The sequence below is a fragment of the Camellia sinensis genome, chromosome 1, assembly GCF_055761805.1.
Source record: "Camellia sinensis isolate YWXY chromosome 1, ASM5576180v1, whole genome shotgun sequence".
Classification (NCBI taxonomy): Eukaryota; Viridiplantae; Streptophyta; class Magnoliopsida; order Ericales; family Theaceae; genus Camellia; species Camellia sinensis.
Genome location: NC_138961.1, coordinates 182,796,265 through 182,868,353, shown reverse-complemented (window position 1 = coordinate 182,868,353; position 72,089 = coordinate 182,796,265). Strand labels below are relative to the sequence as shown.

The 72,089-nt window shown below is 36.8% G+C and overlaps 1 protein-coding gene and 1 pseudogene across 6 annotated transcripts; one reads left to right on the top strand and one right to left on the bottom strand.

Annotated features, from left to right (window-relative positions):
- Nucleotides 1-31,239: 31,239 nt before the first annotated feature.
- NDC1 (NAD(P)H dehydrogenase C1) lies at nucleotides 31,240-56,945 on the bottom strand. 5 transcript variants are annotated; one of them, XR_014341457.1, is made up of 12 exons: nucleotides 56,735-56,920; nucleotides 56,402-56,595; nucleotides 51,014-51,109; nucleotides 50,425-50,491; nucleotides 50,167-50,350; nucleotides 49,809-49,902; nucleotides 49,310-49,522; nucleotides 34,588-34,974; nucleotides 34,360-34,436; nucleotides 32,110-32,224; nucleotides 31,830-31,933; nucleotides 31,240-31,734 (listed from the first exon to the last, which is right to left on the bottom strand). XR_014341457.1 is itself a non-coding variant. In XM_028252909.2 (11 exons), the coding sequence occupies exons 1-11, from the start codon at nucleotides 56,781-56,783 to the stop codon at nucleotides 31,595-31,597; spliced, it is 1,605 nt and encodes a 534-aa protein (XP_028108710.2). In that variant the 5' UTR covers nucleotides 56,784-56,945; the 3' UTR covers nucleotides 31,240-31,594. The 5 variants fall into 5 exon arrangements, 4 of the variants coding, with proteins under 4 accessions (XP_028108710.2, XP_028108711.2, XP_082746176.1 ...); XM_028252909.2 differs by lacking the exon at nucleotides 32,110-32,224 and having other exon boundaries at nucleotides 56,735-56,945; XM_028252910.2 differs by lacking the exon at nucleotides 32,110-32,224 and having other exon boundaries at nucleotides 49,310-49,519.
- Nucleotides 40,672-42,451, top strand: LOC114261649 (ATP-citrate synthase beta chain protein 2 pseudogene; annotated as a pseudogene). Its single transcript, XR_014341455.1, has one exon. The product of XR_014341455.1 is annotated as an ATP-citrate synthase beta chain protein 2 pseudogene (transcript).
- Nucleotides 56,946-72,089: the final 15,144 nt, after the last annotated feature.

Sequence of the window (72,089 nt, the reverse complement as noted above, 5' to 3'; positions counted from 1 at the left end):
GAAAAGTTACTCATTTTGTGTAAGAATTTTTGGCATAAGATTTATACCTTTTGCTTAGAACTTACACCTTTTGTGAAAGTCCAACTTAAAGCTTTTTCGGAAGTCACTTATACATTTTGTGAAAAAATAAATTCATCAAATTTATACCTTTTGCTTAAGCTTATACTTTTTCGTGGAAGTGCTTATATTTTTTTTGAAAAGTTACTCCTTCTGTGTAAGAATTTTTGGCATAAGATTTATACATTTTCTTCGAACTTACACCTTTTGTGAAAGCCCAACTTAAAGGTTTTTCGGAAGTCACTTATACCTTTTGTGAAAAAATAAATTCATCAAATTTACACCTTTTGCTTAAGCTTATACCTTTTCGTGGAACTGCTTATATTTTTTTTGAAAAGTTACTCCTTTTGTGTAAGAATTTCTAGCATAAGATTTATACCTTTTGCTTAGAACTTACACCTTTTGTGGAAGCCCAACTTAAAGCTTTTTCGGAAGTGCTTATATTTTTTTTGAAAAGTTACTCCTTTTGTGTAAGAATTTTTGGCATAAGATTTATACTTTTTCTTCGAACTTACACCTTTTGTGGAAGCCCAACTTAAAGTTTTTTCGGAAGTCACTTATACCTTTTGTGAAAAAATAAATTCATCAAATTTACACCTTTTGCTTAAGCTTATACCTTTTCATAGAAGTGCTTATATTTTTTTTGAAAAGTTACTCCTTTTGTGTAAGAATTTTTGGCATAAGATTTATACATTTTCTTCGAACTTACACCTTTTGTGGAAGCCCAACTTAAAGCTTTTTCGGAAGTCACTTATACCTTTTGTGAAAAAATAAATTCATCAAATTTACACCTTTTGCTTCAGCTTATACCTTTTCGTGGAAGTGCTTATATTTTTTTTGAAAAATTACTCCTTTTGTGAAATAATTTTTGTCATAAGATTTATACTTTTTCTTCAAACTTACACCTTTTGTGAAAGAGTATATAAGCACAAAAGTATAAATGTTATGCCAGAAATTCTTACACAAAAGGAGTAACTTTTCAAAAATGGTGTAAGTATTTTCAGGAAAAGGTGTAAGTTTAAACAAAAGGTGAAAAATTCATGAATTTTTTTTTCCACAAAAGGTATAAGTGACTTCCGAAATAGCTTTAAGTTGGGCTTTCACAAAAGGTGTAAGTTCGAAGAAAAAGTATAAATCTTATGTCAACAATTCTTACACAAAAGGAGTAACTTTTCAAAAATGGTGTAAATATTTTCCCGAAAAGTATGAAGGAGTAACATTTCAAAGTGTTGATAACCAGAAAAGGAGTGACAAAGGGTTCATTTCAAAATGTTCGTAAACACAGAAGGAGTAACATATGTTCATCTCAAAGTAGTAAACACAAAAGGAGTAACATTTCGAAGTGTTCATAAACCAATTGAGACAACCACTGAACAAATCAAAGGGTTCGTGACCCTCGCTGGCCACCCAAGCGTCGGTGGGCTCCGGTGCTCACAGCCTTCTGAGATCGGCACCTCCACTGGCACCGCCGCCGCAAATCAAAGGTTTTTTGAAAGATTGGCTATCGATCTTGGTCTCTCTGTGTCGATGTCGGTCTCTCTCTGTCGATCCCTGTTTATCTCGGTCTGTCTCCAGCGATCTTGGTCTGTCTGTGTCCATGTGGGTCTCTTCTCTGTCGATTTCTGTCCCTCTGTCGATCAGTGTCCATCTAGGTCTTTATGTCTGTTGATCTTAGTCTATCTCTCTCTCTCTCTCTCTCTCCGTTGCTCTATATTAAAAACGGTTCTCTTTTATATTGACATACTGGTTGGATTTGGACTCGGAGTCGTTATTCGAAGCCCTCCCAGACTCGTCTTCTCTGAAACGGAGTTCTACTGGGAGAAAGGCCAAGCCCTCTAAAACGCCCTTCTCTCTCACATTGCCATTATCTGAACAAGACAAATATAGTGTGATTGGATTTTAGGAACTTACAGGTTTTTGGGGGAAAAACGGAACTTAGACGTTTTGCGAAGTTACTTACATCTCTTTGTGGCATAAGATTTATACTTTTTCTTCGAACTTACACCGTTTGTGAAAGCCCAACTTAAACCTTTTGTGTAAGAATTTTTGTCATAAGATTTATACTTTTTCTCCGAACTTACATCTTTTGTGGAAAAAAAAATTAATGAAATTTACACATTTTCCTTAAGCTTACACCTTTTCGTGGAAGTGCTTACACCATTTATGAAAAGTTACTCCTTTGGTGTAAGAACTTTTGGCATAACATTTATACTTTGTCTTCGAACTTACACCTTTTGTGAAAGCCCAACTTAAAGCTTCGTCGGAAGTCACTTATACCATTTGTGAAAAAAAAAATTCATAAAATTTACACATTTTGCTTAAGCTTACACCTTTTCGTGGAAGTGCTTACACCATTTTTGAAAAGGTATTCCTTTTGTGTAAGAATTTTTGGCATAACATTTAAACTTTTTCTTCCAATTTACACCTTTTGTGAAAGCCCAACTTAAAGCATTTTCGGAAGTCACTTATACCTTTTGTGAAAAAAAAAATTAATGAAATTTACACCTTTTGTGGCCCATCATTGCATGATCCCACACGTCTACACCATAACTGCCACTGTAACTGCCCCCTGACTTCGAATCTTCAAGTCCCCTGAAAACCAATATTGACTCTTCCCCGTCGACCTTCCTTTTCACCATTGTGGGGCATGTCCCTCTTCATTATGAGTTAGTGGGCATACTTTCAGGAGGAAGCATGAGACAAAGCAGGAGCCTTGCTCTGTCGACAGAAGTTTCAAACAGTTGGTGGCCATGAAATAAACACAAGAAAAGGGAGATCGACAGATAGAAGTGGAGGTTTAGTATACTTGGAATGCCTAGAACGGAGATCGTTGGTTTTGATATCCGTATACTGTTTTTGTGGCCCATCATTGCATGATCCCACACGTCTACACCATAACTGCGACTGTAACTGCCCCCTGACTTCGAATCTTCAAGTCTACTCTGCCAAATATTGACTCTTCCCTGTCGACCTTCCTTTTCACCATTGTGGGGCATGTCCCTCATCATTATGAGACAAAAATCGACAGAATATTGTCCACTAAACACAACCACAATCCTTGCAAACTGGGCCACTGAACCGCAACACTTGGCCACTCACTGTTACTGCCCCTGACTATGAATCATCAAACTTTGCCAAATATTGAATTTTCCCTGTAATTTAATCAAAATATATTCAATGTCGGTAAACTTGAAAATATGTTTGAAATAACCTTTTTCTGTATTGTAATGACTTAAACACAATTGTTGTCCTACATTTTACGTAACGAAAATACACAACTTATTTATATCAAAAACAAAATATACATCTCGGGTTTATAATCAAAAAAATGGGAACTACTTTTTTTTAAAAAAAAGTTCACTCATATTTTCAGCTACATTCTGATTGGATATTAGATTAAAAATTCCTCTTTGCACCTATTTTTCCCACATCCTCCCAACAGCTGCTCCATTCAACTAACATTGAATCTTGCATGCCACCTGACTTACACGCTGGAGCAGTTACTGGCAGTGCTCATGGATTTAGTGGCCACCCTACAAGAGGAAACATGAACGAATTAGGAGTCTGTATCTATCGAGGAAAGGCTAAAAGGACCTGGGCACAAGTGGCAACTTCAATTATATGCACTTCGACAGGTACAAGTGAAGCTTTTATGTGGTTTCAATACACGGAAATGACCGTGCAGTTACAGAAGTTGCACAGAAGCAGTTGCAGAATTGGCAGATCATGGGGTCGTGGGAATTTTATAGCTTGAAAGGGCAGAATGTTTGCAGAGAGAGAGGACATGAACAACAACACAACTTACTTTCTACATTGTAACTTCTGTGTAGTTTTTTCCCTTCTACTTTGTTACAAACAACACAACAACATAACAACTTACTTTCTACTTTCTACTTTCTACTTTGTTACTTTCTACTTTGTTACCATCAGTTCATCGAAATAAGTCTTCATCCATTTCAGGCATTTGAACCAATACCACAATTGTTTGATTTTCTTCTTGAACTTGTCAACTTTAAATTACTGCTTCGTTGCTGTCGATATAGGCCCACCATAATTTTACTAACAATAAACCCATACTTCCATAGTAAACATTAAATAATTTCACAACTCCTGTTCGTAACTCGTAATTCATATACCAATCGGCATGGAGATAAAGTAACGAGTTCGTTGGGTTACTTTCTCCAAGTAACACCCAAAATTAACTGCCACTTGGATTATATACAAAATGCATGTGCTAGTATGTAATTTTGCAAACCCACTTGGACAAAATTCGTATTTTACTCGAAATATAATATTAATTTACCGACACAAGTCATAACAAATCAATACGAAGCGAAACACATCGTTAGTTGATAAACCACACCGCAAAAAACCCTTCAGTTAGATCTAACCAAATATGGAATAGAAACAAACAACCCGCAATAGGAAGCTTGGAATACAGACATAAGCCAATTTCCCACCCAAAACAATACACAGACAACCCATATATATCTCACCTCACCTTCAATTAGTTTTCAAAATGACAAGTCACTGCAAACACAAATGACAACATCACTCTAAACAATATGGGAAATTTACAACTCGTGGCCTTGTACATAAGTAACGTTGTGCCATTTCCTGGCATTGTACATAACCAATTATTTACACGTTACGTACAGTAATCCGTGCAAAATGAAAACTACATACATTATTTTCATGTATTTTCAATAGCTAGTACTGTCTACCTAATAAATTAAGGGAATAAGTAAATCATACAAATTATACAATTACCTGATTCACCTCATCAATTTTGTTCGAATCATTTTTCTACACTGCTGCTTCAACACTACCGTATTGGCCCACAGGCTGCTTGGAATCAGGAGAAACATCGAAAAATAGTCGTCGTTGCTTAATGTGCTGTGTACTTGGATCCACCAACCCAGTTTTGCAGCGAACGGGCAATGACTCCGCATTGTACTCACGGTCAGTTATGTGGAGTGTATCTGCATCTGAGTTAGTACCCACTGTTCGGCTAAACCGAACCTTAGGACACGTTTGCTTTGTGTGCCCAATGCATTTGCAATTCCCACATTTTCTTGGTCTTCGACAGTTGGACGAGGCCCGTCCTGGGTTCCCTTTTGTCTTCACAACATCCGGATCTTCTACTCCAAATTGTCGACGGAATGAATGTTTCCCTTTGTCTCCATTCCCACCATTCAAATTCCTCTCATATAACTCCTTCATCCGGCTCATCATCGGAAGACATGCATCCCTAGCCTCTTTGAAACCTTCCGTTGATTGCGAGGCATAGAAACACATTTCGTTGTAAGAAGAACTCAATATCCCATACCGGACCGTCTGTGTTGTAGTGCTATCAATTGAGGGTTGAGGTCATTGCTGGCCATCCTTGCTTGCAGCCCTTGTCCATCTATGCAGCACACTAGTTGGGGGAATTTGCGTTAAATTTGCAGCTTTCATAACACATATCATGTGGCAGCAAGGCTTCATGCAAGAACATCTCATTGCAGCATCCACTGGACTGTGTGTTACTATCCATGATCTGTCATTCACTTTGCACTTATGAATATAGTAGCATTTCTGACCATTCGGCAAAGGGAACACGTCCTTGACATTCAACTTCCCCTCTTTTAAGATTTCATCACGGAACATTCTAAATATATTTCGGGTGAATAGCTCAGCTCCATGTCTCTCTATATCTCGCAATGGAGTAATCAATACCGGAAAAGTGTTATTTGTTTCAGCATTATCTCCAGCCTCATTATACCTTATCCTTGCAAGAGCCCGATCATAGTGCCTAACAAATTCATATAGCTTCAATTTGTGTTGGAGGAAGGGATTGAAATAAGCATTCATACACTCCGAGCGCTGAGTGCTCTTCATCCCAGCAAAGAAATGTCCACGCATATATGCCTCAGCCCACATATGACGCTTCTCATATGTCTCAAACACCCAACTGTTGGTTTGAAGTCCAAATTTTTCGACCATTGTCGTCCAGCCATGCTCAAACTTTGTCTCATCCATTTCCATGTCCATGCACTGCTTGAAAGCATGTGCAAAGCCACTTATGCGAACATTTGAAACAGCATTTTTCCCAAGATGTCAATTACATAATCGATGTCTTGCGTCTGGAAATACTCTTCTGATTGCCTCTCGTATCGCCTTATCCCCATCTGTCAGTACGGACACAGGTGCTTTATTGCCCATCGCCTCCATAAATGTTTCCAAAACCCATGTGTATGTCTCAATTGTCTCATTAGCTAGCAAAACACATGCAAATATCGTGGTCCTAAAGTGGCTAGTCACACCAGCCAACATGACAAACGGTTTCTTGTATGCATTGGTTCTGTAAGTTGAGTCAAATATCAACACATCACCAAACTTTGCGTAGTCGGCCCGCGATTTCGAATCTGCCCAGAACAGATTTTGTAACTTGTTATCGTTACACACATCATACTTGTAAAAAAAACGTGCATCAACATCAAGTTTTGCACATAGGTAAACCAACGCACCCTGCGCATCACCATCCTCAACTTCTGCTCTACGTTCAGCTTGAATATGGTTGTGCAGATCCGTACAGATGAAACCAACATTTCTCATAAGACCCGGACTGATTTACCATATAGTCCATGATTTGGCTAGTCTTCACACCGACATTGCGCATAGCCATTGCTTGAGCTTTGTCAGCGCTGTTTAAACTGCGATGTAACCTCAGATACATCACACAGTGTTGTTCCGCCAATTCATGGTTGTGGTCTGTGATGAAGTGAGTCACAACATACTTTCCCCCTTCACCAGCATCCGCATCGTACCGTATGCGAAATTGGGCTTTGCAACCTACTCTTGTTAGTGCCTTGGGAGCTCTACTCTTCTCAGCAACACGGTCCAAGTATTTTGGTAATCTCTGACCTTCCCTTGAACATAACCACAGCCTACTAACGACCTTCCCTCTTTATTTGTGTTAAATCTGGATTTTCGTATACTAAATCCCTTGGCTTTAGCATACGCATTGTAGAAATCTTCTTTATCTTCGACCGAATCAAATTTCTGTTCCAGAATAGCACGTTCAACATCACCAACCATGTCATTGCGATGAGCATAGTCAACCATTTCTTTTTTCACATCGGCTCCGCCATCTTCAACGTTCATGTTGGTTGCTTCTTCATTGCTCAGACCAGCTTCGCAACCATGATCAGGTTCTGCCCGATTTTCATTCATCAAACGAATGTCATCTGCTTCATTTGGAATGTCATAATCATCACCTTCCCTTTTAACTTCTGCTGGGGCCATACTGCACATGACATTACTACAAACAATTACTTGATGACCGAAAATTGTTAACACAAACACAAACATGACATTTTCACACGGTTTACCTGTTTGTGCAAACACAAACACTCGTTTGAGAAAGAGAAAGAGAAAGGTTAGCTGCCAATGGAGGGGTTTCTGTTAGAACGAAGCGTAGAGCGGTTAAAGTTAGGATGTGGGTTTAGTTGAGGGAAAATAGCTGAAGTGAACGGACCAGAGAGATAGAGAGGGAGACAGAGAGAGGGAGACAACTCCATACCTCATATCTAGTTCGAGAGAAGGGCTTCACTTCAGCAATAGAACCAACACAGCCTTGTAGTTACGTTGTTGTTGGAAATCGCCCGTTATACTGTTCCCTACAGAGCTTCGTCAATGGAACGAACCCAACAGGGGCTTCTCACTGTTAATGGAAATCAACAGTTACACTGACTCAACCTTACACAGAGAGGAGAACAGAGAGAGATAGAGACGAAATACAGAGAGTGAGTGGAATGCAATCATGCAAATACAAGCATTAACCGGTTGCCCCGGTTTCAACTTTTTCACGATTAAACAATTCAATGGTCTTGATCAATTATTGTAATCTAATGGCTAACAATTGGGTTACATATGGTGTGCAACCTTAAGGGGGTTGCACACTTAAAGCAGGAACAGATTATTTTAGTAACTTTTTAACTTTTTACAAAAAGATGTACAGAAAAGTAAAGAGAGTGATGTGACAACTTATAATGACTTTTTAAGTTTTTAGCTAAAATGGTTACTTCCCAAATGAAGCCTTAGAATAGTTGCAATTTTCCAATAAGCTTCCTTGCCTTTCTTCTGGAGCATTGTCACCATGACTTGGCAATCTGTTTGTACTGTGATGCTTGTCATTCTTTGCTTCACCGCCCATCTTACTGTTTCCAAGCATGTATTCGCTTCAACCACTAATAGATCTTGTAAGGATGTCTTCACCATAACTTGCTGTTTGATCTGGTGCATGTTGTGGTCCAGAAAAATCCATGCTATTCCTGCATTTCCTGTAGTAGATTTCCATGATCCATCAATAATGAATGTCCATGCCTTTGTGTTATTGCTATAGCCCCATACATTCTGCAATATGCATACATTAGAAGTGTTATTCGATATATGACATACATGGTCAGAACATGTGGCAGATTCACTTGTGGAGTTACTTGAAACCATATTAGATAACTTTCTTGCTTCCCCTATTATGTTTTCAATGGTTGAAGAGCTTTGATTGAAAACTAGCTTGTTCCTGTGCAGCCATAGGGTCCATAAAATTGCTACTGATTGAACTATAATTTGTTTATCCTTTACTTGCACTATCCATCCTGTGAACCATTGAACAAAGGACTGTGGCTCTCCTATACTAAAATTCAAACCCAATGTTAGCCCTCTCCTCACCCTTTGCGCCCAAAGAACACATGTTCTAAGGTTTCATCACTATGTTTACAACGAGTACAACAAGCGCTAACCGACACACCACGTTTTTTCAACTCCCATTGGATTGGAAGAATTCTATGAAGACATTTCCAAATGAACATGGCCCATTTAGGAGGTAAGCCTAAAGTCCATAACTTTTTCCATACCCCTTGTGCAGAGGCATTTATGTGAAACAACGAAAAAGTTCGAATCAAGGCTTGTTTATAACCAGATTTAACTGAGTATACTCAATTTTTAACAGGGCTCCAAACAAGTTTATCGTTACAATCATAATTTGGGATGTGAACCCCTATAATAGCTCTTATGCATTTTGCCGGGAAAAACAATCTAATCAGATCCTCTTGCCAGCAACCTTGCTCCCTATCAATGAAATGTTCAACCCGCATACCTGGAAGAAGGCGACTAATCTCCCAGCCTTGTAATGGGTTAGGCATGGACGGTATCCATTGATCCTCAAAAGGCATGATTTGTTTACCATTCCCCACAACCCAATGAAGACCTGATTTTAGTAGTTCCCTACCCTATAAAATACTTTGCCAACCCCAAGAAGCATTAGTAACCTTTTGAACACTGAGGAATAGTTTCTTATGACAATATTTATTCGTCAAAACCCTAAACAACAAACTATTGGGATTATTGACCATCTGCCATGCTTGTTTTGCTAACAAAGCTTGATTAAAACATTTCAAATCCCTAAAACCCAGTCCCCCCCATTCTTTTGGGAAGCATAAATGAATCCACTTTTTTCCAATAAATTCCTCTATTTCCTTACGAGTTCCAAAGAAAATTTCTAATTAGGGTTGTAATTTTTTTCAAAAACGAGTTTGGAATTTGGAAAACTGACATTAAATAAACCGATATCAAATGGATCACATGTCTAACCAAAACGTCCCTTCCAGCAAAATTCAACATCTTACATTTCCAACCCTGTAACTTATTCTGAATTTTGTCTAGAATGGTTCCAAAAAGAGCCCCTTTAGATCTACTCGAAAAGCCCAAGTTCGCCCTTAGATAAATTCCAGGGGTAGCCACCACCTTCACTCGTAATATTGATTGAAGCCACCATCTATCAATTTCAAACATATTTGGGGTAGGAAAAAGTTTATATTTGTGATAATTAATACATAGCCCCGTTTGAGAGCAAAAAGCATTCAAAAACCATTGTAAATACCACATTTGCGACATCTCAAAATTTTGAAATATGAAACAATTGTTTGCAAATAAAAAATGATTGATAGACAGAGCTTGTCTAGAACTGGCTATTCCTTTACAAATTCCTTGATTTGCTAAATGATCAAAGCCATCAGATAATGCTTGCATTACTTGTAATTGAATAGTCAATTTCAAATGTGAGTTGACAAATTCAAACTTTTTGCTTATATCACTTCATAGTTGCGTTTGAGGTTTGTTTTTTGAAAAATGTTGTATATCCTAAATTTTTTATTAAATGAATAATTAAATGTCTCACATGAATGTGATATTTACAAAAGTGTAGACCTCATATCCATGTGAGACATTTGGTCATTTATTTGATAGAAAATTTGGTATCCCTAACAATACCTTTGTTTTTTATGGGAGATTTCATCAAAATCCCCTTCATAATAAAATTTTAATGCATTAAGGACAAGTACAAAAAATTTTCCTTAAAAAGTTTAACAAATATCACTATTATCAAAATATTAAACTTTAAAATAATATAACTTTGAATAATGCTACATACCCCAAAATCTCTATCAAAATTTCTATCAAATGTCTCATATGGGTGTAGGACCCACAGCATGCGGGTCCCATTTGGGTCTCACACTGTAACGCCTTCAAAATAATACATATAAACCCAACATTCATGATATTCATAGACAAGAGAATAAAGCATATTTCCATTCATTAGAGTATTCTTACAAAAGTAATACATGTTAACAACAAAAGTAAATGCCCTGTAGGCTTACAACTTTTCAAATCAACACTTGGTTATAACAAAAGAAGAGTTCTAACTCTTTACACAAGTAAGCCCTTGGCTTTAATTTACATGTATCACCAAAATAAAAAAACAACCAAAAGAATCTTCAACTCCCAAAACCATCCAAGCTAAGGCCTTGGAGGCGGCATAACACCTGAACCTGAAAATGATGTTCCATATAGGGTGAGCCAACGCCTAGTAGAGATATGCTAAACATAATATAAGCAATAACTAAAATATTGGCATTTGATAAATGTTTAACTCATATAAACAAACATACATCTCCTTCCATTTCATTACCCAAACCAATTCATAGATATGGTTCCCTATTCATCCAGACAGTTCAAATGAGACTACGGCTCTGTAGACGTCCCCGAACGCCCCGGGAGGATGAGTCCCGTTCTGTTCGTTGTGGGTCTACTACAGTTCGGACTCAAATTGTCACGGTTCTTAATCTGAACCAAAGAGTCCAAATCCGGCAAATCGTTTTGGAAAATAGATTTTTTGTAAAGAAGTGCCAAATATGGACTGCTTTGCCAGATATAGAGTCGCTACCTAAATATTTATTTTGGAGGAATTTAGGAAACCCTGACTCGTTGCCTAAGGCCACATGTCCGTCATCACCAAAGTTGCCTCGGCTCGGGAACTTGGGTACGATTGGGGAAGGTCAGCTATGAGCACCCCCGCTCGCCCGATCAAAGATCAGCCTCTACTGACCATGATATCGAGTTTTGAAAACGTTATGTGTTCTTATTCCGGTTTATTAGCCTAGAATTACTATGTGATGAGCACAGCATACATGTATAGACTGAATCGCCTGAGTTAGAACAAAACATTTCATGTTTGTTTTTTAAAGCAGTTTGCTACTCGTAAGTAGGCTAAAATGTAGGTTTTGCCACCCTCGAGTGGGCTTTAGAAAAGATAATTTTTGCCACTATCAAGTGGGCTTAAAACTCACGGTTTTAATACATTATTCCAATTCAGGTAATTCAACCTCCATCCACAAGCATTCAAGCAGTTATATCACATAAGCAAATAGCCTTATGGTAATCATGCTGGCATGGCAACACTTACACGCATGCAAGGATGCTAAAGCGTAAAAGCTTACCGAGTACTCCAAGCCAAAACAAAAGCTATGTTAGAAATCCATACATGATCCTAACTATATAGAAATGCCTAATGCAACACATGCAGGAATGCGAATACAATAGGCTCGGCTATAATGACATGTGAAATGTAACTTGATACATGTATTCAAATTGGAATGGAGATATAATGCAGTTAGTATGATGCGCCGAGCCCGGTGCATGCGAGACAAATGTATGAATGCAGGCATGCATAACATGAGGTATGCTAATTTAAATATGTCTTGATACTAACCATCGAAAGCTAGTAAATAAAAGGGAAGAAAGAAGTGGGGTTGGAAGGCATACACACACTCACACACACTCATTACATAATTGCCCTCGCTCGGAGGGTCCAAATAATATTACACAACCAAATGAATACTGCTAAATTAATTATTACAGAATTTTTAATTAATTAACAAATTAAATGCAGGAGGGTGGCCGCAACCCTACCTCGGAATGCATGGATGATGCATGCTCAATCCGCCTTGCCTGAAAACCTGGTACCATGCCACTATTGCCTCTGTTTACACTGCCTTGCTCCACTGATGGCCGGTCGGCACTGAAGATGGCCGGTCGGCCATTGCTTCCTGTAGAATCCTGCAATTGATAGCAGCAGAGGGCAAGCAGTGTATGGCATGGAATTTTCAAGCAAATGTGTGCATGGCCACTCTCCCTATCATGCTAAGGACTCAAGGGAGTGCGACTCTTGGTACTCGGGCCACCAGTCATGCATTTCGATGCGTGATGGCCAAAGGTACGAAGTTTGTAACTTAATGTAAATGCATGCAACAAACAAATGAATGCTAACACCCTATCATGTTGAGATCAAGGGCGTCGGGGACCGAGGATTGAGACGTGTTTTGTCACTTTAAGTACGAACATTCCTCAATTCTCATGCTTGGTTTGACACCCCAAACCAAGCAAAATGTAATGCAAGTATGCAATGTACCTCACATATGCAACATGGGTCAAATGTGCAACATGAAGCTAAGTAAGCAAGGCATGCCAAATGCAATGTAAACTAAACATGCCAATGTGTAATGTACTAAAGCATGCAACATGCAATGTAGTAAACATGGACAAATATGCAATGGGACTAGCATGTGGCAACACATAATGAGCCAAATGTGCAACAAACATATGACAAACACGTAATGGTGGACTTAAACCATAAAGGACAGACCTCAGCCTTGCCATAAACAGTGGCCAAAAGTGCCAAAAATGGTGGACAAGTGCTTATGCAAACATGCACACCAATGAGCCAAAAACCCAAGCATGGAAGGCTACTCTCAAGAACACTCAAAGGTGGTAAGCATGGACATTAAACACTCATGTTAACTTCTAAAAAAAAAACATGTGAATGATGACGCCAAATCATGCTAGGGAATAGATGCAAAATGAAAGGCATTCAAGGCCATAAATGGGAGCATTACTCAACACCTACCCCAAGCAAGCATGGTATGAGCTATACAACCAAAACCAGAGTTTTAATGCACCAAAATAAGTCCCAAAACCCCCTGATATGGCAGCTAAGAGACACAAAACAAGAGGCATGCACAAAGGGCCATACATGGAGCATAGGATCATGTCTCTCCAAAGCATTGAAAGGATAACAAAATGCAAACATGCAAGCATAAAACGTGGACTGAAATGACGTAATAAGTGATTCCAAATCACTAAAATAGCCAAGATAGTGCATGCAAATGACTCACACACCCGATGCCAACATGCTAGAATGCAAAGGGGTTATACAAAGCATGAAATGCATGACCAAATCAACACCTAACAGACCTCAAGCATGGCAAAATATGACTAAAAGCTTTACAAAGTTAGGCAAAAATGTGCAAGCATGATGGTCTAATGGCAAGATGCATTTCTAGGCAAAATGGGGGAATACAAAGCAAGTGTATTAAGCATGAGAGGGGCCATTAATCTGACCAAAAACAGAGGCATATTATGACCCAATGACACCCAAAAACCTCTGAAATGGAGCCAAAGACAACTAATCATGGATGCTACCCTTATGAGCCAAAAATGCAAACAAAAGAGAGACAAAGGGAGAGGGGTGTCCCTTCCCTATGCAAGACTTCAAACCCCCTTCTTCACCACTGAAAATCCACTGGATTTCAGTGGTGAGAAGGCAAATACACCAAAGTAACCAAAGCTTAACAATGGAGGCACAAAAAGGGCCAAACAAAGGCCTTAGAGGGGGAGGTCGACCCCCAACACCAAAACAACCTTAATGAAGTATCTTAAGCATGCAAATACAAGACTTTTTTTAGTTATACACAAAGTCTAAATCAGTAAGCAAGATAGGTTAAAGACTAGTGCACGATTGGAGAATCTAAAGCAAAAGTGTTACCCTTGAAGAACACCTCAAGAACAGCAAGCTCAGGTCCCTTCTTTTGATCAAAACCACCCCAAAACCTCAAGAACAAACTCTCAAAGCCTCCAAAGTCGAAGTGTGGTGTAATAGTAGGTGACTTAGTGCAAAACTAAGGTCAAAATACACTTTTAGGGCCTCTAACACACACAAAAGGTGAGGGAAAGGAAGATGTAAAGAGAGAAGGTGATATATATCAGAATATATATGTAAGCTCTGGTTTTTTGCTCAACCCAACCAAAGGAGAGGGTTAGTCTCCTTATATAGACAATGGAAAAGGTTAAGCTTTCAAGGGAAGCTAACAAAGGGGTCAAGGCTTCCTAAAAAAGCCAAGGCAAAGGGGCCAAGGCTTCCTTAGGAAGCTGGGACAGGTGTCCAAGCTTCTTGAGGAAGCTAAGACAAAGGTCCAAGCTTCCTCAAGAAGCTAGACCAAAAAGGTGCAAAAGGGGCAAAACAGCCACAGTCGTGCATGGGGAGGAGGTCCGTGCATTCCAGCTGGCACAGCTGGCTTACACCATGCCTAAAAAAGGCAAAAATGTGGCACCGGCCAAAAAAGGAGGCCATTGGCCAAACAGATGATCGGCCGACCACACTAAGTGCCGACCGGCCAATGGTATATTTCACCAATGGCCAGTAGCAAGAATACACGACCGATGGCCTCAATCCAAGGCCGGTGGGTGTCAGGGGTAGCTAACAAGCTACTCTCTACCCTCAGGTACAAAACACACAAGTCCTTGGTGCAAAACCAAGCATAGATCAAGCAAGTCAAGAGATCCTAAGGCAAGGCGCGTAGCCGAGACCTACGGGAACTCAAAACAAACACGAACATGGATGATCACCGAGTGTTCAAACGGTGACGTCCAAGTCTTGAGGACGGTTAAAAATGGGGTGTCTACAGGCTCATATCAACAATATTTCGGTTATGATCAATTAACATGAGACTACAACTCACATAATTAACACTTCAACACTTCAAGTTTAAATGAGACTACAACTCATATTATCATCATTTCAATACTTCAATTTATCTACATCATACAAACGCAATTTGGATTTCGAGACTTTCACCCTGGACACTCCGGCCAACTTAGTTATCACTGGAGTCCATCCCCTATCTCCTCCCAAATTCGGTTTAGGAGTACATCCCCTATCTCCTCCCAAACCGTGGAGTACATCCCCTATCTCCTCCTAAATCGTGGAGTACATCCCTTATCCTTTCCCAAACAACATACATATACAATGTATTTAAGCACTTATCATATACAATGATCAAGCAGAGCACATATTCAATGTGTTATTCCATCCGTCATATTCAATGACATACTTAATTGATTAGTTTTAATTCACCTAATCATCATGCAGTGTTTACAATAATCAAGACTATCCTCCACCGATAGCCCAAAGCAATTATTTCTAAACAGAGAATAAATTGTCAAACAGATAAATTATCTACAATTTCAAAGGTGAATGATCAATTAATCCAACTCCACCATTAAACCTCATAATTATCTAATTTCATTATTTCTAACTCAATTTCATATTTCCATAACTTTCCCAAATTAATTATGCAAATTAATTCATTACAATAGATTAGGGCTTTTCTCTCCCTTTTCTTAATATTGACCCAAAGGTCCAAATATCAACAATAAACATCAATAATCTCATTTCAAGACCCAAAATACACATGTATGGGTCAAAAGAACAAAACCCCTCTTTATACATTTTGAAACCCTAACACCCAAAATTTTCCAACTTCAACATTAAGTCAAAATGACCACAAGTTTATGTCAAAGATCATAAATATGAGTAATTATCCCTACCTCAAATTTCGGAGCTCAAAGGAGATGATGAACCAATTCGAAAGTGCTCCAAACCCCAAGATTTTCAGATCAAAATGGAGGTCTTGCAAGGCTTTACCACTTTAATGAAGGCACAAGGGCTGAGTCTCACTAAACCAAGATCAAAATGTAGAGAGAGAGAGAGAGTTCTAGAGAGAGGAGCTCTCAAAATAGGGTTTTGAAAAGCTAGAGAGAGAGAATGGCCCGAAAAAGTGATTCAAAATGTTAAAATTCGGACTGATATAATACACAATCCGCTCGAGCGTGGAACGCCCCGCTCAAGCGTCAGACACAAACTCACGCTCGAGCGTCAAAAGCGCCGCTCGAACGTCGAATGCACATTTCCAGAAGTTCTGCAAACGAAGGTCCCCGCTCGAGCTTGAAAGTGGACGCTCGAGCGTCCGATGACCTGCAGGGAAAAATACTGGAGACTAAATAATCCCGCTTGAGCGCCAAACTGCCCGCTCGGGCGCAGGAACAAAAGCAAAGGGCCCGCTCGAGCGTCAAAAGCCCCACTCGAGTGTGAAGGCCAAAATTTGGGCATCAACTCTTGGTTTTCAAACACAACCAACCTGTTTCAAACCTGCTAACACAACTTAAGACTCAAATACAAAGAGTAAATGATGGAAACAAGAATAAGACAACAACCAACATCCACGGACCCGAGCCCGGAAGACAATTAAACAATGAAGGGAAAATCGGGATCGCTATAACCTCTCCCTCTTAAAGAATTTAGTCCCCGAAATTAGATGAATAAGTTTCAAAAACATGATTTCTCAATTCTCAACAATATTAAAATTTAATATTCAACATCCTGACCCATTACCGATCATCCCATCTCTTTTTAAGAGGCAAATCACAACATAACTCAATATGCATTATCAACATAGTTTTCTTTGAAATTCAACAATTTCAACACAAGTATTCCACAATTCAATAACATATTCAATGTCAACAATATATTTGCATTTCCAAAACATAATTAACATATGCAATGTTAAAGTAAACTTCCATTTCCGAACCATATTCAATGGCTATAACATTTCCACAATCTAAAACATATATAATGTTTCCAGAATTCATTAACAAAACAAATTTCCCAATACATGGTTAAACATTAACAAACAAGTCCGGGTATTTCTCGCAGACCTCCAACTCACGTTCCCAAGTGGCTTCCTCCACTCCGTGATGTTTCCACAAAACTTTCACCAAGGGTATCGTCTTGCCTCGCAAGACTTGATCTCGCCTATCTAAGACTCGCACTGGTCTCTCCTCATACGAGGCATTCTCATCCACCTCTAAGTCGGTCCAATCCAACACATGTGACGGATCTGGCTCGTACTTCCGAAGCATACTAACACGAAACACGTCATGCACCCGCGACAACTGCAGCGGTAAAGCTAAACGGTATGCAACCTCCCCAATCCGTTCAAGGATCTCAAAGGGACCAATAAACCAAGGGGACAACTTCCTACTCTTCCCAAACCTCATCAAACCCCGCCTAGGTGATATTTTCAGAAAGACGTGATCACCCACATCAAATGCTAAAGGCCTCCTCCGACGGTCGGCATAACTCTTTTGGCGACTCCGGACTGTAACAAGCCTCTTACGAATAAGCTCAACTTTCTCTGTTGTTTCTCGCACCAACTCCGAGCCCAACAAAGGTGCATCACCCACCTTGGCCTAACACACTGGAGACCTACACGGTCGGCCATACAAGGCCTCAAACGGTGCCATACCAATGCTTGATTGAAAACTATTGTTATAGGCGAACTCCATTAAGGGAAAATGCCTCTCCCACGACCCACTAAAGTCAAGGACATAGCCTCGAAGCATATCCTCAAGAATCTGAATAGTATGCTCGGACTGCTCGTTAGTCTGAGGATGATAAGCCATGCTAAAGGTCTACCTAGTGCCCAAGGCACTCTGCAAACTCTGCCACAACCTAGCAGTAAAACGTGGATCTCTATCTGAGACAATCAACACCGGGACTCCGTGCAACCTCACTATGTCCCGAATATACAAGTCGATAAGATGATCTACCAAGTCTCTCACGCGCATAGGGATAAAGTGCGCCGACTTAATCAACCAGTCTACAACCATCCAAATAGCATCACTACCTCGCTGAGTCCTTGGAAGGCCTACAACAAAGTCCATCGTGACATGCTCCCACTTCCACTCGGCAATAGGCAAGGGTTGCAACAAACCCGCTGGCCTCTGATACTTGGCCTTCACTTGCTGACAAGTAAGGCACTTAGACACAAACACTGCCACGCCTTTCTTCATCCCCCGCTACCAAAACTGGTGACCCAAATCGCGATACATCTTAGTGCCTCCTAGATGCACCGCAAGGCGTGAATGGTGGAACTCTCGGAGTACTTCCTCTCGGCAAGACTCCGGCACAAACAGACGGTCTTGGTACCTCACACTCCGGTTGGGATACACAGTCAAGCCCTTCTCAACCTTTCCACTGGAGATCTTCTCCCGGAGGAATTCTACCTCAAGGTCACTCCTCTGTGCCTCTAACACTCGATTCACAAGTGTGGGCTGCGCAACTACCGAAAACAAGGCCACAGACTCAACAGATTCACCCAGAAGCAGATCAAACTTGCCAAGTGCACCCAACATCTCCCATTCCCGGATGGCTACACAAGCTACATCACTAATGGATTTTCTACTAAGGGCATTGGCTACGACATTGGCCTTTCCCGGGTGATAGTGCAACTCAAAGTCATAATTTTCAATGAATTCCATTCACCTTCTCTGTCTCAGATTTAAGTCTTTCTATGTAAACAGATACTTCAGACTCTTATGATCCGAGAACACCTCGAATCTCTCACCATACAAGTAATGCCTCCAAATCTTCAAGGAAAAAATTACGGCTGCTAACTCTAGGTCATGTGTAGGATAATTATTCTCGTGTATTTTCAACTGATGTGAGCCATAGGCTACTACTTTCCCCTCTTGTATCAACACACAACCCAAACCCTCTCGTGAGGCATCACAATATACAGTATAACCCAAACCCCTCTCTGAAATAATCAAAACTGGAGTGGTGGCAAGTCTAACTTTAAGCTCTTGGAACGAATTTTCACAAGTCTCACTCTACACAAATTTGACCCCTTTCCGCATCAACCTAGTCAACGGCGAAGCTAGCCCGAAGAAATCCTTTACAAACCTACGGTAATAACCAGCCAATCCTAGAAAACTGCGGATCTCAAAAACACTCTTAGGCTGTGCCCAATCCTGCACTGCCTCTACCTTGGATGTATTAACAGACACCCCTTCCCCGGAGACTACATGACCTAAGAATTTAACCTCTCTTAGCCAAAACTCACACTTCCCAAACTTGGCATACAGCTTATGGGCTCTAAGCAATTCAAGCACCACTCTCAAGTGTTCCTCATGCTCCTCCTCCGAATGTGAATAAATCAGAATGTCGTCCACGAAAACGACCACAAATCGATCTAAGAATTCCTGGAAAATCCAGTTCATCAAGTCCATAAACACTGCCGGTGCATTGGTGAGCCCAAAGGGTATCACCAGAAACTCATAATGGCCATACCGCGTACGGAATGCCGTCTTCGGAATATCTTCCTCCCTAACCCTCAATTGATGGTAACCCGGTCTCAAGTCTATTTTAGAGAACCAACGGGACCCTTTTAACTGGTCAAACAAATCGTCTATACGAGGCATAGGGTACTTGTTCTTAACCGTAGCCCGATTTAATTTCCGGTAATCAATACAGAGTCTCAAAGTCCTATCTTTCTTTTTAGCAAAGAGGGCCGGTGCTCCCCACGGCGAAGCATTAGGGCTGGCAAAACCCTTATCGACTCCTGGAGTTGAATCATCGACTCACTCAATTCGGCTAGGGCAAAACGATACGGTACCATGGAAATCGGTGCCGTGCCAGGCACTAAGTCGATAGAAAACTCAATCTCTCGATGAGGTGACAAACTAACAAGATCCTCGGGAAAGACGCCCGAGTACTCACAAACCACTCTTGGCAACTCAGCCTGGGTCTCATCACACTCACTACTCATACAGCTAGCGAGGAGATAACTAAGCTCACCCCGCCCTCGCGGATCATACACTGGTGGCAAAACACTACCCACCCGATCTCCCAAGAAGTGAAAACAATCCCCGCTCAAGGTACATACAGTAACCCTCTGGCGGTAGCAATCAATAACAGCCCGATATGACGATAATCAGTCCATAACCAAAATCACATCAAAACCCAACATAGCCATTACTACAAAAGAAAATGGAAGCCGGCAGTCGGCGACCTCTATATCACAACCTCTACACCCTTGTTTTAAAATCGACTCACCCCCAACAGGTGATACAACACAAATAAGAGAAGCTAACTGTGCCAACTCCAACCCCAAAACAGATACAAATGCAGCAGATATAAAGGAATGGGATGCACCCGTATCAATCAACACATTAGCAACCGAGTTGCAAAATAGAAAGGTACCTCTCACAACAGATGAAGCCGATATAAGATCCTGCGCGGTAACAGCATACACACGCCTTGTAGGCCTCTGATCTACCTGCTCACCCCTCGGAGCAAAAGACTGCTGCACGGACTTAGCCGAAGAGGCTTCCTGATTGGCCCTCGAGGCCTGAACTGACTGAGCTGGCTGAAAACTCTGCTTCGACCCAGATGCACCAGAGATGCCACTCAACTGTGGACAAAACCTCTTCAGGTGCGCCCTGCCTAACCACACTGGTAACATGAGAGTGGCTGGCCTCTGCCCTGACTCTGGCTCTGAGGACGAGCCGAAGATAAAGCTGCTCTCTGCCCTCCTCCCTTCTGCGGGCAAGCTGGAGACTTGTGGCCCAACTGACCACACTTGTAACAGGTAAAGTCTCCCTGATTGCCTCTCCCATAGCCTGAACTTGGCACTAGAAAGGTGGATCTCGCAAACGCACCCTGGAACTGTTGAGGGTTAAGACCCCTCTGCCTCCTTCCGTCCCCCTGACCATCCTGACGCCTCTTGGAGCCCCTTTTCCTCTCTTCCTCCTCATGCATAATAATCTCAGGATGGGCCGCAGCATCTACAAGGCGCCCATACTCCCGAGTCATGGACCCCGCAACTCTTATCTTGAGCCCGGTTCTTAACTTTTTCTTAAACTCAAGAAAACGGCGTTCTTCAGACGCCACTAGCTCAGAAGCAAACCTCGATAAACTGGTAAATGTGGCCTCAAACTCAGCCACTGGTGTATTCAGTTGCTTGAGTTGGCAGAATTGATCCCTCAACTTCTCCCTAACAGCGGGAGGCAAAAACTTCTCCTGGAAGGCATCAACGAAAGCCTCCCAAGTCCCACCAATACAGTCCCGAACAAACTTCCACCATTGACCCGCGTCTCCCTTCAGCTGGAAGGACGCCAAGGTCACCCTCAAGGCTCCGTCTTCGATGCCAAGCATCTCAAACGTCTTCATCATCTGCTCAAGCCACTCATCAGCCTTAAGTGGCTCTTTCGGATCCCCCAGAAACTCATCCGGATTAGACCGGAAAAACTCCCTCTTCAGAAAGGAAGGCCCTGCCTCAGCTACATGGGCTTGGGCTTGATTCTCAGCCCTGAGAATGCCCATAGATTCCCTCAATGCTCCTGTCATCTCACGGGCTAAGGCGCCCATGGCCTGCTAACCTACTAGCTCGGCCACATTGGCCGGACTAACCCCCTCTTGCTGCGCCGGAATCTCATCTGGTATAGGCATCTCCTACCTCCTAGGCCTACCTCGCCTACCACCACGTCCTCGTCCTGACATCCTAATAAAGGTAACAAAGACATTAGCACATTTACAAATGTGCCGAAACTATTTCACTCACGTCCTAATGCAATGGACAACCGTCATTCACTCCACGTAAGCACATAATCATATAAGCACTTACGAATTTTATTTCCGGATAATGACAGTCCCGAGGCGTTGCTAGAGTTTCAGTTAGAAACATCAGTGATCAAGTGCCTTTCCAATAGGACTCCCAGAAACCCAAGGACCCAATCAACATCCTAGAAACTAGATTCCATATCCATTTAGTCACATAAGTATGTTATCAAATAAACACACAGCATCATACATAAGTCTCTAACAAGCGAGACAAACCCATTGTGATACTAATCACTTCCCACGTACCCAAGGTATTCAAACCCGGTACGCTCTGATACCAAGTTGTAACGCCCTCAAAATAATACATATAAACCCAACATTCATGATATTCATAGACAAGAGAATAAAGCATATTTCCATTCATCAGAGTATTCTTACAAAAGTAATACATGTTGACAACAAAAGTAAATGCTCTGTAAACTTACAACTTTCCAAGTCAACACTTGGTTATAACAAAAGAAGAGTTCTAACTCTTTACACAAGTAAGCCCTTGGCTTTAATTTACATGTATCACCAAAATAATAAAACAACCAAAAGAATCTTCAACTCCCAAAACCATCCAAGCTAAGGCCTTGGAGGCGGCATAACACCTGAACTTGAAAATGATGTTCCATATAGAGTGAGCCAACGCTCAGTAGAGATATACTAAACATAATATAAGCAATAACTAAAACATTGGCATTTGATAAATGTTTAACTCATATAAACAAATATACATCTCCTTCCATTTCATTACCCAAACCAATTCATAGATATGGTTCCTTATTCATCCAGACAGTTCAAATGAGACTATGGCTCATATCAACAATACTTCGGTTATGATCAATTAACATGAGACTACAACTCACATAATTAACACTTCAACACTTCAAGTTCAAATGAGACTACAACTCATATTATCATCATTTTAATACTTCAATTTATCCACGTTATACAAATGCAATTTGGATTTCGGGACTTTCACCCTGGACACTCCAGCCAACTTAGTTATCACTGGAGTCCATCCCCTATCTCCTCCCAAATCTGGATTAGGAGTACATCCCCTATCTCCTCCCAAATCATGGAGTACATCCCCTATCTTCTCCCAAACAACATACATATACAATGTATTTAAGCACTTATCACATACAATGATCAAGCAGAGCACATATTCAATGTGTTATTCCATCCGTCATATTCAATGACCTACTTAATTGATTAGTTTCAATTCACCTAATCATCATGCAGTGTCTACAACAATCAAGACTATCTTCCACCGATAGTCCAAAGCAATTATTTCTAAACAGAGAATAAATTGTCAAACAGATAAATTATCTACAATTTCAAAGGTGAGTGATCAATCGATCCAACTCCACCATTAAACGTCATAATTACCCAATTTCATTATTTCCAACTCAATTTCATATTTCCATAACTTTCCCAAATTAATTATACAAATTAATTCATCACAGTAGATTAGGGCTTTTCTCTCCATTTTCTCAACATTGACCCAAAGGTCCAAATATCAACAATAAACATCAATAATCTCATTTCAAGACCCAAAATACACATGCATGGGCCAAAAGAACAAAACCCCTCTTTATACATTTTGAAACCCTAACACCCAAAATTTTCCAACTTCAACATTAAGTCAAAATGACCACAAGTTTATGTCAAAGATCATAAATATGAGTAGTTATCCCTACCTCAAATTTCGGAGCTCAAAGGAGATGATGAACCAATTCGAAAGTGATCCAAACCCCAAGATTTTCGGATCAAAATGGAGGTCTTGCAAGGCTTTACCACTTTAATTAAGGCACAAGGGTTGGGTCTCACTAAACCAAGATCAAAATGTAGAGAGAGAGAAAGAGTTCGAGAGAGAGGAGCTCTAAAAATAGGGTTTTGAAAAGCTAGAGAGAGAGAATGGTCCGAAAAAGTGATTTAACATGTTAAAATTCGGATTGATATAATACACAGTCCGCTCGAGCATGGAACGCCCCGTTCGAGCGTCAGACACAGACTCACGCTCGAGCGTCAAAAGTGCCGCTCGAGCGTTGAATGCACACTTCTAGAAGTTCTGCAGACGAAGGTCCTCGCTCGAGCGTGAAAGTGGACGCTCGGGCGTCCGATGACCTGCAAAGAAAAATACTGGAGACTGAATAATCCCGCTCGAGCGTCAAAAGTCCCGCTCGAACGTGAAAGCCAAAATCTAGGCATCAACTCTTGGTTTTCAAACACAACCAACCTGTTTCAAACCTGCCAACACAACCCAAGACTCAAATACAAAGAGTAAAGGATGGAAACAAGAATAAGACAACAACCAACATCCACGGACCCGAGCTCAGAAGACAATTAAACAATGAAGGGAAAACCGGGATCGCTATAACCCATGTGAGACATTTGATAAAAATTTTGGTAGAACTTTTGAGATCTCTAGCATTTTTGTATAACTTTTGATGTAAATGTCGATTTTTAACAAAATTAATATTTTTAAAATTCTCTCATCAAAATCTATCAAATAAGATTCATGTTGATTATCAAATTCTTAATTTTTTTTATTACCATTAAAATTGATGTAAACAGTAACGGTAACATGTTACTCTATTTGATAATTACTCTATTTGACAGTAACATGTTACTCTGTTTGACAGTAACATGTTATTTTGATTCACAGTAATACGTTACTCTGGAACGTTACCTAAGAAAGAAAAAAAAAGAAGAAGATATTTTACTTTATCCTTACTCAATTATGTGTTTTCACCTAAAGGGGTTTATGAAAAAAAAATAAATTAGACTTTCATTTTCACCAAACAAAGGTCTAATGGAGGGCTTTTGACAAAATTTTCCTTTTTCTATGGCTTTTTTGTTAATTTATTTTTGTTTTTAGTAAAAAAACAAAAACTAAAAAAAAAAAATTAAAGAACTTTGGGCTTCCAAATTCTATTGGATGGTACAAATTGAAGTTTTAAATTTTTTTAAATTTAAAAAAAAATCTAAAAAATACAAAAATAAGTCCAAAATATTGGACTTTGGGCTTATTTTAGCTTTTCAATTTTATTGTTTTTTCATTTGTGAAAATTTTCAAAAAAAATTTACTTTTTTGATTCATCTGCACAAGATGGACTGGATAAGTAATTTTTTTTTTTTACATAATTAAAAAAAAAAGTTACAAAAAACAAAAATTCAAAAAAAGAGATGGCTTAGGGAAATCCCAAACAGTGGAAGGACAAGAAGTTCCTTATTTGTTATTCTCTATAGATAAATACATGTATTTCATAAATCATGTGAAGGCATAGTGATGTAGATAATATATTTTATTTGGAAAATAAAAAAAAATTCAGAGTTTAATCTCATAACAAAATAAATTTTACGTTTTTAATTTTATTAATTTAAACTCTAATCTTTTTATTTGTATTCAATTTAACTCATAAATTTATTTTCGTTAAGTAAAATTGATGAAAAAAATATTATTTTAGTCATTGAACTTAATGCAAGTGTACATAAAATATCTAAAATATTATTTTTTTATTGAGTTTAATGAAAAAAATAGCATTTTTTTAGTCAATTTTATTTCCTGAAAATGGACAGATACTTTAAATTAAAAACAAATTAAAAATTTAAGACTTGAAAAAATTAAAAATTATAATTTTATTTTATTATAACAGTCAAACTGTGATTTTTTTTTTTTTTTTAAATTCCCCTCCTTTTTTTCAGTCACTCCAAAATTATGGTGCTTTGGCTTTAAATAAGTATTTTCAATTGAAAGTCAAAACTAGGTGGATTAAAAAAAATTATAAAATAATAATAAATTTCAATGATGTGCCATTTTGTGATCAGAAAAAAAAAAAAGAAGTTATATAAAGAAAAATCAGAAACACCAATGTTGTACCACTTAGGCAGACACTAATAAGAAGAAATAAATAAATTACAAATACACCTCTGGAATTTTAGTTAAAATATAAATTATCCTTTATAATTTTGAAAAATATATTTCATCCCTTCAAGTTCCTAATAACATAATAAACGACTTTTCTATTAATAAATTATTAAGTCAATTAATAATTTTAATGATATCAAAAATATATTTTAATTAATAATTCGTGTAATTTTATTGTTATATAAGAGAGTGGTTAAAAATTTTATTTTTCTATTAATTTTGTTAAATAAAAAATTCTGACCAGAGGGTACTTATGTATTTTAAGCAAATCTCAATAAGTATATTTGTAATTTACCCAAAAATGATGTCGCTTTTGGCACACAACAAATCACATGTTGCTCCAGCGATACTCCGGTGATACTCCAGTGACTTCCTTTACACTTATAAATTATAGATCTACACTCCTAGAGTATAGATCTGCAGTTTTAGAGTGTAAATTTGATTTTTTATGTTTGAAATAAGGGTTTTGAGAGTTTCTCCCCCGAATTCGGCATAAATGTTTGGATTTTCGACACTTACAATGGTTCCCTCTTCTCTCAAGTATTCTCTTATATCATTGTGGGTGTACTTCCTCTTTAACTCTAGCTTCTGGCAGTGTTCGAAGAATGGCGGCGACGAAGTTGGACAACGGCAACGACGACGGGGACGGGGACGGGGACGGCGGGTTTTGAGACAGATCTTACTTGGTTTGATGTAGATCTTACTTTTCAGACCACATCTATGAGTAAATCAGCGATTTTTCTTGACTCGTAGCTAATTTTTTGACAGCTTTGATGTTTTTGTTGTTTGTTTGTTTGTTTGTTTGTTTTTTTTGTTATATAGTTTGGTTGGCCCTTTGGGGTCTTACTTCTATATGATGTTGTTTTTAATATAAATATTTTCCATATTTCAAAAAACACCCCTCCATTGACAATGATTGGTGACAACCAATTAGCTAAAACAAGAGAGAAATATTTAAAGGAGATTTGGTGATAGATCCCTCAGTATCTAACTTGTCTTTCAAAAGGATAAGAATTATATAGATCATTTCAAAATTCCCTAGTATTTTAAAACTTATTTCTTTTACTATAATACCCTTATACATATATATATATATATATATATAGATATATGTATGTGTGTGTGTGTGATTAATCACTCTCTTTCATCTCAATCTCTCTTCTCTTTGTCTCGCTTTTATCACTATTGCTCTACACCGGCGCCACCGACGCTTACTATGCAACTCTTTCTTTACTGTCTTCATCACCACTGTCACTCGCCGCATCCACAACCTTAGATCTGAGATCATTTACAATTGTCGTTGCCAGAAAATAACGGTTTATGACAGTTCACAAACCTCTGATCTGAGATCCTTCACTCTTTCCCTCTTTTTGGTTCTAATGGTTTGTGGTCTGTGTGTGTGTGTGTGTGTGTGTGACTTATCATTTATGCGCGCTCTCTCTCTCTCTCTCTCTCTCCTTCTTCTTCTTCTTTCTCGTGATCTTCTGTTTTCGAACTTTGTCTCCCCATATCTCTTTATTCTTCTCATGATGTTCTGTTTTTTGACTAGTAAAATTATACTTTGGTTCATGACACAGCATTCTCCTATAAAGTCATTCTCATAACTTGTTTCAAAGTAAATTTTACTTTGAATCATATTAAACTTTGCTCTGATTCAGAGTAAAATTTTACTCTATAATAAATAAATAAATAAATAAAATTTACTCTGAATCAGAGCAACATTTACTATGATTCAAAGTAAATTTTTATTGTCCTTAAGCAGATCAATATGTTGTTAACCAGAGTAAAATTTTACTGTTACAAAAAATAAAGTATATACCAAATGAACGAATTAGAGTCAAATTTTGCTTTTAGATCTATGAACAAACAAACAAAAAACTATTGATTTTTCATTGTAATATCTCAATTTTTCATTTTTCTGCCAAATCTAAGTTTTCTTTAATCTCAGATCTTAAGTTATTGATTTCAAATATGAGTTTGTAGGTATCAAATATGAGATGGTGGTGGTTTGATGGTAAAAATGGTGGTTGTCGGCCAACGATGATGATAAGCAACGCCAGTAAACGATGAAGATGGTGGAGATGATGAACAACTGTCGAGTTGGTGAAGAGAGAGAGAGAGAGAGAGAGTGCTGTAAAAGAAAGAGAAGAAATAGAGGGTATAATGGTCAAATAAAATATTCAAATAACAAATTTTATTCTTCATACACGACTTTATAATCATGAGGGGTTTTGAAAGTATTAAATTTTTTTTTTTGTCCCTTTAACGAGAAAAGGAAATTAGGAGGGGTTTATGGCCAAATTTCCCAATATTTAATAGGAATATACTTTGATTTGATTAGGATTTTTGGAAAGAGAGAAAAAAAAAAAAAGAGAAAAAGAGAAAAACTCAGCCATATTAAAAATAAGTCCCGATTTTTTAGTTTTATTAATTTAAAGCCTAATATTTTAATTTATTATCAATCTAAATCATCTGCCTATTTTTGTTAAATAAAATTAAAAAAATATATATTTTAGTTATTAAAATCATTAGAAACGAGAATTTTAGTCATTATATGTACACTTGCATTGAGTTTGATAATTAAAATATACTTTTTACTTGACAAAAATAGACAAATAGTTTAAATTGAAAACAAATCAAAAAATAAAAATTTAAATTGGCAAATAAAAATTTAAGATTTATTTTGGTAGGGTCAAATCCTAATTTTTTTTCTTGTTGCAATTTTCCTAGATTTTTTCAAATTTAAATATAAACTTGAGAAGTCAAAAAAGCTACCACTAGTTCTGTTTCCATAAAAGCTACCACTAATTCTGTTTCAATACATTTAATTAATGAAAAAAATTACCTTGACATAATAAATAATGTATATCTAATAATCGTGATCGACCTAATTTTTTTTATGAATAATATATATACAGAAAGTCTTATAAAATGAACGATTCAAATTATCGAAATATGACCTGTGATGAGCTTCGCAAGCTCCTCAAATTCTCTCAAACAAACTTGAGAAAAAACTAATCCAATATATTTTAATTTAGCAAATATTTTTTGCATGATGAGGATATCTAAGCATTTATATGTGTGACATTATCGGGTAATAAATGCATGGGTGGGAACACATCAAAAGCACATGCTATTGCCCAATTTTTGCGGAATCCATCCATCCATTGAAGTTCTAAGAAGTCCAATTCAGACTGTTTGCTTTTTTCATTACAGCTTCATAGTTGCATGTATATAAAGATAGAATTGAAGGGGTAAGAAGTTCCTTGAGTCAATTTATGGAGTTTATGGAGGTCAACCATCAACTTATTTACAAGTTTAAATTATTAAAAATATATTTTATTATATTTTTAATATGCTTTTTTACATTAGCTAGACTCACTTTCATAAAATAGGATTTATTAACTGTGTAAAATATTTTTAAGTAGAAATAATGTTTGAACACAAGATCTATTTATTGTTCTTAAATCATGTTAAATTGTTAATTATTAGGAAAATTCTAGAGACTTCAAATAAATTACCAAATGTTTTATCAAATCTCTGTGTAGGACCTACATACATATGATTTGTGTGAGTCTCACACTCATGTGAAAGGTGTAGTACAACATTGGATAATTTATTTGGGATTCCTAACATAACTCTTATTATTAACTCATCTAATTTTTTTTTTTGGATAAATATATTATTTTATTATTTATATTCTCAACAGTATCCAAATGAACACTTTTTCTTTCTCCAACCATACCACCTCTCCAAGACTCTAGAAAATGATACTTGTTAATCAAGTTACTTGCATCCACTCGACACCCAATTTATTTACAGAATAGAGAAATAGCTTGCCATAAGAAGGAAAATGTTTCACCAAAAAAAAAGATTGTTTATTACTCTTGAGGAAGATGGGGGAAATCTATCAAAAAGAGCAAGAGTTTAGTCAAATCAAACCATAAAAATGAAAATATTTCAAGAATATGATCATAGACTTTGGTCTTATAGAGTGTTATATGATTTGATAAACTCATGTTTGGCTCCACTTAACATTTAAGTTGAAATTGTCACATTTGCCAAAGTCAACAAGAATTGTTGAGCATTAGCTATGATAGGTTTGGTAAAAACTCCACTTGCAAGTATTCCCAAGTAGAGGAGACTAAGCCTAAAAGTGTAACATGTACATGTAGAATAAAACTTTTTTCTTTGTTAGGTACAACAAAAGCTAATCAAGTTAATAATAGAAGGCTAATCAAGGATACTATTAGTAGGTTGAATTATTTGAGTTAGATATGGTGTTTGGTTATATTTTAAAGTGGTATTTGTAAGACAGTAAAAATAAATCAAATTACTCGAGTTCGATTTGTGCTGGCTCATTAAAATCTCATTTAAGATTGTTTCATTAGGCAAACAAGTTATGATCTCATTTAAGATTGTTTCATTAGATAAACAAGTTAAGTTTGAATACAATTTAAAATTTATTTTCATGTCAATCTTAAACAACCTACTATTTGGCTCAATATATAAAATTATATCAAACTATTTGAGCTTGATTTGTGTTCAACTTGATGAAAGTTCATTCAAAATCAGTTCATTATGAAAAAAAATCGAGTATGAACACATTTTAAAACTCTTTAAATTTTTAAATCAAGTTCAAAAACTTACTACTCAACTTAACTTGGTTTATACTCTTAGATGATAGTTGTGGCCCTTGTGACGATTTTAGTTAAAACCAAAGTAGACTTCAATTATTTTTCTAATGTAGTTATAACTATGACTTTTAATGTGATTAAGATTATTGACAAACTTCATATTTATTTTTATTTGTTTGGAAAATGTTTTGGAGCTTTAATTTGTGAACTCTAATAACTCTAATGTGTAGGTGAAATCCATTTAATGTGATTTTTCTATTTTTTTATTTTTTTTTATTTTCCACCTCCCTAGAGCTTAATTAGAACTTTAGTTTTAGAGGATGTGTCATTGTTGTATTTGTTTTGAGGTATATATATGGTAAAATTTCACCAATTTTCCATGTTCACACCAAGAAAAGGATACCTAACCATATTTGTGCGGTTGAAAATCATTTTCAGAGAAGGTAAATTGGTGTGTGTGTGTGTGTGTGTGAGAGAGAGAGAGAGAGAGAGAGAGAGAGAGAGAGAGAATAATGTAGGAAATCTGGCCCAGGGAAGGGGAGAGAAGTGGCAGAGAGTTTGAACAGGTGAAAATGAGGTCAACGAAAGCAAACACAAACATAAACATAAACAAGAAGGTGAGTGGGCCTCTCCCTCAGACCAATTCATTCATTCTCTCCACTACACACAAAACAAATCAAATATATCGGCGCTGTGGTGGAACATTTAACTAGGAGGGGTCGACTAATTGATCGACCACTCAAATCACACCAGTACCACTATTACATACTACATCATTGTGTGTTGGATCAACAATATCTTGTATTTTACCTACCCTAAATAATACAAAGGTAAATTGTGCAATGCCTACTCAGTTTTCCTGAATATGTGCTCAGTAAAACTGTGAGTGTGAAATTGTTATTTCCTTTGATAAATTCAGCTGCTTGTTGGGATTTTTACATCAAATTCTGTGACGGTTAATAAATAATTTATAAGTGAGAGAATAGAAAAGAAAAGAATGTGTGCCTTTAAAAGAGAGATGCAATTGAACTATGCTCCTGAAACAACTTTGGCAAGAGTACTCTGCAGCGTTGTAACTGAATCCACAGCAGACTTCACAAACCAACTGATCCCCACTTTCAAACGGTGCTCGTCTGTAGGCAATCTCGCCAAGTATGCTATTTTCCTCGCTGCATAAGAACAAATAATAATAATAAAAGTGGTAAGAAGATAAAAATCAAAATGGGAAAGCAAAACCACTGGACAAAAGGAGGGCGGATTTTACCAGTATGACCTATAGGACCTTCCAAGGTTAGCCCCTCCAAGAAACTTGGTGAAATAGCAGCATCATTTCTCCCAAGAGTCATCATCTCACCTAAATTCTGGAATCTGACACCCAAATTGGGCAGGTTAGATAAATTGATGCTTTTTTAAAGGTAATAAAATGTGAGCTTTTTTTTGAAACACAAGGGACATAATACAAACAAACACTACACAACAATTTTCAGTGGCAGTCACTATCAAATACTCCATAGATGGTAAACATAGAAGAATCGTGGACTTGCCTACATATCATATGTTCATACCATCCATCAGTCAATGTCATGCCCTCAGACCTTGCAAACATGAAGATGTACACAGACATGTGCAGAGAGAGAGAGAGAGAGAGATCCTATCATCCTGACATTGAACAATAGGATATCATGAATGTTCATGACTACAGCCAGCGAGATTACCCACAAGGGCCACAGCCCATGATACAGAATTAAAAATGCTACTCCAGAACACACACTATAGTATGATACTAAAACAGAAACACACTCTTACCAATAGAAAATTAAACCCCGATTTTGGGGATTATGCCAGGCTTTTCCTGACACATTTTGCAATCACATACTTTTGTAGATTCTAAAGAACAAGGATCACTAAAATATTTAGATGTAAGCTAGTTGTCAACATAGGTTGTGAGCATCTCTCTTATCAGAATCTTACGATACGCGATTCAATTCGCAATTTTTGCAAAATCGATACGAATCTAAGAGTGAATCTATTTTGGAAGTGAATCTCTAGTGAATCGCACGATTCATAATCGATTCATGATTCGATTCACTTTTTACGATTCATGCAATTTTTAAAATTATTGTGTCCAACATATTTTTTATTCTATTTTTTCTCCATCTTTTTAGTAAAAATGACATAATACAACTTCTAATAGTGTTTAATACTAAAATAACCAACATATATACATGATTTATTGTTATTTTAGTGATCATGAAGTTTTTAATAAGATCCAATTAGATTTACTTAGACCCAACATATTTTTAACCTTTCTTCTCATTTTTTTTTCCTTTAAAAAATCGTAATATATCTTCTAAAGATGTTTAAGATTAAAATTACACTATGAATTATCTATTACTATTTTATTAAATTAAATATTACATGTATGGGGTCAGTTATACTTTTTAAAATATTTTAGGTTTTAAAAAAAAAGATTCTAAATGATTATTTCTTATTATTTGTTCACTATTACTTAGAAAAGTATGTATGCTTATTGTCCAAATATCAATATCGTTGTTAATTATTGTTACTTTAGAAATTAATAGTTTGTCTATTTGGTTATTATTTTTATTAAGAATGGTTGATAAGAAATATTTTTTTAAAAAAAAGGTAAGATGGTGATCTTCCATAAGAACGTTTGTTAACTTCTTACTTATTAAACTACGTAATTATCATTCAAAATAACATTTTTATTTATTTAAGTCTAAATATTTTATATTCATAAGATATATTTAACATCTAAATGTGTAAATATATGTTTTAAAATAATTTAGAAGAAGTGACCGAATCTTTACGATTCACGATTCGATTCGATTCGCGATTTGGTACAAGACCATTTCGATTCACGATACGAATCCCGATTTGACAACTATGGTGAACATAAATTGCTTTTGGTTGTCTGAGTATTGTTGATGCATATCAGTATGAGGACACTGATTCACCTTAGGAACCGCCAAAATCTAAGATGCATTGAAACTTAATGCTTGTTTTCTTCGTTTTTTTATCAAGTCTCATGGCCAACAAAAGCAGGCTTTTTACTTTTGTTTCAATATATCTGCACCAACAAACACAACGTACAGAGAATTTTAGAGGCTTTCAAAACATGAATTATGAATATTTTGTTACATATATCTCCTCATTTTTTACTTCATATCTCTTAAATATGGTGTCTAAGTTGGGTAATACATTCTTTTAACTAATCTGAACTCAGTCCTGATTTCAAATTTCTAAAGCAGCAAAATAAAATGATGTAGATGTATAGTACATGACAAATAAAGATGACTATAAATGAGGGATGTCAAAAGATGCCTCATCTTTTGTCGAAAACGAGAGACACTGCATTGTTTGATCTTGATATTAGACCAATATCAACCCATTACCCATTCTGCAAGAACACTACAACCCGGTGCAGCAAAACCAGTGTTCCACTTTAGTGTCACCAGTAACAAATCACAAGTGTGCTCTTTAATTTCTTTGTACATATATGTATATATATATATATATATATTTTTAGTTCTAATGCATTATTAGTTGCATATGTGCAGATCATCTGATACTGATTCACTTAAACCAAATTACAAAGGGACTTGGTGATAACAAGACCTATACAAACGCGTTAAAAAAAAACCATGTTCTAGACACATAAGAGTGATTTAAATAATTTCTCAGACTTGTAACAAAGTGGAAAACTGTAAACTTAATGATATTGTGAAATGCTTTAGAAGATTATCTTTGAGGAATGTGTTTCAGTTCCAAACCTAAATGGCATCAAAGGTCGGTCATTGATTGCAGCCCAAAGATTCCAACCAGTAAAATCTGCTTGCTGGAAAGCTACCTGAGAAGAATATTACACATCATTGTTAGCCATGAAACAGGTAACAAATTACATCCACGGACGCATGGAAGATATCAAGAAAAGTTCCATTTAATATTGACAAAAATGCACAAGGTCTCACAATACTAGCAGGACAATTTACTTATTATACCTGTGCTGTGGCTGGAAGTAGTCTCCCATTGGAGTCTCTCAGTGAAGAAGCATCACCAATTGAGAATATGCGTGGATGGCCCTTGACACGGAGAGTATCATCTGTTTCTGCTTGGCCCCTGGCATTAAGAGGAAGCTCATGGGGCTTGTCACAGGATTCTAATAAAGGAAGTAAAGGTTTAGACCCAACAGTCCATAATACTAGATCGGCTTCCAGTGTTTGATTTTGTAAGCCTTTTTTAGCAGGCTCCAGCTCCAGAATTAGTCTTTCAGAATCATGAGCTTCTGCAATGTGCACCACTCCAACATTCTTTTTGAAATCACTAGCTCTTGATATAGAGCAGACAAAATAACCCAATAAAAGTTGAACCTTTCTGGATGAAAGAACCTGGCAAAAAAAAGCAAGCAGTGCTGTAAATTTGAGAAATAGTGGTGTGTAGCTATTAACATAACACGTTCAATGTAGATGTTGATGGCAATAGAAATCGTCAACAGGAAACAGGAATATCTCAGAGTTACAAGGCATTCTAATGTGAGGCGGAGAGGGCCTATATGCATCCAGGAGGCTGGTTTAGTTTTGTGGCCCTAGAACATAAACAAAATCATGATATTCTATGGTAGATGGTTAGTGAAATGTTATGAGAGATTGACAATTCCTCAAATGATCTAAATTTTCACAATAGTTAAATTTTGTTGTGATTTGTTTTCCCTTTGTCAAGACCAGAGATCAACTAGAAGACAATCTTGATTAATGGAGTATCTAGTGTTCTGTTCAACTCAGTTCTTGACAAGTTAGGCATTCAAAATCTCTTTGTTTGATCAACAACAAAAATTTGTCAGCACCAAAAAACTCTATGTGTCACACACCGACAACCAATCTCTAGCTAACAAAAACAGTGGAATCCCTTTAAAGATGGAGTCACTGAAGCCCAAAATGAAAATAAGTGACAAACTTTCTCCCACAAAAACTCCACATCCCGAGATATATCATCGATAACCCGTGCATTCCTTTCCAATCACAAAACCCAAAAAGTTGCAAAGGCGGGTACAATACCAAAGCACTTTAACCCTCCTCGATCCTCCCAAAGCGCAAAAGTCAATTAGAAGTGTTAGAATTTACCATAAACCTACCACCACTACCACCTCACCTACTCCACTAAACCTAACCCACTACACCACTACCACCTCCACTTCACCTACTCTCCACCTACTCCCAAACACACTCCTATATAATAGGAATCCTTGTAATTGTAATAAATACAACACATCAATATCAATCAATAATACAGTATTTTTAACTTGGTATCAGAGCAGGTGTAGAACCTAATATTCTCGCTTCACCGGCGGGCGGCAATCTCACCTTAGCCGCCCGCCGGACCTCAATCTAGTCCACTACAATTTTCTACACATACCTTGAAATTTCTTCGAGCCCACCACCTTCAATAAAACCCAGGGTCCGACCATCTACAGTCCAAGTCCGCCACTGCAAAGGGCTTTGCCGGTGATGCTTGTGCTTGGAGACGCTAGGGGAAAGAATTGGACACTGGGTTGCCTTTTCTTGTCCTGCTTTACTGACTTCGCTGTTGAATACATGCGTTTCAGCTCTCTAATTTTATCTGCCCTCTCTTCTGCCCTGAGTTCTTCCTTAGAAGGTTCCTTTTCATATGAATCTGACCCTGCAACTATTGGTTCCAATCTAAATATCTTGTTGGAGGCAATAGGGACAATCTTCAGTGTTTGAGACTCCTTATCAAGAACCCCAAGAGCATAATTACAAAGTTGAGGAGCCGTGTTCGTACCGACGAAATTGACTTGCGACCCATTCGGGCTGACGACGAGTTGCAACCTCTTGGTCCGATTCTCGTGCCTGAAAAACCTTAACCTTGGGTTGCTCCTGTGTCGATGATTCTTCTTTGAGAGGATCGAATCCAGAAGGAAAGTAACCGACGAGAGGGGCGATCTTGTCGGGATATTCACTGAAAGTTTCGATCTTCTTCACATGAATGTTCTCTTCTTCTTCTTCATCTTCTTCAATTGTTGTCTCTGGTTTAACTTCTTCCGAAGACTCTTCGGCTTTGTACAGCTTCGTCTTTGCCATGGTGTCTCGCTCTCTCTTGATCCGAAGACCCACAAGCTTGGCTTGTTCACTCTGCTGGAGAGTTGTTCAGTGTTGCCTATGCGGGAATAGTGGCATCAGGGATAGCATTCGCTGTACAGATATGGTGTATTGACAGATCTTACCTTTCTTTTCTTTTACTCTCTCTCTGTCTTTGTTTATTATATTTTCACCCATACCTCTCTTTTTTTTTTTTCCTCTGCAGCCTTTCCCCTTTTCCACCCACGTTTCCCTTACTTTACAACCAAACCTCTTTCTTTTGTCAGACCCCCCACAATGTGCTGTTGCCCAAACCCATCATTCCTTCCACTAGAGTCTATAGAATATATATATCTATATATATTTTTTTTCTGATTCCTAAAAAAAAAAAAAAAAAAAAAAAAAAAAAAAAAAAAAAAAAAAAAAAGACGAATGAAGAAGCGGAAGAACTGCACACCAAACTTATTTTATTCATGTCGGGGTTCACCCCGATCACCATTTTACATCAAAAAAAAAAAAAAAAAAACAAAACAAAACAAAACAAAACAAAACCAACAGCTTTGTTTTCTTTTCTGCAGCCGGCCACCAATCGACCTCACTTCTTCGCCTATTCCGCCGGTCTTTTCTTCTTACCTCCGTCTTGGACGGCCCTTGATGGTATTACCTCCGTGCTTCCTAGACCACCAAGCAAGTTGCCTCCTCCCTGCTCCTCCACTACAGCATATGGTGGCCCTCCAAATCGGAACATCACGGTGGCCTTCCGCTTCAGCTCCTTATTTTCTGCTTTCAGCACACTTATCTCTGCTCGCGCATCCTTATACATGCGTTGGAGCAGAGCTAGTTGGGCGTTTAAATGCTGCACCTCATTTGTCCTACTTTGCAGCCGGTTCGACAAGTTTGTGACCGCCGTCATGGTTTCCACACATGACTTCAAAGTATACTGATTGGCCTCCACATCTGACTGCACTGCCATTCTTTGCTCCACAGACCGCATCGGAAAGTTCAACAGAGCAAACTCCGAGGCGCTTGGTTGAGGTTCCAGTGCCACCGCACCAGTTATCTCTCTTGTTGACTCGTTGAGGTCGGGAAAGAGAGTGAGCAGACTCCGGGACGAAGAGGCCATTTTTTGGGCAACAGAGTGTTACAGACTATCTCTCTCAGCAAAACGAAGAGTTTTTTTCAGAGGTTTCCGACTGGTTTGATTTCCACATGTTCTCTCAGCCTCTGCATTGATTTATATAGAACATGACGAAGAGGCCGACACGCGCACTGTCGATCACGTGCATCGCCGCGTGTCTGGCGCGCCTTTTGATGGCTCGTCTTTTGATGAATTGGACACGCCTTTTGATGGCATGTCTTTTGACAAAATTGGGCACACCTTTTGAGGGTGCAACTTTTTCAACGGTCCGACATGACCCCATAAACTGTCACCACATTGTCTGCTACAAGGGTCCGACAAGACTCTGTAAACTGTCCCGACATAGATTCCGGTTAGTTTCTACAAGGGTCCGACAAGACTCTGTAAACTGTCCCGACATTGATTCCGGTTAGTTTCTACAAGGGTCCAATAAGACTCTGTAAACTGTCCCGACATTGATTCCGGTTAGCTCCTTCATGGGTCCGACAAGACTTTGTAAACTGTCCCGACATTGATTTCGGTTAGTTTCTACAAGGGTCCAGCAAGACTCCGTAAACTGTCACAACAGTGTCCTCTACAACGTTATGACACCACCATCCAGTGTCCTCTACCACGTTATGACACCACCATCCAGTGTCCTCTACCACGTTATGGCACCACCTTTCAGTGTCTTCACCAACGGTCTGACACGACCATACAGTGTCTCCTATCCTTTTTTATTTTTATGTATTTTCTTGTTTTGTTCCTCTCTTCAAACTCAAGTTGGTTAGTTTCTATCCTCCTTGAGTTTGCGGGGGGCTGTTAGAATTTACCATAAACCTACCACCACTACCACCTCACCTACTCCACTAAACCTAACCCACTACACCACTACCACCTCCACTTCACCTTAAGAGGAATGCAAGCCTTCCAAATTCTTTTACAAAAAGGAAAATAAGGAATTTGAGGATTATCAATGATTTTGTTAAAAAATGACTTACAAGAAAAGATACCCTCCATAAGAGGAAACAAAGAAAAATGATCAAGCCTTGAGAATAAAGATGTCAACTCTACTACCTCTCTATCATTGAGAGATTTCTAGAATTGAAATTCCAAGAAACTGGAGCAAAAAAGGAACAAGTCATGGAAGCAATAGAACAATTGTGAGACTGAGCCAATCTATATAAATGTGAAAAATCTGAGGCAAAAGAAGAGGATCCCATCCAATCATCCTCCCAGAAACAAACATGCTCCCCATTACCCACTCTCACTGAAAGATAACAAGACCAAAGTGAATAAATGTGAGAAATTGACTTGCAAGGAGCACGACAGGTACCCTTCATAACCAACTTTGAACCCCTACCATTATCTTAAGTCCCATACTTGCTTCTAATAACAGCATGCCACAGCGAATCACTCTCATTTGGAAACCTCCATAACCACTTGCTAAGTAAAGCCAAGTTCCTAGCCAAAATATTACCAATCGCCAATCCCCCTCCCCCCCCCCCACCTTTCCCCCCGGGGCGCCTCTCTCCTCTCTTCTTTGGTAGTGACACTAACTTCCAACTCACCGAATGATCCTTCTTACCCTTATCCTTACCTTCCTAGAGGAAATCCCTCATCGGTTTTTCAACTGACCTCGCCACCTTCACTTTTTGAATAAAAATAAAAGATAAATGGGAATACTGCTCAAACTGTTTCAACCAAAGTATACTTCCCTTCACGCAAGAGTAAAGCTTTGCTCCACCCATCCAACCTCTTGCCAATCTTTCCACAACAGGATTCCAAAAAATATCACTTCTAAGATTAACCCCCAGAAGGAGTCCCAGGTATTTAAACAGAAATGTCTCAATACCACATCATAGAAATGAGGCCAATCTCTAAAGCTAATAATGATTCAGGTTAATTCCAACTATGCTACATTTTTCCAAGTTAACCTTCTTGAGAGTACCCCAAAAAGTCTCAATAATGAAAAAGTTTGACTATTTGCCTCTCATCCCCCGCGGAAAATAAGATGGTATCATCCGTATACTGCCAATGAGTCACACTAACTCTTTCTCTCCCAACCGCTAATCCCTCAAAAACTCTAGCTCTGTCAACCATTCTACCTAACACATCGGCCACCAAAATGAAAAGAAAAAAGGATAATGGATCCCCTTGTCTTAGTCCTTGCGTCGCCCTAAACCTTTCCCTTGGTTTCCCATTAACTACCACCGACATATTACACGTTGACAAACATCCCTTATTCCAGGATCTCCATTGCTCACCATAATCCTTCATTTCCATTACAAAATCTAGAAACTGTCAATTCACATGATCGTATGCTTTCTCGAAATTGATCTTGAAAATAAGTCCCTCATTCCCTAGACTTTATATTCCTCCTCCACCTCATTTGCTACCAAAACCACATCTAAAATATGTATTCCTTTCACGAAAGCCCCTTGTGCCATAGACACTATATCATTCAAAGATGTTCGTAGCCTTTTCGATAATACCTTTCCCAAAATCTTATAAAGTGAAGTAACGAAACTGTTAGAATTTACCATAAACCTACCACCACTACCACCTCACCTACTCCACTAAACCTAACCCACTACACCACTACCACCTCCACTTCACCTACTCTCCACCTACTCCCAAGCACACTCCTATATAATAGGAATCCTTGTAATTGTAATAAATACAACAATCATATATCAATATAAATCAATCAATAATACAATTCTCTATTTCTCTTTATACATTAAATTTCTACATGGTATCAGAGCTATAGGTTAAGCTCTTGGTGCTCTTCGCCTTCTGGCGGGCGGCAACTTTGCCTTAACCGCCCGCCAGACCTCAACCAATTGAAACCTCCAACACATACCTCCTCTCCAATCACCGCATTTGTCCCTCACCCGACTCGTCTCAACCCACGAGCTCGTCTTTCTCTTACTCACACAGGTCTCTTGAAGTTGCACCATGGCTTCTGGACAACTTTTCTCGCAGACTACTCAAGCATTATTCTACAATTACAAACAACTACCCATCCAACGGATGCTCGATTTTGACTTCCTTTGCGGGAGAGAAACACCTTCAGTTGCTGGAATTATCAATCCTGGTTCTGAGGGCTTTCAGAAATTCTTTTTTGGTCAGGATGAAATTGCTATCCCAGTACATTCAGCCATCGATGCCGCTTCCGCTGCACATCCTACTGCTGATGTTTTCATAAACTTCGCATCATTCAGAAGTGCTGCTGCTTCTTCTATGGCTGCTCTCAAACAGCCCACCATTAGACTTGTGGCTATAATAGCTGAAGGTGTTCCTGAGTCAGACGCCAAGCAGTTGATTGCTTATGCAAGGGCAAATAATAAGGTTGTTATTGGGCCAGCAACTGTTGGAGGCATTCAAGCTGGTGCTTTTAAGATTGGTGACACTGCCGGAACAATTGATAATATCATTCAATGCAAGCTGTACAGGCCTGGATCTGTTGGTTTTGTCTCTAAATCTGGTGGCATGTCTAATGAAATGTACAATACGATTGCCCGCGTGACCGATGGAATTTATGAAGGTATTGCAATTGGAGGAGATGTGTTCCCGGGCTCTACACTTTCTGATCATGTTCTGCGTTTTAACAACATCCCGCAGATCAAAATGATAGTTGTACTCGGGGAACTTGGTGGGCGTGATGAGTATTCCCTAGTGGAAGCCCTTAAACAGGGGAAAATTAATAAACCTCTGGTTGCTTGGGTCAGTGGAACTTGTGCACGGCTCTTCAAGTCAGAAGTACAATTTGGTCATGCTGGAGCCAAGAGTGGCGGTGAAATGGAGTCCGCACAAGGAAAAAATCAAGCACTTCGGGATGCTGGAGCTACTGTCCCCACTTCATATGAAGGACTTGAAGCAGTGATTAAAGAAACATTTGAGAAGCTGGTTGCAGAGGGAAAGACTTCTCCTGTTAAGGAAGTTAAGCCTCCACAAATCCCTGAGGATCTTAACACTGCCATTAAGAGTGGGAAAGTTCGGGCTCCAACTCATATTATTTCCACCATATCTGATGACAGAGGTGAAGAACCATGCTATGCCGGTGCCCCAATGTCTTCCATTGTTGAACAGGGTTATGGTGTCGGTGATGTCATTTCCCTGTTGTGGTTCAAACGCAGCCTCCCTCGTTACTGTACAAAGTTTATTGAGATTTGCATAATGTTATGTGCGGACCATGGTCCCTGTGTATCTGGCGCTCACAACACCATAGTAACTGCAAGGGCAGGAAAAGATTTGGTGTCCAGCCTTGTTTCAGGTTTGCTAACAATTGGTCCCCGATTTGGTGGGGCTATTGATGATGCTGCCCGATACTTCAAGGACGCTTATGACAGGGGTCTTACACCTTATGAGTTTGTGGAAAGTATGAAAAAGAAGGGCTTTCGTGTGCCAGGAATTGGACACAGGATCAAGAGAGGTGACAACAGAGATAAGAGAGTAGAGCTGCTACAACTGTTTGCACGCACTAATTTCCCTTCTGTGAAGTACATGGAATACGCTGTTCAAGTTGAACACAAGACATGTCCTCGATGGCCACCAATCTCTCTCTCTCTAATCTTTCCACTTTCAAACCCACAATCCTTTTTTTTAATCAACCCACTCCCTCACTTTCTTTAAACCCCTCTTTCCCTCACATGGGCTTGTCCCCTCTCTCTCCTCCGTTTGATTTCAAAATCCATTATTTTTATTTATTTTCTCCAAACCACTTTCCTTATTTCCCCCATCTTTCATTTTGATTTCAAATATATTTTTATTATTTCTTTCTTTATTTTTCTTTCACATTATTTTTTAATCTTTTTCAAATTCCATTCATACCATATAGCTTTGCACACCAAACCATCTTTTATTCATCTCAGGGATCAACCCCCATCACAATTTTAACAAAAAAAAAAAAAAAAGAAAAAAAAAAAAAAGAAACCACAACACTACAAGATTTGTTTTCTTTTCTGCAGACGGCCACCCACCGACCTCACTTTTTCGCCTATTCCGCCGGTCTTTTCTTCTTGCCTCCGTCCTGGGCGGCCCTTGACGGTGTTGCCTCCGTGTTTCCCACTCCACTGGGCACGATCACTCCACCCTGCTCCTCCACTACAGCATATGGCGGACCTCCAAATCGGAACATAACGGTGGCCTTCCGCTTCAGCTCCTTATTTTCCGCCTTTAGCACACTTATCTCTGCTCGCGCATCCTTATACATGCGTTGGAGCAGAGCCAGTTGGGCGTTTAACTGCTGCACCTCATTTGTCCTACTCTGCAGCCGGTGCGACAAGTTTGTGACCGCAGTCATAGTTTCAACACAGGACTTCAATGTATACTGATTAGCTTCAATATCCGTTTGCATTGCCATTTTTTGCTCCACCGACCGCATCGGAAAGTTCAACGGAGCAAAACCAGAGGTGTTTGGTTGAGGTTCACAGGCCACCGCACCAGTTATCTCTCTTGTTGACTCGTTGAGGTCGGGAAAGAGAGTGAGCAGACCACGGGAAGAAGAGGCTATGTTCTGGGTAGCTGAACGGGAAGAAGAAGCCATGTTTTTGGGTTGCTGAGTGTTTCAGAGAAGGGTTGGTTACAGAATGTTACAGAGAACGAAGAGGTTTCAACTGGTTTGTTATGCTTCCAAGCCTCAGACTTCGCTTTGGTTTATAAAGACAGAGACGACGAGGCCGACACGCGCTCTGTCAATCACGTGCATCGCCGCGTGTCAGGCGCCCCTTTTGATGGCTCGACGCTTTCTGTCGGGCACGTCTTTTGATGAAGTGGGCGCGCCTTTTGATGGCACGCCTTTTGATGGCACGCCTTTTTATGGATTGGGCACGCCTTTTGATGGCACGCCTTTTGAAAGATTGGGCACACCTTTTGAGGGTGCGACTTTTTAAGGGTCCGACAAGACTCTGTAAACTGTCCCGACATTGATTCCGGTTAGCTCCTTCATGGGTCCGACAAGACTCTGTAAACTGTCCCGACATTGATTCCGGTTAGCTCCTTCATGGGTCCGATAAGACTCTGTAAACTGTCCCGACATTGATTCCGGTTAGCTCCTTTATGGGTCCGACAAGACTCTGTAAACTGTCCCGACATAGATTCCGGTTAGTTTCTACAGGGGTCCGACAAGACTCTGTAAACTGTCCCGACATAGATTCCGGTTAATTTCTACAAGGGTCCGACAAGACTTTGTAAACTGTCCCGACATAGATTCCGGTTAGTTTCTACAAGGGTCCGACAAGACTCTGTAAACTGTCCCGACATAGATTCCGGTTAGTTTCTGCAAGGGTCCAGCAAGACTCCGTAAACTGTCACAACATTGTCTGCTACAACGGTCCGACATGACCCCATAAACTGTCTTCTGCAACGGTCCGACATGACCCCATAAACTGTCTTCTACATCGGTCTGACACCGTGTAAGAAATAATGTATAGAGAAAGAGAGAGAATAAATTGTATGTATTATTATTGATTGATATATTGATATATTACAATGATTCATGATTCCTATATATAGAAGAGGGTGAGTGTGTAGTAGGTAAGGAGTAGGTGAAGTGGAGGTGGTAGTGGTGTAGTGGGTTAGGTTTAGTGGAGTAGGTGAGGTGGTAGTGGTGTAGTGGGTTAGGTTTAAGTGGGTGAAGTAGGTGATAGTGGTGTAGTGGGTTAGGTTTAGTGGAGTAGGTGAGGTGGTAGTGGTGTAGTGGGTTAGGTTTAGTGGAGTAGGTTTAAGTGGGTGAAGTAGGTGATAGGTTTTAACAGCCCCCCGCAAACTCAAGGGGGATAGGAACTAACCAACTTGAGTTTGGAGAGAGTTACAAAATTAGAAAATACATAAAAATAAAAGAGGATAGGTGACACTGTATGGTCGTGTCAGACCATTGGTGAAGACACTGGATGGTGGTGTCATAACGTTGTAGAGGACACTGTATGGGGGTGTCATAACCATGTAGAGGACACTGTATGGTGGTGTCATAACGGTGTAGAGGACACTGGATGGCGGTGTCAGACCGATGTAGAAGACAGTTTATGGGGTCATGTCGGACCGTTGTAGCAGACAATGTGGTGACAGTTGTTGTGACAGTTTACGGAGTCTTGCTGGACCCTTGTAGAAACTAACCGGAATCAATGTCGGGACAGTTTACAGAGTCTTGTCGGACCCATGTAGAAACTAACCGGAATCAATGTCGGGACAGTTTACAGAGTCTTGTCGGACCCATGTAGAAACTAACCGGAATCAATGTCGGGACAGTTTACAGAGTCTTGTCGGACCCTTGGAAAAGCTAACCGGAATCAAATGTCGGGACAGTTTACAGAGTCTTGTCGGACCCCTAAAAAGTCGCACCCTCAAAAGGTGTGCCCAATCTTTCAAAAGGCGTGCCATCAAAAGGCGTGCCCAATCCATGAAAAGACGTGCTATCAAAAGTTGCGCCCTCAAAAGGCGCGCCCACTTCATCAAAAGTCGTGCCCGACAGAAAGCGTCGAGCCATCAAAAGGTGAGCCGGAGACGCGGCGAGGCACGTGAGCGACAGAGCGGCGTGTCGGCCGCGTCGTCAGTGTCAATATAAACCAATGCGGAGGCGGAGGAAACCAAACCAGACTGAAACCTCTGAACTTGTCATTCTGAAACAATCTGTAAATACTCTGTATCCAACCCTTCTCGGAAACACTCAGCAACCCAAAAAACATGGCCTCTTCTTCCCGTTCAGCTACCCAGAACATGGCCTCATCTTCCCGTGGTCTGCTCACTCTCTTTCCCGACCTCAACGAGTCAACAGGAGAGATAACAGGTGCGGTGGCCCGTGAACCTCAACCAAACACCTCTGGTTTTGCTCCGTTGAACTTTCCGATGCGGTCGGTGGAGCAAAAAATGGCGGTGCAGTCGGATGTGGAGGCCAATCAGTATACCTTGAAGTCATGTGTGGAAACCATGACTGCGGTTACAAATTTGTCGAACCGGCTGCAGAGTAGGACAAATGAGGTGCAGCAGTTAAACGCCCAACTGGCTCTGCTCCAACGCATGTATAAGGATGCGCGAGCAGAGATAAGTGTGCTAAAGGCGGAAAACAAGGAGCTGAAGCGGAAGGCCAGTTTTATGTTCCGATTTGGAGGGCCGCCATATGCTGCAGTGGAGGAGCAGGGATTAGTGATCATGCCCAGTGGAGTGGGAAACACGGAGGCAACACCGGCAAGGGCCGCCCAAGATGGTGGCAAGAAGAAAAGACCGGCAGAATAGGCGAGAAGAAAAATCCCACTGTTCCGATTTGTGTTGGTTGTGTTTTGTTTTGTTTTGTGTTTTTTTATTTTTATTTATTTTTATTTTTTTTTTATGGTGTAAAATGCTGATCGGGGTTGATCCCCGGCATGAAGAAATGACAAGTTTGTAAAATGTTGTTTTTTTTTTTTTTTTTTTTTTGGGAGTGTTTTGTTGAAAAAATAAAAATAAAATGAAAGAAAACAAGGGAAAAAGAAAATAGATAAAAAATATTTATAGATGGATTATATGAAAAACATCAGTGCGATTGTTTCAAAATAAAGTGGGGTATTTAAAAAAGAGGAAAAGTGACTTGGAAAAAATAAATAAAAATAAGTGATTTTTGAAATCAAATGGAGGAGAGAATGAGTGGAGTATGGTAAGGGTTTCATCCAAAGCCAAAATTCCTGCAGCGAATCACTTCGCAAATCCTAGCATGAGCTTTTTCTCTTTCCAGGCTTATTCATGAATTTCCTGGTGATTTCAAGAGCCTCTGGTGGCATTGTGGCAGAGAACACCCCAACCTGGATTTTGGGTGGCAGCAACTGAGAACACCCCAACCTGGATTTTGGGTGGCAGCAACTGGAAAATATCATAGATCTGATTTTTAAAAACCTCGTGACAGCATTTCATCAGCTTCATCCAAGACAAACATTTTGATGTAAACAGGGCGAAGTGATTGTCTCCGCAACATGTCAAACACACGACCAGGAGTACCAACAACAACATGAACCCCACTGGAGAGAATGCGCTGATCTTCGCGCACACTAGTCCCTCCAACACAAGCATGAACCTTCACACTTTGCTGGGCAAGTTCAAGAGTGGGTGGAAGAACCAAAGCTTGGCACTCAACCAAGCTATAATCTAGCTGCTGCAGAATTCCAGTTCCAGACTGTCTCGTCATATGAGGTGAAGAATTCTTCTCCATCAGCCTCACACATGACTACAGTTGCACAAATCTTTGTTGATTTTATCAGCGGAATAGGTTGAGGTCCGGCGGGCGGCTAAGGTGAGGTTGCCGCCCGCCGGGGAAGCGAAAATACTAGGTTTTAAACCAGCTCTGATACCATGTAAGAAATAATGTATAGAGAAAGAGAGAGAATAAATTGTATGTATTATTATTGATTGATATATTGATATATTACAATGATTCATGATTCCTATATATAGAAGAGGGTGAGTGTGTAGTAGGTAAGGAGTAGGTGAAGTGGAGGTGGTAGTGGTGTAGTGGGTTAGGTTTAGTGGAGTAGGTGAGGTGGTAGTGGTGTAGTGGGTTAGGTTTAAGTGGGTGAAGTAGGTGATAGTGGTGTAGTGGGTTAGGTTTAGTGGAGTAGGTGAGGTGGTAGTGGTGTAGTGGGTTAGGTTTAGTGGAGTAGGTTTAAGTGGGTGAAGTAGGTGATAGGTTTTAACACACCGCCATACAGTGTCCTCTACAACGTTATGACACCACCATCCAGTGTCTTCACCAATGGTCTGACACGACCATACAGTGTCTCCTATCCTCTTTTATTTTTATGTATTTTTCTTGTTTTGTTACTCTCTTCAAACTCAAGTTGGTTAGTTTCTATCCTCCTTGAGTTTGCGGGGGGCTGTTAGAATTTACCATAAACCTACCACCACTACCACCTCACCTACTCCACTAAACCTAACCCACTACACCACTACCACCTCCACTTCACCTACTCTCCACCTACTCCCAAGCACACTCCTATATAATAGGAATCCTTGTAATTGTAATAAATACAACAATCATATATCAATATAAATCAATCAATAATACAATTCTCTATTTCTCTTTATACATTAAATTTCTACATAATAGGCCTAAAGTCACCAATTCTAACAACATTTAGTTTCTTTGGAATTAGACATATAAAACTAGCATTTGAACTCAGATTAATACCCCCCGACTCATGAAATTCCGTGAAAACTCCCAACAAATCCCTTTTCACCACCTCTCAGCAATCCTGAAAAACTGCCATGGTAAAACCATCCGGACCTAGAGCTTTGTCTTTCTCACCATCAAAGACTGCCTCTCGAATTTCCATCTCATCAAAAGGCCTTTCTAGCCAACTTGCACTTTCCTAATCAATAGCTCCCTACTCTAGTCCTACAATTCCTGGTCTACTTATCTCCTCCTTCAAATACAATTTAGAATAAAAATTAAAAACTCCATTGACTATCTGGTCCTCCCTTTCCACAACAACCCCCAGGCCCACTTCCAATATCTTGATAAACTTCTCCTTTCTTTTCCCATCTGCAACCCTATGAAAAATTTGGAACTACCATCCCCTTCAACCCTTTCACCTTTGCCTTTTGAGCCCCAAAAATTTGCTCCCTAAAAACCAACTCTTCCATTTTCAATCTTACCTCAATCCTCTCACATCTTAAAGACTCAACCAAATCTCCCTAAGCCTCTGAGGCATCTACTTCTTCAATTCTACGAAAGACCTTTTTTGAACTCGCCAAATCCCCAAAAACCTTCTTATTCCAACTCTTCACATTCTCCTTGACCAATTTAATTTTCTCATAAATTTAAAACCTTCCCACCTATAACACCTAGCATTAAACCACCATTCCTCAAAATTTCTTTTAAAAGAGTGATGCTCCAACCACATATTCTCAAATCTAAAAAGCAACAGTCCCCACTTTAATGGGCAGCTCTCAATCAGAAAGGGACAATGATCAGAAACTAATCTCAGTAGTGTCTCCTACCTTAAATTGGGAAATACCCCTTCCCACCCTAAAGAAAATATTTGTTCAACTCTGTGTGTGTGTGTGTATTTGTTTGCTAGTTATCTTTATTTTTTATATTAGACTTCAATAATTTTAGTTTTCACAGTCTAAGCAGCTCTCAAATCTGTCTCATGTCACAGTGCTTTTCTATTCCTTTCTCACATGAGCCACAATAAACATCCATGTGATAGTTAAGGTAAAGCAAAGACTTAAACAGAGTAACAAGACTAACCAATTTTACATACTTGCAGTCTTACAGACAAGATTACATATTTATCATCAAAGTATCAAAACAGGGTTATAATGATAAATCATAGGCAAGTTGATTTACAGAACTAACCTCTTTAGATAACAAGTTAACTAAAAATACTAAGAAACTACTAGTTCAAGTATCTTAGAGAAAACGCAAGCATTCAGGGGGAAATAGAGCACATTCGTGCAAAAACAAGAGGACAGGAATGTTGTCAATAGTGTCATTTAACATCAATAAACTTTCACAACTCATAGAACAAAATTTCTTACTTTCAATGCAGCCTCCCTGTTGCCAGGTGGGGCAGTTGGCAAGATTGTGGTATCCACATTAATCGCTTGTACAATTCCTTTATCTTGTAGTCTCTCTGATACTGTGGCAGCTAACTCAACTCCAGAGTAACCACATCCCACTACTGCCACACGAATTGGATTGTCCTTACCAAAGTACTTCCTCTCCAATGTTCTTAACTTCTCATCTACCTTCTGTGCCACAAGAATGGAAACAAATTTATATGGATGCTAATCCTAGTTTCCCAAAGAATGATTAAATAAAGGAAAATTCTATTCATACATTAAATTCATACAAAAAACTTCAAAAGAATGATGTGACAATGCCATTATTGTAAATAAATGCATCTTGAATGGTGTTTTGCTTTGAAGTGAAAGGTCTACAATGAGCCACATCATTATGTATGAAAATTATGTATAAATTTTTTGTTTGTATAGCATTACTATTAAATAAATCATTTCCTCATGGTCAATTACTAACACATGCATCCTCCAGGGTGGAAAATGGCAATGCAAATTCTGCTGCACCAGGTGCAATGTCAACTTTAGATTCAGCTCCCAAAGCAAGTACCAACCTGACTGCCCAGGTCAAAAATGTAAATTAAGCAGACAATTAAAGTGCACAAATAATTAAGAATATAATTACATAGACACCGATATAGAGATTCAGAAATCATAAACCATACCCTCCATGGATTATCATTGGACTTCTTATTTAGTTAAAATGACTACTTAGATCTTTGACAAACGACATCATCAAGCTCTTAGAAAAATTTATCCTTTCATACAAAAAATACAAATAATAAATAAACAGTTGAATACAGTCATAAAAGTTATACCAGTCATATTCAATAAGAAGCCCACTTTCAAGATGCACAGTTCCTCCACAGCTAGACCTTGTAGGTGCATACATTCCCTCATGATCCAAGGGATGTAAAAGTTTCACCCTGTCTTGGAAAAAAAGCACACTAGTGTTTGCAAGCAAATCTGAGAAACGTGGAGCTATTTCCCATATATCCACTTCTGCATATAAAGAAAAAAATAAATTTATAATATGATCAGGTATACTATTATCAGAGCTCCAATATAACACATACCTCCAGATAAAAGCTCATATAGCATTGGCTTGAAAACGAAGCGTTCAGACTGGTCAACAAGAAGTACCTGCTCCCAGTTTCAATAAATATTAATTGCTAGTGAATTTAATGACAGAATTGTAGCCACAGATTATGACACTAAAATGAGCACAGCAAGACAAAGACCAAAGATTAGATATGCAAATTGGAGAGAGAGAAAAAGATGTTAAACTAATGGTGACCAGTAATTATTTTGAGTAGTTAACGGTGCTGAAGGTGATATGGCTAGCAGTTGACTTTATTTGCAAGGGAATGTGGCTGACTCGCACATATAACGAAAGCAAAAGGATGGAAGAGTAGGCTAGTGAATTTCAAAAAATATGTATTTATATATCTATGTGAGTGTGAAGGAATGTTCTTCAATGATCAGAAACCTCATGGAAGGGAGGTATAACATATCCCAAAATAAAAGAAAAGGACGGGTTTCAGTTGTTTATTAGCAGCAACCATGTTTATACTTAAAAAAGAAAAAAATATGACTAGCCCAGTTGAAGAGTTGATTACTACAAATAGTAATATATATAAATATATAATTTAGCACATAGCTTACCTGAGGTTTCTTGTTGTCAGGCCATGCAAGGGATTCTAGTCTTAATGCAGTATAGAGACCTCCAAATCCACCTCCCAGTATGCATACCCTTGGTTTCTATAAGCAAAAGTTTTCTGTTAATAAAATATAATATTATTAAACTTGTAAGGTTGTCATCACTACACCATTAAATACATACATCTTATGCACAGCAAACTAAATGGAGAATAAATTTTTACCCATCTACTACAACTAAGATCATACACAAAAGAGGGTAGAGAGAGAAAGAGAATCATAGACAAATGCTCAAGTCAAGAACAAGACAACAAAGTAATCTACAGATGTGCTGTCATCCACATGGATGCATACAAGAGAAATTCATCAGCACAACAGAACCAAAACACACACACACACACACACACACACACACATAATCTAACTTCCTGTCAATCCTGTAATTATATTACAGGTTATGCTCCAGCAATGGCCCAGATTTATTGATAATGATCATTTTTTCCTCTTGCGTAAATTTTTTAAAATTGTTTAGTGTCATTTAGAAATCACATACCAGCTATTATAAAAGTTTTATGTGCCACATCTTCAAGACTGGGAGGTTATCTTAGGATTTTTCTTTTCACATTCCCTAATTTTGGGTTGGAAGAAATTACAATAATAGGTAGGATCAATTTTGGTTTGTTTCAAGGGAAACAATGGCCTCCAATGTTAAACAATGCTAAATGACAGATTAAGAATCACTACAAAGTTCCACATATCTACACAAAAAATTCCCAACAGGAAATAGCTATAATAAAATTAAAATATATATATATATATATATAAAGAACGAAAGAAAGGAAAATTAGTAAACTGGGTCATGATAAATTCTTACTACGACTCAACCAGTACACATTCAACAACCCAAATGTTCAATTCTGTTAAACAGGCCCTCTTCATCTCAAGAGTTATCTAAGTCTTCGAAATAAATTTGACAATGTCCAATTTTCATGTCATCTAGAGGACACAAATAATCACACCACATACATCGCATTATCAACTAAAGCATAAGGAATTATATTTAACACTAAATGTTAAGGACTTTGTTGGAATCCCATAACAGAGAGGGAAAAGAGTAAGGAAAAAAATAATTTGGCAGCTTCATTGATCTGTCACAAAAAGAAGGTCCGAGACTCAGAGAGTTGTAAATCAGTTTCAAACTCTTAACTTGAGCCATACATTGTGTTAGTAGGAAATGTTGTTAAATATGCGCCTGCATTTAAAATAAAAAAAACCCACCTAAATAAATTTACAAATCACATGCACTAAACAGCTTGGAGAATATATATCTACCTATCTTCTATACTATATATATATATATGTATATAAAAGAACACCTTAATTGGTGTATTGAGGCCTTTTTTTCTCTCTTAAGGCTCCATTTGTTTCGCCGTAAAATATTTCTCTTAAATAATAATTTTGCCCAAAAACAAATTTCTGTTTTTGTTTTTCGGTGTTTGGTTAACATTTAAAATATTTTCTATAACAAAAATCTTCATAAATAACCAATTATAGAATAAACTTTAAAAAGGAAAAGAATAAAAGAAAATAATATTCATACATAATTTTCTTACAGAATTGATCACAAATGATGTGGAAATGACGCTCTTACAATTATAAACTATAATACATGAGAATTTTGAGGATAGCCGGTCCCAAGCCCGGGTTAAGGAGGAGGGTTGTGTGTTAGGTAGCCGACAGCCAACACGTAAAAAAGTCGCTCGGATCCCTTATGAAAATGAATCCTACTTTGAATCGTTTAAATGCTAGGTCGTTCCCCTCAAGTGACGCGTTGCGCCTGCCTCCGGGTGTTTCGAAAAGTGAGCAAGGGGCGCCGCATCGACGCCTGGGTGCGGTGAAAAATGGGCAAAGGTTTCCGCGTTTTTCTGGACATGCGCGGGTAAAGAAGCTAGTCCAAGACTATAGGTTGAGGATAGCCACTTGGAACATAGGAACCTTAACTGGTAGGACGATGGAATTGGTAGATGTTATGATTAGGAGGAGAGTTAGTATAGCTTGCATACAAGAAACTAAGTAGACGGGAGAGAAAGCTAGGGAAATTGAGGATACTGGTTTTAAACTTTATTATAGTGGTAAGGATAGACGCAGAAATGGGGTAGGAATCATAATTGCCAAGAGTCTTGTGGAAAGTGTGGTGGCGGTCACTAGGAAAGGAGATAGGATTATGCTAATTAAACTAGTTATTGGAGGGAATATAGTGAATGTTATTAGCGCTTACGCCCCTCAAGTAGGGTTAGATGATCAGACTAAGAGGGATTTTTGGGAGTAAATGGATGAAATCTTACAGGAGATACCCGTAGGAGAGAACCTGGTTATAGGTGGAGATTTTAATGGCCATGTGGGCATAGATAAAGTAGGTTATGAAAGGGTGCATGGTGGATATGGTTTTGGTGACAGAAATGAGGCTGGAGAAAGAATCTTAGATTTTGCGTTGGCTACTGATCTGGTGGTGGCCAATACTATGTATAAGAAGAGGGAGGAGCATTTGATAACCTTTAAGAGTGGATTAGTTAAGAGCCAAATAGATTATTTCTTAGTGAGAAAAGTGGACTGTATAAAATGCAATGATTGTAAGGTGATTCCTGGTGAGAGTCTGGTCTCTCAACATAGGATTTTGGTACTAGATTTATATTTTAGAGGGCAATACCAAGTTAGGAAGGATGGTGGGCGTTGTAGGACAAGATGGTGGGACTTAAAAGGGGAAAAACTAGAAATATTTAAGAATCGAATGGATAAGGAAGGTACTTGGGACTTAGAAGGTGATGCTAACACTATGTGGAATTCGATGGCCAATTGTATGAGGAGAATCTCAAGAGAAGTGCTTGGAGAGTCGAAAGGAACGGGACCCAGCTCTAGGGAAACTTGGTGGTGGAGGGAAGAGGTCCAAGCGGTAGTTAAGGCAAAAAAAGAGTGCTTTAAAAAGTGGCAGAAGGATAGAACTGAGGAAAACCTTGAGAGCTATAGATTGGCTAATAAGGAGGTCAAGAAAGCAGTGAGAGAGACTAAGTTGAAAGTTTATGATGACCTATACACTAGACTAGATAGTAAGGAGGGCGAGAAGAGGGTATACAAACTTGCTAAGATACGGGAGAGGAAAACAAGAGATTTTAATCAAGTAAAGTGCATCAAGAGTGAAGATTCTAAGGTATTGGTGAAGGATGATGAGATTAAGGAAAGATGGAAGAATTATTTTGAGAAATTGTTAAATGAGGAACATGGAAGTACGACAATAGGGGAAGAAATAATCAGTAATACGATAAACCAAGACTATAGATTCTATCGCAGGATTAGGAACTTTGAAGTAGAGATTGCACTTAAGAAGATGAAATCAAATAGGGCTTTAGGACCTGATGATATCCCTATTGAAGCTTGGAAGTGTTTGGGTAAAAAGGGAGTTGCTTGGTTGACTAGGTTGTTTAGCAAAATTTTGTTGACTAGGAACATGCCAGATGAGTGGAGGAAGAGTATTTTAGTGCCAATCTATAAGAATAAAGGTGATGTCCAGAATTGTAACAACTATAGAGGAATTAAGCTAATGTGTCATATAATGAAAGTGTGGGAGAGGGTGATGGAACACCGATTGCGAGACATAACAGAGGTGTCAGAGAATCAATTTGGGTTTATGCCTAGTAGGTCCACAATGGAAGCGATCTATCTTTTGAGGAGAGTTATAGAAAAGTATAAAGAAAAGAAAAGAGACATTCATATGGTGTTTATCGACCTTGAGAAAGCATATGACAGAGTGCCCCGAGATATAATATGGTGGGCGTTAGAGAAGAAAGGGGTGACAAAAGGCTACATTGACGTGATTAGGGACATGTATGAAGGGGTGGTGACCACTATTAGATTACCAGCTGGAGAAACAAATGAATTTCCTATCACTGTAGGGTTACACCAAGGATCTACCTTAAGTCCTTATCTTTTTGCTTTAGTTATGGACGAGTTGACGATAAATATTCAGGATGACGTGCCATGGTGTATGCTGTTTGCAGACGATATTGTGTTAGTGGATGAGACAAGAGAAGGAGTTAACACAAAGTTGGAGATTTGGAGAAAAGCTCTTGAATCTAAAGGATTTCGGATAAGCAGAACTAAGACAGAGTACATGGAGTGTAAATTTAGTAACAGTAACAATGAAAGCAGAGGAGAAGTGAAGATTGAGAACCAAGAACTGCCTAAGAGTGAACAATTTCGTTATTTAGGGTCGATTATCACAACAGCGGGAGAGATTGATGCAGATGTGGCCCATAGGATTAAGGCAAGATGGTGTAAGTGGAGAAGTGCGTCTGGGGTATTGTGTGATAAATGAATACCCACTAGACTAAAAGGTAAGTTCTATAGAACGGCTATTAGACCAGCTATGTTGTATGGGACGGAGTGTTACCAAGAAACAACATGTAGATAAGATGAGTGTGGCTGAGATGAGAATGTTAAGGTGGATGTGCGGTAAGACTAGATAGGACAGGATTAGGAATGAGTGTATTCGGGAATGGGTAGGAGCAGCACCGATAGAAGATAAGTTGAGAGAGTATCGTTTGAGATGGTTTGGTCATATTCAACGGAGACCAACAGAGGCAGTAGTGAAGAGATGCGATGCTGCAACGATAGATGGAAGTGTTAGGGGACGGGGTAGGCCTAGATTAACGTTGACTAGCGTTATAAATAGAGATATGAATCTACTTAATTTAACTAATGAAATGGCCTTTGATAGGGCCGCGTGGAGAAGAAGGATTCATGTAGCTGACCCCATTTGATGGGACTTAAGGCTTGGTTTGGTTTGGTTTGGTTTGGTTATCATTACTACAAATTAATAAAATAAGGCAATAGGATTGAATGCAACAAGAATAACACCCCCAAAACCTAATTCCAATAAATTGCTCAACCATAACATGTACATATAAATGGAGAGAGAGAGAGAGAGAGGGAGCAAAGATGTTGGGTGTGTATAAAAGCAGTAAAGCTTTGATATGTCTGTCAAGTAGTATCGACCATGATGATAAAAATAAATAAACGAATAAATAACTTACGAAATTTATAAACGTGAATCATTTTACCCTTTATGATGAAGAATATTTTACTATTTGGCAAACCAAACAACGGGAAATAGGTAAAATATTTTTGAAATAACATTTTACAGCAAAATAAACGAAACTCAATGTCAAATGGATTTTTGTATCCCTAAATCACCAAAAATACCATCATCAAGTAATTGCCTCCTGTACTGATCAAATTCATATTTAGATTCAAATCAAAATTTATATTTGGCAGATTTAACAGCACAACCAGTATATGTATATAATATAAATGTAAACTAAAAGAAGGGTTCAATTGAACCTTCTTATCAGGCCAAGCATAAGAGCGAGAAGCCCTTTTGCCTTGAGGCAGTTCCACCAGGCCCCCATTCTTCCCTGCTGCGCCCGAAACCACAATCCTCAAACCATTCCTTCGAATGCTTCCAAACAACAATGAATTGCTTCCAAATTTATTCAAAGAACCAGGCAACAATTGCTTCGAAGCTCCTGAAATCCCTATACATAACAAAACAGTTATGAATTTCGATTTTGCTTCTTTTTTCAGTTGATTTCACTGAAAGGCTCATCAATTCACAATATATATATATATATATACAAAGAAAAGAAACAAACAAACTATAGAAGAAGAACTGACGATTGAAAGGAGTGAGTGTTGCTGAGGCAAACAATACAGTGTGTGCCATTAGAGAACAAAGCACCGCCACGACGACCTCTCTCTGCGATAATACAGTTGGAATTGTTCTTGTTGCGGAGATTAGTAGAATAGAAACTCCAAAGAGAGAGGGAGAGAGAGCGCGACGTAGCAACACATCGGCCTTTAATCTCACAGAAAGTCCGTTTTCGGCTGTCCTAGATAGATCTCCGGCCCACGTAGACTTCCCAATAGGCCCATTTGGTTCGATAGGCCCGTCGTTTTTATTATGGTTGGTTTGGTTACACTCCAACCTCATTTTTGTTTGGACCGAAAATGATTTTCATCATTCGCAGACAGACAGACGTCGCCTCGCGTCTAAGGGCGAGCATGGTCCGGATTGGATTTGATTGGATTGGAATAAAATCAGAATTAATTCGTTATTTACGGATCTTAAAAAATTGGAACCAATCCAATCCGTTTAAATCGAGGAATCAATCCGAACCAATCCATTTAAATACGGATTGGATCGGTTTAGGACCACGAATTTATATAATTAAATAACAAAAATATATATATATATATAACACTTTATTTTCATAAAAATATAAATATAGTACCATATTAGTTTCACAATAGCAATATGTCTTTTCATAATAGCGACAAACTGTTCTAGAATTTAAACAAACATAAAGAAACTAGTTCCACCATAAGTATTTAGACTATTACAAATTAACACTAAAAACTAGCAAACAAAAGTAATAAAAGAAGATACTATGCAAGTTTAGGTTTAGATTTAAGTTTTATATGAAATAAGATAAGATACTATGTAGGAGGGTGTATAATAAAAATATAGACTATTTGTATACGGTCCGGATCGGTTCCAATCCGGAACCGTGGGATTCAATCAAGAACAAATCCGTGAACTATGGATTTTTAATTTTTCAATCCGGAACCGAACCACGGATTCAAAAAATCAATCCAAACCTACTGGATTGGACTAGACTGGATCGGATTACGGATTTCACGGATTCCTTACTCAGTCCTACTCGCGTCCTTAAATTTTGTCTAAAAAATAAGATTTCAAAATAATTTTAACTTTAAATTTTTATTTGTTTCAATGTAAAATATTTTGCATAAATTTTTTTTTTTTTTAATTTTTTCGCATTTGATTGGCATTTTTTAAAAAAAATTTATTGTCTGGAAAAGAAATTTTAATTCAATACAATATCATTTATGACTTTTGAGTGAGTTAAGATATTTATTTGAAAATGCGAAATATGTTGAAAATGTAGTGAGTGAGAATCAACTTTATAAAAATTGACTTATAATTTTTTAAAATAAGTCATTTTTAGGAAAATTATACAAAAATATTTTACTTGCTTTTTGTTTAACCAAACAACAAAGAAACAAAGCCTAAGTTGTGTTTGGTTAATTATCTCGGTCTTATGTTATGTTTGGTTTGTTAAAATAAATTTGAATAGAATAATCATTTCATCATAATGTCCATTTTCATCTTTGATTTACTAAAAAACATTACAAACGAACTTAGTATTCATCATTGTGAGGAATAGTAATTTAATACAAAGGCTAAGAAATAACCGCTTCATTCCATTCAATTCAATTTAATTTCATTTTAGTGAACCAAACACTATATTATAATAGTAGTAGCTTAAAAATGAAGGTTTTAAATAAACAATTGAATTATTTAAAAATAATAAATAGTTGCTTGCCAAATGTATGAATTATTTATAACGAGTTACAATTGCTTTGGAGATATAATTTTTTTTTAAATTGAAGTTAATAAAATTTTATAATTTAATTTATTACGTCGGGAAAAAGTGTGAATAAATTAATAATGTTAACGATCGAAAATATTTAAAATTTATCTCAATGATTATGATTAATGTCAATTTCAATGACTATGATTTATGTCAATTATAAAAGTCATACGAAATTGTTCAAGAAATATTATATTATAATTATTGTGAAAAGTAAATTATTATTGATTTACTACTAATACAATAATTTAAAATTGAATGTATCACTTAATATTTTAAGTGATTTTGTGTAGGTATAAGTAAAAATTAAAAATAAATTAAAAATTATTACTATTTTATCAATATATATATTTAAAATATATATATAAGAGTTAGTTTTCCATCTTCTAAGTTAACCTCAACCCCTAATAAATAAGACCGGCCACCCCAAGCTAAACACAAGACAAACTCATGCAATGAGCCTTGCCCAGGAGTCCGGATCCTCTCCAGCCCTCCTCTCCGGCTCTTCCTCCAATCGATGGATAGGATTTTGCAACAACACTCATCACAAAACCTACGGCTCGAATTAACTATAAAAACAAAAAAAAAAAAAGTTGAATGGTTGAATTTCATTCAATCCATACTGACACTGTGTCTGTCCCACGTCAGCTCACACACACTCCACACACACACACTCTCTGTCTCTCTTCTAATAAAAAATTAAAAAAATTATTTTAATCTTTTTAATTTTATTTTCATAAGTATAAAATTTTAATTTTATAAAATTAATATCATTAAAAATATACTTTTAAAATGAGACTAAAATTAAATATATTTAATAAAAAATTAAAATAAATAAAAAGTAATTACTATGTTTAGTTATGTTTTGAAATTATTATTTTTTAAATATAAAAATTAATTTGATGAAATAAACACACAAAAATCAAATATTTTTGAAATTTTCAAAAACAAATTTCATTTAAAAAAATCATATTAACTATAAAAAAAAAAAAAATTGAATGGTTGAATTTCAATCAACACACTGACGCTGTGTCAATCAACACACACACACACTCTCTCTCTCTCTCCCTTAATAAAAAATTAAAAAAAAACTTACGGCTCAAATTAATTATAAAAAAAAAAAGAAAAAGTTGAATGGTTGAATTTTAATCAACACACACTCCACACACACACACTCTCTCTCTCTCCTAATAAAAAATTAAAAAAATTATTTTAATCTTTTTAGTTTTATTTTCATAATATATATAATTTTTAATATAAAATTTTAATTTTATAAAATTAATATCATTAAAAATACACCTTTAAAATGAGACTAATATTAAATATATTTAATAAAAAATTAAAATAAATAAAAGTAATTACTATGTTTAATTATGTTTTGAAATTATTATTTTTTAAACATAAAATTAATTTGATGAAATAAACACACAAAAATCATATATTTTTGAAACTCTCAAAAACAATCGTCATTCCAAAAAAAATCATATGAAAATAATTTTTTTAAAGGAAATAAAAAACACATAAATCCAATCTTTGCATTTAAAAAAAAAAAAAACACACACACACACACAAATCTAATTTGTGCATAGGTGCAAATCAAATACAACATGTTTTTTTTTTTTTCATATGATTTTTTTTTAAATGAAATTTGTTTTTGAAAATTTCAAAAATATTTGATTTTTGTGTGTTTATTTCATCAAATTAATTTTTATATTTAAAAAATAATAATTTCAAAACATAACTAAACATAGTAATTACTTTTTATTTATTTTAATTTTTTATTAAATATATTTAATTTTAGTCTCATTTTAAAAGTATATTTTTAATGATATTAATTTTATAAAATTAAAATTTTATACTTATGAAAATAAAATTAAAAAGATTAAAATAATTTTTTTAATTTTTTATTAGAAGAGAGAGAGAGAGAGTGTGTGTGTGTGGAGTGTGTGTGTGAGTTGATGTGGGACAGACACAGTGTCAGCATGGGTTGAATGAAATTCAACCATTCAACTTTTTTTTTTTATAGTTAATCTGAGCCGTAGGTTTTGTGATGAGTGATGTGGCAAAATCCTGTCCATCGACCGGAGGAAGAGCCAAAGAGGAGGGCTGGAGAGGATCCGGACTCAACTGGACTGCCCAAAATTGGGGCTAGTGTAGGGGAGGTTCTCCTTGCACTAAAAGAATCATTAAGTACGTTTCATATATGAGAAAGCACTCTATTAAATTAGAGTATTATTATTACCATTTCATTAATTATTTTAAACTTTTCATTTCTTTAGATATTATAAATTGTAAAACTCTTAAAATTTATTTTCTTTCCCTAAATAATACCAAAATTATATATTGTATAAACATTTCACTCATTCAGATGCACATCCCACACCTCCTGCACTTTAAAAAGTCTCTCTCTCAAATCCTAACAAAACCCATGATGGTGGAACCTCTCAAAATCAGTGAAAAATTTTTGTAGTGATTAAGAAGTTTTTTCTCTGTTTCATTACGAGGTTTGTTAATATGTTTGATTTTTTTTTTCTATTATCTATTTTCATACACGCAGCACAATCCACTTTCATACTTCTCTAGTTGATTTTCTGTCATTTATCCATGGCCTCACTGTACTTGTATGCTCTCTATGTGAGTAAAATTAGATAGGATTTCACTCACCAGTCGACCACCGAATGGTGGTCCAAATTCATTTGTTTGTTTGCTTCCGCTGCTACTTCAGTTATCTATTTCCGAATAAATAAGAAATGTTCGGTTATTTGTTTCCAAACAAATAAACAATGTTCGGACCTGTGTTCTCGAATTTCAGTCACATGTTCAGAAGTTCAATCCCAAAAAAATGACGAACAATTTGTATTATTATTATTATTTTTTTTAAGAAACTTATTCTTACAAAACCAATTTTTTCTGAGCTAAGAATGCCATTAAATTTATGAAACTCTTCTAAGTTTTTATTGTTATATCTCTCGTTTCATGGAGTTGTGGTTGCTGAAAAAATTTTCACTCATTGTCATTACCGATTGTTATTGCCAGAGAAATGTATGTAATCAAATGGTTGTCATCGTTGCCGCCAGAATATTGCTATCAAAGGGCCTTTAAGGTTTTGAGGGTGGGTAGGTTTTGAATCTGAGATTTGGAAAAGATAGATAGGTGGTGATGGAGGTGACTGTTCTCATAAACCCTAACTCATGATATAGTGGGTGTGTAGGTTTAATTGTGAGATGAGATGTCCCAAAATTATTGATTAATTTCATTTAAGGTTATTATTGTAATAAACAAAAGAGTTAAAAATAGAAGATCCAAAATAATTGATGGGTGATAATAGTAGCACTAGTAAATTATTTAGAAATATAATTTACTTTTAATATATCTTATATTTTTTTCTTAAATTACCCTTTAAAATATACTCAAATAATAAAAAAAAAAATATTCCAAATATTTTACCAACTGTAGCGAAGTTCCCTCTCAATCAAATTCAGGCTCCACTACTGATAGAAAGGTGATAAATTCAAATTCAGGCTCCACTACTGATAGAAAGGTGATGAATAATATGATATAATAGAGAATTGTATTGGGGATTAAAGCGACAGTGATGGAGGATTCACGGTACCCAAGCCTATTTCGTTTACGACCCAACTTTCTTTCCAGGTGTGTTTTCAATTAAAGAGTCTTGTTGGATCTCCGTAGGCATATTAGAGAGTTCATATGGTTAATCTAAATCGTTTAATATGTAAGATTTATTGAGTATTTCATCTCTATAAAAAACACTTTGATTAGAAATCAATAAATACTTAATCAAATCACATTTGTATCAATAATTTATTTTTAAAATTATAGTTACCGTCAACAAAAAATTGATATAATCAAGTAATTATTAATATTCGATTAGTGTAATTTTTTTGCAATGGTTGAAGTGCTCGACGAGTTCTAAATATTGAACGATTCAAATTATTGATGTGAATTTTGTAGTGGGCTCATGAAACCCAATATTATGTTCTAGTTTGATTTCGAACTGAGCAGAACCCTAAGCCTTTCGCTTATTTGTTTGAGAGTCGTTGACTTGGAGGAAACGAGGTGGCGGCCCTAAACAAAGAAGAAATGAAAAAGTTTTGGGACAAACTTTAATATGCTCAATAGATTTTTAGGTTAATTATAATTTTAATCTTAAAAATATGTGTATCATGTTGTTTTGATTCCATTGTTTAAATTATGTCAATTTTAGTTAAAGTGTTTTAATTCGATAGTCAATATTTAAATTGTGTCGATCTCTCATCCTCAATGCATAAAAAATATTTTAATTTAATTTCTCATTATTTAAATTATATTTGTTAACATAATTAGTAATTAATTTATTCTATATAAAAAAATATATATATCATTAATGTTGCCGTAATGAATAATAAAGTCTCTTAAAATCTTCTCCCTCAGCACAACCAAACGGTTGACGAAGTGACAAAAAGAGTCCAAAGAAAATGTCAGCAAATTAAAAAGTAGTGGCTTGGGAGTTAGGAGGCCATGTGCATCGTTGATCAATCATCTCCTTTGCATCAATAAGCATGAAAAATTGCAAATTAGTCCGGTAGTGAAAAAAATATTTACATTTTTATGACGGTAAAATTTTGTGTATAGTATAAATTATTTTTATATATAATGTAAGTTTTTCTTATGTATTAAGATTACATTAATAAAAAATTTATTTTTTACTATCACGCCGATTTGTAATTTCCCTATAAGCATTCACTAACCCTTTTTTCTTTATAAATTAAATTGGTCAAATATTAATAACTCTTTTATCAAATCATATTTGTATAAAAAAATAATAAATACTCAAGAATTAATAGAGTGAATTGAAAAAATAAGTTAAAATAATATGAGTTTTAAAAGAGAGTGTGTACTAAGATTTTTAATAAGATTGGATTTTTCTCATGTTTGGGATCTTAACACGACAAAAACTTGAAGGGTCTGTGGGGCTTAACACGAGTCTCATTTCGATAATTTAAACTATTAATTTTGTAAGTCTCGTATATTATCTAAGAAAAAATTATGATTGTTTAGTTTTATCAAACAATCATAATTTTTTCATTTTATTATATTTGTCTCAAAAAAAAATAAATGACAGATAGAAACAAATACGATAAAATAAAAATGTTACAATTATCGGGTGCTCTAAATTTTTTCATAGATAATACATTACGCGCCCTATAAAATGAACGGCTTGAATCATAAAAAACAAAACTCATATTGGGCCTTACAAACCCTTCAAATTCTATCGTATTATGAACCTAACATAGAAAAAATGGATTTTTACCAGCCAGTCCTAATAATTGAATCTATGACTCATTAGGTCCTAAGTTTCTATCTCATGCACCAGGAATCCTTTTATATTTTTTTTATCCCGATTTTGTCCCTACTACCAGCTGGTAAAAATTGATATTTAAATCATCCCAAACACTTTCTAACTCTTTAATTGTTTATAATATTTTTTACTCATTAATTTTTTCAATTTGTATTAACTTCTCTCTTGATCATTTTTCTAAAACTTTTCTTCTTTCTCATCTATCTCTCTCTCTCTCTCTCTCTAGAAAATACCACCATTGTAGCTATGGCCATGGCCATCCACCCACAACCACCATCGTCGTCCGTCACTAACCACCGCTACCTCCATTGGCCACCACCACCACCTTCACCGGCCACTACCACCACCATTGTTTATCAACCATTTCCACCATTGCTGATCTATATTTCATCATCTTCGATCAACCGCCACTGTTTACTAACCACTTCCGCCATCGCCGATCTATACTCCAACGTCCTAGATTTACACTGACTTAGTTGTTTCTACAATGAAATCAACTTGAAACGACTACAAGCAACATTGATTCTCCAGATCTCACCTCTCTCTCTCTCTCTCTCTCTATTTCTCTTAAACCAAATCTGCTTTATCACTGATATATTTCTTTGCATCTTGTGTTGATTTGTGACGATGATGACGAGATTTTTTTTATTTTTTTGTAATCTTTTGACAAACAACTAGTGAGAAATTTATCAGTGAATGTATTTATCACTGCTAAATTTATTACTGAATATATCTTTGAATCTTATGTTAATTTGTAACGATGATGATTAGATTTTCTTTTTGTAATTTTTTAACAAACAATTAGTGATAAATTTATCATTGAATGTGTCTATCATTGATAAATTTATCACTGAGTATGTCTTTGAATCTTATGTTGATTTGTGATTTGTGATTATGAAGACTAAATTTATCACTAAATATGGCTCATTATCCCTCTCCTTCATTTTCTTCATCTACGTTCTTCTATTTTTCTCTTGTTGCCAGCATGGCGATGTTGACATGGTGAAAATGGAAAATAGGCAAAAAAATATTGTCAAAAGTCAGAAGTGGTCTTTGGTGACCGGTTGTGAGAGTGAGAGAGAGAGAGAGAGTGGAACGGTTGAGTGATTTCTACGTGTAGGCTGAATGTTAAGGGTTATATAAAACGATGTACTGAATTATTTTGGTTTAAAACCTCATGAGAATTAAATCAAATTTAAAGAACTAGCCTGTAACTCTCTTTAAAAAAAACTCAACCATTTTCAATAGTATGTAGATAGACACTCCTCAGAAAACAGTGGGCTATATATTAGCAACTTTGAAAATTGATTTTATTAATAGAATAAATAACAAAAGCCCAAAACTAGGGTTGACTCCAAGATAAAAGATACAAAAATCAATCTTTCACTAGATTACAAAAGTTGATAAATCAAGTGTGGTACGATATTTCTTCAAATTATTGGATAATATTTTAAAATTTCATATATCTTAAAATTTCAAATACCAAAAAATACAAAAAGAAAGATGTTTAGCAGGGTGGAGAAGCAAGCCAAAACAACCAAAATCGTCCACTGTAAAACAACTTGGGGGGACAAAAACGACTGGTTGCTTTCACATTGGCCTATTTATAGCCGTGCCTAATGTCAGCCTTTTTCTGTAAGTTTTATCTAAAGATTCTTGAAAAAAAAATTATAAATATGAATATATTAGTAAAAATTGAAAAATCTTTACAGATTAAATTCAATCCAATTATTAAGCGATTGCGTTGACGGTTCTTTTGTCTCAACAAAGAAGACTTCAAAATTGCCAAGTGTAGAGAAAAAAAAATTAAAAGAAGAAAGAGGGAGACGGAGAAAGATGATTGAGTGAACAATCAAAATAATCATTAATTTATCTCTACTCCTATGCTTCAAAAAATGAAGTGCATAAAATAAAGTGCAGAGAATTTACCTCAACTCCTATGCTTCGAAAATGAAAAGCATAAAATAAAATGCATAAATTAAAGTGCAGGAAATATAAATGACAAGAAAAATAGAAATCAATTGTCTTTGATTTAAATTTTGAACCTCTTACAATGTAGCCATTGATGGCTATTTATAGAAGAAAAAATACAACAATAGCTACCTAGTAACTACTTATTTCTCTCATTTTCATCCTTATATTGCCATGTGTCCTTCCACCCATCCACTTTGTCCGTTATGTTCTCCATCATCTCCATAACTTCATTTAACTTCCAAATGAATAAGAGAATGTCATGTGTCCTGAAAATAATAACAATAATACTACTACTACTAGTAATAATAATAATAATATTAAGAATATTTTATAGTGCCAACATTACCCCCGTGACCCTTAAAAATGATGTTTATTTGAATTTTTGAAGGGCCGAACCAAGCACACATACTGTCATTTTTGTGCCCTAAAAAAAATAAATAAATAAAAAGAGTAACCGGCCATCGATTTAAAAAGATAAGTCATTCTCAACCACTAATTTAAATACATAGGCTTTTCCTAACTAAGTTCAACATTTCAAATGGTTAAGTTGTTCTTTATTGCATCAAACTCATCAAAACAATGTTTAAAGATGATTGTTTTATTAGTCATTTCATCAAAATTAAATTTTGATGTGAACTACAAACCCAAAAAGGATTTTGAACACTAAGAATCATAATACAAGATGGCTTTAAAAATTCAAACAACTTGACATTTTGAATAATTTTGAAAAATTTAGATTCGTGAACATTAAATTGCTCATCATTCTTAGCCATGTTTGGCTTGAGAATATGTTCTTTGGCCAAATAAATTTCATCATTCATTGACAAATAGGGTTGTTTTTCTATTTTATCCATTAATGGATTATGAAAATCCTCAATGTGAGTTTCATCATTTCTCGGTCTAATGGGTTGTTCAATTTTAACCATTAATAGCTTATGAAAATCTTTCATAGACATCTTATGTCCATGGTACTCTCTAAGAATAGGTTTTTCAACCCTTCGAGTCTTATACGGAACATTATATTGAACCATGCTTGGCTCAACAACATGCTTTTTAGCCAAGTTATTTTCATAAATTAGCTCTTTAAAAATGAGTTTTTTGACCCCCCCCCCCAAGCCATTGATGAAATCAACTACTTGCTTTTGCTATTTTCAACCATGGAAAAATTTTGAAAAAATTCACCAATTCCGGCAATTAAAGCCTAAGTTAATGTAACGCCCCGAAATAATCAACACAACCTAACCACATCAACTAACATTCACCGAATAATAATGGCATAACTCCAACCTTTACATCATATATCAACAACGTTTATACAAAAGTTTCACATGCGAATTATACATTCAATGGTATGAAAACGCATGAATCTATAGCATGTGAATCATATAGTCTCAAATAATTAAAATGCTCTTAAGGGCTTACATCTTCCAAGGCAATAACCCGGTTGCACAAAATGGTCTCTCGGACCCACACATGTTTAGCCCTTGGCTTACAAAAATCTTACAACAAAAATGAGAGCAATCTACTCTTCACATAATCAACCCACACCTTCAACTCGGTGGGATCACCACATCTTTACCTACACCAAAGTCTCATAGGGGTGAGCATAAAGCCCAGTAAAGAATTCTTACAAAGTATATACAGTTATGCCAACTCTCAATATAAATGCAAATGTCAATGCCAGGCCATGCTCTTTTAAAGAAATTTCATTTCATCCTCTTTTTGAAGATTACCATTTTTTTAATAAAAGTTTGCAATCTCAACACATTTCAAAACTTCCAATTTTAATCAATAGGGGCGGTAAATACGACTCAGGTAATCCCTAGGTTGGTGTCTGCAAGTAGGCTCAATAAGCACTACCAATAACCCCACTTTACCGATTGCTAACCGGAAGGGAAGTAGTACCTCCTTCGTGCGTGTTTTTGGTCTTTTATCTCGGACACTCAGGCCAACTTATCAATCTCGTCTACACCTCGTAACCGAACTTACCAACGTATTTACCCCTTAAACATTTCCGTTGTTCTCATTACAGTATAGATATTCCATTCATGAAGTGAATGTTTCCAAAATAAATTCACAATGCAAATTAATAACTTTAATGGGTATGCAATGCAATGATTTTCCATGCCTCATAACATTTCTCCAATTCAACTAACTTGATAACAATATCAAATCAATATGTTTCTCATTTCCTATCTTCAGTGTTATTTCATAAAATAACTACATGCCATAAACCCATGACAATATCAATTTCTCATCATGCACAATTTATAACAAGTTAACCTCTTCAAGACTACGTGTAATATTTTCAACATTAATCTCCAAGATTTACAATTCTCACAATCCATATTATACGCCAATTTGCCACTTCTCAACTATACATGCTCATGTATTTCGTAATAACGTCAAAATAATTCCTCATTTCTCAAATATCAAGAAGGTTTCTATTTAACAAAACATATGATAAAATCTACATTCCTTTATTCATTGAACACAAAAAGAAAAAAAATCCATAGGTTTTGCCCATATGTCCCAAAAATCCCAAAATTTCTAGGGTTCTTTATTAAAACAAAACATTCCCCCATTTCTTGGTGAATCCTATCCAAAAACATTTTTCTTAGGGTAACAAGATTAAACCCTCAAGGATTGACTTAGAAACTATTAAAAGTTTTTTTTTATAAAAAAAGCCCTCTTTGTTGGAAAATCTCTACACTCTTGAGCCACAAACTCAACTCTCAAAATAAATTCAAAGGAAACATAAAATCAACATTTAATCTTACATAACATGTATATATAACTCAAGAATGTCCCTACCTCAAGGTTTGATAAAGAAAAAGGAGATGAAACCCTAGCTCTGATAGTGTGGAAAAGGAGATCTCCACCGTACACAACGAAGTTCTAGTGGTGTTCTTTCACTTTGATGAAGAATCTTGGATCAAAATGTGTTTGGGTGTGGAGAAATCAAAGATCTCTTGGGGTTTTTGGTGAGAAATGTAGAGAGAAGTGAGAGAGATTTATTTTTAGAGAGAGAGAGCTATATCAAAAATGATATACACAGCCAAAAGAGGAAAGAAATAACAGAGCCTCGGATCTGGGCTTTTCCCGCACGTACGAAGCCCACTCCCGCACGTGCGGCAAGTGTCTCCCGTACGTGCGACACCTCCCCGCACCTCATCACGCACGTGCATTTATTTCAGTAAGCACTACCCAGCCTCCCATGCTTCCCGTACGTGCAGCCTAGGACCTCGCACGTGCAGCCCTGGCCCAATATCCCATAAATTTTTGGTTCAACCCCCGAGCACTCCGGACCCAACCGTGCACCCTCCGAAACAGGTGAAATTTGACACTGAACAAAATAAGGACAAGAACTTTATTTAGAGAACTATTCCTGGATGTTTCAAATCCAACAGAAGTAAAAGGAGAACGGAGCGAAAAAGGAAAGAAAAGAGAAGTAAAAGACCTGGTCATCACAGTTAAAAATTTGGTAGTGAGAGTTGACAACTCATCATTCCATTGGAGAATTTTCATATTAAGTCGATGAATTTCTCCAATTAAATGATGTCTTTTTTCTTCCACCAAATAATATTATAAGGGATGGAAGTTTATTTCATCAAGAAAATAGATCTCTTCTTGAAGATTTAAAATTTTTTGTTTACTCCAATAGATTTCATCTAGGCTATTTGAAATAGACGAATCCAATTCATTTTTCATTTCTTACACTTGACGTCCCACTGGGTATGCCAAAAATATATGTTGGTTTATTTTTCCTACGAAGGAAAATATTATAAATGCGAACGTGCCAGTAAGGATTGAAAAATCCTTACAAATTAAATTCAAGCCAATTATCAAGCGATTGTGTTGACGGTTCTTTTGCCTCAACGAATAGGACTTCAAAATTTCCAAGTGTAGAGAAAAGAAAAATTAAAAGAAGAAAGTGGGAGATGGAGAAAGATGATTAAGTGAACAATCAAACTAACCATTAATTTATCTCTACTCCTATGCTTCAAAAAGGAAATGTATAAAATAAAACGTAGAGAACTTACCTCTACTCTTATGCTTTGAAAATAAAGTGCAAGAAATATAAATGACAAGAAAAATAGAAATCAATTGTCTTTGATTTAAATTTTGGACCTCTTATAATGTAGACATTGATGGTTATTTATAGAGCAAAAAATACAGCAATAGCTACCTAGTAACTACTCATTTCTCTCATCTTCATCCTTATCTTGCCATTTATCCTTCCACTCATCCACTTTGTCTTTCATGTTCTCCATTATCTCTATAACTTCTTTTAATTTCTAAATAAATAAGAGGATGCCACGTGTCCTAAAAATAATACTAATACTAATACTAATACTAATACTAATACTAATACTAATAATAATATTTTATGGTGCCAACAGTATTATATGAAAAAGGCTAAATTAACTTTTTTAAGGTAACCCAATGGGTGTAGTTGACCTGGTAAGGCCTCAATGTATAAAATTTGAAATTGTAGGTTTGATTCTCTCCAAATTAGTCATATGGTTAATAGGATGAATATTTTAAGTTTGGATATAATCGTACTTAATGTCATGAGTGTCAGTGTTGTGTAGTGCACTTATTTAGATAAATGCATTTATTTGGATCATATCACGTCTTTACTTTTTTACACATCTTTTTTCGTAAAAAGTTAAAAAAATATACTTATTTAGATCATCCCAAATACCCCATTAGATATAACTCATTGTCATATTAGTTATGACATTATTTGGTTATATCTAATATGGTCTTTACTTACAAGTCATTTTTTTTTTAGTTATGACTTTCATAGGATTGAATGTTGCATATCATAACATTATCTAATGTTTTAACACAAGTAAAAAATGTATTGAGATTATAAATATTTTGAAATTTAATACTTCTTAGAGAAAATTGATGATAAATCCAATTTAGAAGGTGTCTAAGACATTAGGTTCAGATTATTTTTTTTTATTGGTGAAAGGTCCACCATTTGTAAAATGGTTTGATGAGATGTCCTTTTATTTGTTTTGAATGACATTTTGTTTTCAATTTTACCCCTTGAATTTTTTATCTGTTTGACTTTTCATTGACTATCTGTTTAAATTTATATCTATATGTTGAAATTTTTCCCTATCTATTCAAAAAAATTCTTAATCTATTCAAATTTTTTCTGTGTAAATTTCAAATTATTTTTATATATTGAATTTTTTTATCTGTTAAATAAATTCTTATCTGTCAAAATTTTTATTTGTTTAATTTTTGTCAAAATAAAATCTATCTGTTGAAATTTATCTCTTCAAAAATTCTATTTGTTCAAATTATCTATTGAAATTCTATCATTTTTTTTATTATCTGTTCAATTTTTTTAACAAATTTGTTCAACAAATAACAAATTTTCTTTTTATCTGTTTATATCCAACATCTGTCTATCAACAACAATAGATGGAGAGAAATTTTTACTGTCAAATGGTAACCAAGGTATAGGCAACAACAACATCTCTCTCACTCCTCATATATATATATATATATATATATATAAGAATAAACAACAACAACAATAACTACAATAACAACAACAATGAACAACTACAACACACACAAAAAAAGAAGATGGGAGGACATTTCTAGATCTCAACTAAATCTTCCCAAATTGCATAGATTTGCAATGTGTATATAGAAACCGAATCAACCTACATAACCAATTATACAATTCAAATAATCACTACAATATTTTTTTAGTTTAGTGACATTTGAAAGTGCCACAAAACTATTCTTCTAATGATATTTTTTAGTCTTATGACATTTTAAACAAGTGTCATTTATACCCGTGCCATGGTAGATACTAGTGGCATCTCAGTGACACTTGAAAATGCCACTACACCATCATGGTTAAAAACTTTCAATGACACTTTGATGTGATGATAAACACTATTTGTGACACTATCAAGCGCCATTAAAAAAAGATCTAGTGGCACTTCAGTGACACTTGTAAGTGCCATTACACCATCAGGGCTAAAGACTTTCAGTGACACGTTAATGTCATGGTAGACACTATTCGTGACACTATCAAGTGCTATTAAAGAAGACTTACAATCTTAAAAATGCCACTATATGGATTTTCAATGGCACATGTTATGCCACAATTGATATTTTTAACAACTTCATAAATGCCACTAAATCCAATTCATTTTTGCCATTAAATGGATATAAGTGCCATTAGAGCTTATTCTAGTGAGACCTT

Bases quoted from the DNA above. Each gene is read 5' to 3' on its own strand.
- NDC1 (XM_028252909.2), bottom strand. From the start codon at position 56,783: ATGGCACACACTGTATTGTTTGCCTCAGCAACACTCACTCCTTTCAAT. The intron at 34,437-34,587 runs GTATAATAAGTA...TATTCTTCTCAG, and splicing joins TACTTCCAGCCACAGCACAG to GTAGCTTTCCAGCAAGCAGA. The intron at 31,934-34,359 runs GTTTGGAACTGA...TTTGGGTGTCAG, and splicing joins CGACCTTTGATGCCATTTAG to ATTCCAGAATTTAGGTGAGA.